This window comes from Elaeis guineensis, chromosome 15 (genome assembly GCF_000442705.2).
Source record: "Elaeis guineensis isolate ETL-2024a chromosome 15, EG11, whole genome shotgun sequence".
NCBI classification, from domain to species: Eukaryota; Viridiplantae; Streptophyta; class Magnoliopsida; order Arecales; family Arecaceae; genus Elaeis; species Elaeis guineensis.
Genome location: NC_026007.2, coordinates 10,873,563 through 10,945,651, shown reverse-complemented (window position 1 = coordinate 10,945,651; position 72,089 = coordinate 10,873,563). Strand labels below are relative to the sequence as shown.

At 43.0% G+C, this 72,089-nt stretch overlaps 1 protein-coding gene and 1 pseudogene across 1 annotated transcript; one reads left to right on the top strand and one right to left on the bottom strand.

The window, feature by feature from the left end:
• The first annotated feature begins 41,804 nt into the window (after positions 1 to 41,804).
• LOC140854102 (probable CoA ligase CCL6) lies at positions 41,805 to 49,801 on the top strand. Its single transcript, XM_073249534.1, has 19 exons — positions 41,805 to 42,177; positions 42,907 to 42,970; positions 43,458 to 43,547; positions 43,693 to 43,749; positions 44,053 to 44,101; positions 44,651 to 44,727; positions 45,670 to 45,709; positions 45,799 to 45,893; positions 46,344 to 46,508; positions 47,184 to 47,294; positions 47,393 to 47,480; positions 47,590 to 47,656; positions 47,812 to 47,887; positions 47,971 to 48,088; positions 48,283 to 48,528; positions 48,870 to 49,009; positions 49,103 to 49,285; positions 49,371 to 49,490; positions 49,601 to 49,801. Exons 1-19 carry the CDS (start codon positions 42,032 to 42,034, stop codon positions 49,646 to 49,648), a joined length of 1,980 nt encoding a protein of 659 aa, XP_073105635.1. The 5' UTR covers positions 41,805 to 42,031; the 3' UTR covers positions 49,649 to 49,801.
• LOC140854103 (uncharacterized) lies at positions 49,789 to 51,602 on the bottom strand (annotated as a pseudogene).
• Positions 51,603 to 72,089: the final 20,487 nt, after the last annotated feature.

Here is a 72,089-nt window from a genome sequence, read left to right as displayed (position 1 = left end):
TGATAAAAGGATGCTAGGCCACGAAAACTTCTCACTTCAGATATATTGGTAGGAACAAGCCACTCCTTGATCGCTTTCACCTTTTCCTCATCAACTTCCACTCCATGTTGTGACACAACATAGCCAAGAAAGACTATGCGATTCTGACAAATATGACACTTTTTGAGGTTGCCATATAGCTTCTCTTGTCGCAGAACCTCAAAAACACCCCTGAGGTGCTCCATATGCTTTTCCTGATTCCTGCTAAAAATCAGAATATCATCAAAATATACAACCACAAAATTACCAATAAACTTACACAGCACATGATTCATCAATCTCATGAATATGCTAGGTGCGTTGGACAAGCCAAATGGCATGACCATCCACTCATACAATCTGAACTTTGTCTTGAATGTGGTCTTTCATTCATCACCTTCTTTCATGCGAATCTGATGGTATCCACTTCTAAGGTCTATTTTTTAGAAGACCTTAGCTCTATGCAACTCATCAAGCATATTGTCTAGTCGCAGGATTGGATAGTGATATTTTATTGTGATCTTGTTTATCGCCCTACTATCCACGCATATCCACATAGATCCATCCTTCTTTGGTACCAACAGAGCTGGTACTGAATATGAGCTCATAGACTCCCTCACATAACCCTTCTCCAAAAGATCCGCAACTTGCCACTGCAACTCCTTGGCCTTCTCAAGATTGCATCTATAGACTGGTCTATTTGGTAGGGCAAATCTTGGAATGAGATCAATCTGATGCTCGATCCCTCTAATTGGTGGCAATCCTTTTGGTAACTCTTTTGGGAACACATCTGTAAATTTCTCCAAGATCTCCTTCATTTGCGGTGGAAGGGAGACTTCTTCACCTGAAATCTGCTTGGCTACAAGAACAAAAATAATTTCATGGTTAGTCAAAACTTGCTTCACTTCCCCTTGTTGGCAAACAGGTTCTCTTTCTTGCCCTTTTCGATCACAAGCTGATCCTTCTGGACCTGTTGCAGGCTAAGTGGTGCCAATACTATGTTCTTTTCATTCTTGACAAATGAATAGGTATTTTTGAAGCCATCATGAATAGCCCTCCGATCGTACTACCAAGGCCTTCCCAAAAGAAGATGGCTGACTTTCATAGGAACCACATCATAAATAACCTCATCTTTGTAGGACTTGCCAATAGAGAAAGGTACTACAATCTACTTTGTAACCTTCACATCACCATCATCAGTAAGCCATTGCAATCTATAGGGACGGAGATGCTTAATAGTCATCAGATTAAGTTTTTTTACCAAAATAGTGGAAGCCACATTGGTACAGCTACCCCATCAATGATAACACCACATACCTTATCATGGATGGTGCACCTAGTATGGAAGATATTTTCACGCTGCTCATCATCTACTTTGACTTATAGGTTCAGGTTGCGACGAATAACCAACAGCTCTCCTTCATCTGCAAACTCCACATAATCTTCTTCTACCTCTTCCAAAATAGCCTCATCTTCACTTTCAATTTCTTCTTGTGACTCCCGAATAAACATCACCCTCTTATTTGGACATTCAGAAGCTATATGACCGTAACCAAGATACTTGAAATACTTGATATCTCGGTTTCATCTGGGAGGTTGTGAATTCCCCACCTTCTCTTTTTTTTTGGCCACATCTGTGACTTGCTTACTAGAATCACCTTTTTTTAATTATTTTGGAACCACCTTAGGGATGGACCATGGTGATAAGGAAGATGAGTTGGTAGTCTTACTCAGCTTATTTACACCACACTTGCACTATCTCTCCACCTTAATAGCAAGTTTGATCACATCGTCAAGGAACACATAAGATTGCAACTCCACCATATCAGCAATCTCCTTGTTCAAGCCTCCTAAGAATCTTGCAATAGTCTGCATCAGCTCCTGCTTATAATATTGAGGGACAAATCGCTTCTCCATGATCCGCTTCATAAGCCTCCAGTTTCGGATCTCCTCTTCTCCATCCCTCCTATGCTGAGCTTTCACATTCTTCCACCAAAGATTAGCATAATCAGTGAATTCAAGGGCTGTAAGTTTACATTTTTTTACCTCAGAATAGTCTTAACATTCAAAGACCTTCTCCACACGTTGCATTCATTCCAGATAATCTTCAGGTGAGCTGGTTCCTTTAAAGGATGGGATCTTCATCTTAATATTATCTCCCGAACTCCTTTGCTACCACCTTTGCTATGGGTGTTCCTCCACATCATCATCATCTCTGGGTTCGTCATACTCCTCTTCATCATCATGATCAACTCATCATGGTGCTGGATGGCCAAGCTACTGTGGTGGTGGGGGAAGTATTGCCAATCGCTCAAACACTTGTGTTAGGCGATTGAGTTGCTCCATCATCTCTTCTTGACGCCACTGGAGCCCCATAATCTGAGCTTGTTCCAGACTCATGCCTCTAAGAATAACAGGGGCCTCGTCTCCTCCAGACATGATTTGGATGTCAAACACTCCCTCAGGCTCTGATACCAAACTGATATGCCCAGGCCTAAATAATTATCTTGTGTAGGTAAGAACAAAGGTTGGAGCATAAGAAAAAAAAAATTAAAATCTGATTGATAAGAAAATTGCCACAATCAGATCACAAAGGGGTAGAACGCCACACTCAAGAAAAGAAGAATGTAAGTGATAAGTTCTAGGATTTATAACTCACCACTAACACACAGAGGTTAGATAAGAGAATTCAGCAACACTCATTTTCATTCATTGAAATCTGAATTGAATACATAGGTCGCCTCCCTTTATATAGATAAGAGAGGGAACATAAGACAAATTCAGTAAATGAAAAAAAATAACAGAATTTGACTATCATAAAAATGATGGTGGCTATATCTTGCTACAAAGAAAATGATAGTGGCCGTATCTTGCAACTATGAAAATGATGATGGCTGGAGATCATGGTGAATTAAGAAGAACAAAATAACTTTGACTGCATCTTGCTACTAAGAAAATGATGGTGGCTGGAGATCATGGTAAATTAAGAAGAATAAAACAACTTTGGTTACATCTTGCTACTATGAAAATGATGGTGGCTGGAGATCATGGTGAATTAGGAAGAACAAAATAAGCTTCTAAACTCGGCCCTTTCCCAAGCAATAATTTCTTTCAAATCCTGCCAAATATGATTCACACCACATCATGCTTCTACGCACGTGAGCAAAGTCATCAATTTGGCTCTTGGATCCGTATATGGCATGTGATCATCTCTTTCTTCATAATAGTGCACATCACATCTACTGTCCCAAATATAGGCTGGACATCTTTGAATCTCAAAATAATCAAGATTCAGTTCTCACCATATCATATTTTATATGGTGTGGTAGAAACAGGTTTAGAGAGAATCTAATTTCATAAAAATAAAGCATATCCCTAAAGAAATATAAATAAATCAGTGAATTTTATTATGGACCAGATCATACCTCATATAGTCCCATGACTCTTCTTATCTCATTGAGCTAAGATTTACTAAGAGGGGTCCAATATAAAATAATATTATTTTATGAGATAATCAAGAAATTCTTTTCAATGGTATTGCATTCTCGATCCGATCGAAGTACCTTCAAAAATTTTTTTAATTTATTTCTCTACTTACATCTGAATTTTTTGAACCTTTCAAAAATTTTAGATTTGTATCTCATATACAAAGTAGAGATAACTTCTTGGTTAGCACATCACATGGGCTACACACATCAAATATGTACAAGGATAAGTATCTCAATAATCCTTTTCCTCTTGCCCCACAAGAGTAGCTTGGTCATATTTTCTCAAAGAGATGATGCATAAACTAGATTTAACTCCACAATCATTTTTAGTTTGTTAATCATTTTTTCTCCAATATGACTTAGCTATAGGTTTCACATATACTTTAAATTTTATCTCAATTTTGGATCTCTCAGATCTAATGGCATTCACAGATTGCTTGATTAAGTTCACATATGCATCAACATGCAAATGATAGAGACTGTCTCTAAAAAATAAATCTAAACAATGATCACAAAGGACAGATACCCATGACTACAGCAGCAACTGTTGCCCTATAGCCAATTCAAGGATTACTTCCTCAGCCCTCTACCTTCTCATCGACTCTACACTAGAGTCTATAGCTCAACTAGGAGAAGAGAAAATCATAAGGATAGTTTTGAGCAATTTTGACATATCTACTCTAGGTGTATCTTTGTTTCTTTAGACTCTTCAGATATTTATCTCTGAACTCTTTCAAGGTTCCTTTGTTATCAACACTTTGACCAATTTAGATAAAATGCTATGATGGTCTTTCATATGGTAGTTTTTCATATGGTAGTTTACCATAAACTATCCATATAAACTAATCAGGGATCACGAGATCAAATCCATGAGTAATTCCTTATGCATGGTCATGTCGAGCCTTTTAAACTCTTTAATGTCCTCGATCATTATCAAATAACGATCAAAGATTGATTGTCCACCATACATCACATGCGCGGTAGGACCCTGATCACCTCATAATATTTGTGGATGAATCAACATGTCGTTGGCAGTGTACATGTACTCATGCATAGCACTTATCTTTATTGTCATTGTCCATCCACTCATCAAGTATAGCTCATTGACTATGGATTGGACGGATTGTTAACATTAGAATAACTCGGTAGAGAATATTGATTAATTTTTTAAAATTAAGAATAATTCTTAAGTTTGTAAGCTAGTTTCTGTACTCAATTTTGGTTAGTCAGTTGATATCTAATATTCAAGCTAGAGAGTTGGAAGCTGACATAATGAACAGCAGAGAGCAAAGATTCTAATTGAGTGTTTGTATTTATTTTATAATTTTGCTTTAGAAATTTTTATATACAAAAAGAGACTCTCACTATTTTATCAGAACTTCCACACTCTTCGGATGGAGAAATAAAAATCCTAACGTGATAATTGATTTCTAGTGGGTGCTGCAGTCCCACTGATGCCGTACACCTCACTTAATAGTTATTGGTAACACAAATAAACACCGATACGTATACAACTCTTTGTCCAGATACTTCTCTAAGTATATTGCAACCACTTGGTCTCTAAGTCATGTGGGCTCAACTAACAGTTATTGCTCGCACTTCTTAGTTAAGTCAGACCCACCGTTCACAAGCAGATGTAAAATCATCATTGGATCCCTCACTTAACAGTTATTGGGCCCAACCCCATCTTTACCTCACAGTAACTCTTTACTAATAGAGTGGTTGCGTGTTCTCGATGCAACTGAATCACTGTGACCAGCAGAGAACAATCAATGTCGGTAGCACGCCCATACATCTACAATGGTGGAAGACCTTGGATTTAATATTTTGTGGAGAGTTTTGGATTTAGGTCTCATCTAATTAGTCATCACATGACTAATGTAATTGGCATGGGCTAAATCAAACCATCAAGCAACCATATTTGTGACTCAATCTTTCAAATTGACCAGGTAAGTGGAGATTAGTGGGGGTCTCTGCATTGCTTTTCTTAGACATCAATAAATTGATCAGATAAGCGAATAGAACCAATTAAATAACCACCTTTCAATTACTTACTTGAGACACCAATTGGATAATTGATCAAAATTGGTTAGCTCAAGTGAATCAGCTCAAATCAACAAGCCAAATTAGGTCCTTAAGTTAATCGATTCTACATATGGGACTCAATTGATTTGATCAACAATAATTGTATGATCATTAACTTAATTGATCTAACTCAATTTAATACTTGACTCGATTTAATCAATTACCTAATCGAATTAGACCCATATGTCCCAAATCAAAAACCTTAGATGTAATCCTATTACATGACCTAATTTTTGATTTTTTCATGACCAAAATCCTCATATACAAATATAAATTTTTTATTCTAAAATCATATTTTAGATCTAAATATTTTGCATGAAAGTAAGTATTAAAATATAAAAATAATTTTCAAGTTCTAACATACAAACATATATCACATATATGCATGTAAAATCAGATCTTAAACAAAATTTCAGATCTAAACATGATATCATATATCTCATATACTAATCATAGATCAGATTAAAGCCAAATTTATGATCTAAATATGCAATCATATATCATACATATGAATCAAAATTCAGATTATAAAAAAATTCAGATTTCATACATGTATCTATTTCACATGAACTAGAACTCTTTCTAGATCAATTTTCAGATCTATGCATGCATCAACATATCAACTATATATTCTAGAATTAAATTTAAAATTAAATTTTAGATTTGAAGATCCATCCATACATCTCATGTATCAAGAAAAGATTGATTTTGAAATTTTTTTAAAAATATGTATATTAAAATTCAGCATATGAAAATTCATGGCTCTGATACCACTATTGAAATTCGAGGTTTGATGCATGCATATATGTTTCAAAACTTTTATTTTTTAAACATCATAGTGAAGAATAAGATTAAAATATTTTTAATCTAAATTTTGCATGTATAGAAATATGAAATCATATGAATCTATTTCATATGCTGAAATTAATATATACTAAAATTCAGATTGTGATCAAATCACATACCTATTTTGCAATCTTTTTTTTTAAAATTGGATCTGAAAGAGAAAAAGCTCTCTCTTAGCCGTACAAATATCTGACCTCTATGAGTATCCACTCAGGATCAGTCTGGAACAGTCCTCTTTAATCTGAATTTTGATTCTCCAAAATTCAGCCTGCTGAATCTAAACAAAGCCTGGATCGCGATCAACACTTGATCTTTCTCCTTGATCTTCTTCTTCTCCTCTTATCTAGAGTTTCTCCTTGCTATGTGCTGCTACCAGATACTAAAAATCAATAAGAAAAAGGCACCCAAACTCCTTTGGGCATGAAACTCCTTGGGACGCATGTCCTAAGGAAGGGGTGTATAGAACACCCAGAGGAGAGAAAGGGAGAAGAAGAGAGGGTGTGAGGGGCTACTGATTTTGATGCTGTAGGGACCTTAGGAGAGGTCCCATTAAATAGGCATAAGGATTGAATCCTATTCAATCTCATAATACAAGTCCTACTTACATTAGGATTCCTATTAATTTAAGTTATCCAACTTACATTAGGAAGCCCATTAGGCACCAACTATTGGAGCCTTTGCACCTATAATTAGACACCCTCTTTTGCACCCAAGAGACATCCCATATAAAAATCAAAGGCCCTATAATTAATAGAGACGTCCAAATTGATCAAATCAAATTAGTGCCCCATAATAACTATTAAGAAGATTTATAAGGGACTTACACCCTTAATTTATGTGATCCATAACCTTAGACACCCAATAATTGAAGTCTCATGAATCTTATTCATGTAGGTTATTAGCAGGTAATTAAGTTAGAATTAACTTATCAAATAAGTAATTCCAACGAAAAGAGAAATTGGGTCCGACCATGTGCTAGCAAGGTTACCATGAATCCAATGGATTTCTCTAAACCCAATTGACACTTCATAAGCTCAATTACTTATTCCAAGCCTAATCCCTTTATTATGTGACCTCATAGGTTCAATTCTATCTGCTAGTGAGACATACAATGATCTCTATCATCATATCATTGAAACTTTTTTCAATGGGTCAGAATAATTTTACTCTAACTCAACAAGGATTGTCGATCCAGAACAATCCTAGTGAGCTCTCACAATTCATTAGTGACACCTAGCAGTATGTAGTGGCAATCCAGTAGAACTGAAATGAACCTCTAGGTGTAGTTAACGTGTGATTCAGTCCCTCTATCATGAGTTCCGACTAGATGATAGGTCATAGATAAATCATCAAATCTCAACATCAGTCATATGATAGATTCTATCAGCTTAAGTCCATATATGATTTTATGAAAATTTTTTCATCAATCACACTGCTATGGCCATAGACTTAAGGACTCAGCCTCTTAAATCCCATAGGACTACTCCCTTCAGCTAGGATTGATAGATCCCATCTTGATGCACACCTCACTCTTACAATGGATCAACTGTCGCCAACATCCACTACAAGGGCTCCTTGAGACCCATATTGATGTGTTGGTCAAACTTCAATAGCCTCACTATGAGTAGTATTGTCATCTCAGGTCAAAAGACTAATTATACAACTGTAGTATCAAGAAAGTTACTAACGAGTGAGCAGACATCCATGTGACTTCTCATGTTGATCACGCTCAGTGCTAGTTGTTCTCTAACAACCACCTGTACTCTCGCTCCAGTATCTCTGCACTATAGACTCGAGACCCATCAGTCTGAAAGAAGCAATCTGTGCACTGGTCTATCTGAATCAATCACCATCTCCATGATGATCCTACGACCAGGAGTAATTTAGGAATCAACCATCAATGATATATGCCTTAAATTTTCAACTCTTTGAGAATATGTGTCATCATCTTATTGATCCCTTGGATGATTCATGGATACATTGACATGAATGGTAATATAACTGTTCAATAAGTATAAAATCATATCCTAAAGATATGAAATGTATTAGCCAAGATTGATTTCTAGGGTATACATCCAACAAGTATTGCCAGCCTTCGTCGAGTTCTTTTTCTGGCCCTTCCTCAGACTTTTCAGTCGTGCCACACATATCCTCATTGATGGAGCTTTTATCTGATCTGAGTACTAGACTGGAGAGTGTGGAGGGTTTCCTTCTCAGGTTCAATGGCAGAATTTTTGATATTGAGAGGGAGATCAGAGGGATTTTAGATGCTCTTTCGACAGGAGCGAGCACATCGACCACTTCTTCACCTCAGCTGCATGATTTAGCTTGAGAGATAGAAAAACTCTACAGTCAGCTTCGTTCTTCTCTTGAGCTGATTCGAACAGACATCAGAGACTCCAGAGACTTCGTATCTACTGATTTAGATGGGCTCTGACTTACAGTGAGGAAAATCTTGTCCCAGCTTGATGCCATTAGGACTTAGCTTCAGTCCAGGCCCTCCGCATCCCGTGAGCCAGCCTTTGTCCAGTCCATTGCATTCCTCCTCCGACATCTTCTTCTTGGACCAGACCTTTTGGTCAAGGATGAGGCTAATTATATTTCACTTATCTTGATCTTGAACTCGATGCCTGCTCTTACTGATCTAATCTTTTTGTACTAGACTTTTAGGTTGCTTAGTTATTCTATTTTATTTTAGTAGTTGAATGTATGAGAGTTTTATGCTCATAGATATATATTATGATTCTTGTAACCTCTCTTTTTGTTGTAATTAATGAATGAGGTTATCCTTTATTATCACTTTGTATGGCCCTCTATTTTTGAATGAATGAATGAATGAATGACTATTACATTTGGATGACTGCACACTATTACTCTGATGCATGATGTACAACCATTAAAAATCTTACTCTCTTTAGTCATTTTTTTGATGATGTCAAAAAGGGAGAGAAAGTAGTGTATTATCTATCTGAACTTTTTAAATCTTTTGCTCTTTTAAATTTTTACTCTGATATAATATTTTGCTTTGATATGCCTTCATACATCTCTGATACACCCATTTTTTACTCTGATATATCTATTTTTACCTTTATTTTGATACTATTTAAAAAATTCCTCTGATACATCTATTTTTTTTAGTACTTTGGTATTTTTGATAATTTTATTTTTACATGAATACCAAAATACCTCAATATATTTATTTTTAATTTTATAAAATATTTTATTTTTGATTTTATAAAATACTCTAATTTTTTCTCTTTTGATTCTTGTTCAAATGGTTTCATCCTTGCTTTGATATCAAAATGAGAAAAAGAGAAAGAAATATTCCTTTCACATTTATTACTCTGATATTAAAAATAAGGAAGAGAAGAATAAAATTCTTTTATGAACCACCTCTACTTCAATAAGAAAAATTTTATAAATTGAATACTCTTTATATAAGAAAGGGAGAGATCTTTTTCAAAATAATCAAAATGATTATTTTTATCTGTTAACTAACTAAGAACAATCCTTAGAAAAACTCTGATACCTTCACAAATGAGTTTTATATAATAAATTAAAATATTAAAATTTATAAAAAATATGTATCTTATGATTCTCTATGTTTAATCTTTGGTATTTCCTACAAGTGCTCCACAAACTCAAATTTCTTGAGCTTTATGGACTTATTTTATGAACACTCAAATATTTTATCATTATCAAAAAAGAGGAGATTGTTGCTCCAAAAATTAATTTTGATGATCGCAAACTATTTGAGGAGACTACTAATGAGTTTCTTATCTCTGAAGAATATTTTTGTGATATTTCAGGTAGTCCAAAAGATTAGGTTTGAAAAGCTTCATCAAGTGTGCCAAAGTTGAAATTTCTATAAGTTGGAGAAGTTTTCAAAGTATTTTGAGAGTGTTAAATTGATTTAAATCTATTTGAGAGTATTTGAAAGTATTCTGATAAATTTTGGACCTTAAATGTATGAAAAATTGGATTGGCATAAAATGGGGTGACCCATCTAGGTCATCCCTTTTCATTGAGTAACCGGCATGCATCATCTTGGCTCATGGCACGCAGTGGGATGACCCACTTAGGATGACCCACTTGAGACGACCCCTGAGACTCTGAGATCAAAACAAAAAGCTAAACTTTCTGTCTGACCAATGAGATGTCCCATTGCCAGTGGAACACCCCATAGGATGTCCCATTCCTATGAGCATACGTAACGGTTAGTTTTTAGCTCATTTTTTATGCATTTAATACGCACAAACACTCTCCAATGGCTCTAAACCAACACTAAGACATTCTCAAGTGTAAATAATGACTATAAATACTCTTTTGAAGTAAAAAATCATAAGTTTGCAAGCATTCAAAGCTCACATCTGAGAAAATTCAAAAATTCCTAAAAGAGAGAAAAAGAAACGATCAATCAACTCACCAACCACTCTCCAACTGTAATCAAGTGTGTAAATCCATTGAGGGTGTTCAGCAAAAGCTTCTTTCCCTTAAGTATTATATTTCTATTGCATTTATTGTGTTCATTTAAGGAGATTATGTGCTAAAATTTCTGTACCCTATTTTTCTCATATTGTATTTTGGGTTTTTAAGTTTTGGAGGGTTCCAAAACTCGATTGGGTTGATCCAAACCTGAAATCGAATTATTGAGGGTTGGCTTGTACCTAAAAAATAAGTATTCTTATTTAGATAGCAAGGGTCGGGGTTGTCCAACGTGTTATATTTTTAAAATTTTTTTAGTAGATTAAATTCTTAAGTAGAGATTTGGAGAGTAGATGTAGATGTAAGGTTGGTATCGAACCACTATAAATTCTTTATGTTTATTGTGCTTGCATCTCTTTACATATTCTTTATATTTTATACTTGCTTACCTATCTTTTGTATTTGATTTTATTTTCATTGCAAATCAACTCACTCCACTCATCATCTTCACACATTACTTAAGAGCATTAATCTTAAAAATTTTAAAAAGATCCAATTTACCCCCCCTCTTGGGCTCCATATCTGGGCAATAGGACCCAAACCAAATCCAATATTTGACCCAAATAAATTCATAAATCTAATTTAATTAGACACCAAACTACTTCAACTAAATTCTAATTAAATCAAAAATAAATTAAACTCAAGTCCTGACTAAATCAGAAACTGTTCTCCCTTAGCGATTAGATTACTAATAACCTAATTGAATCGAACCTAATTGAATTCAATTTAATTAGACTTGATCCAAATCTCTTTATTTAATCAAATTAAATTAATTAATAATCTAATTATTAATTAATCTTCCTCTAAGTCACTAATCTTTAGTAAATTATTAGCTACAACCTTTGTACAAGGTTAATCATCCATCATATTGATGATTATATCCTTCAACGATTCTCAATCATTGATCAACCATCAGATCAGATCGAAACTTCTAATGTGTATGATCCAATAGGTTCAACACTAAATCGATAGTATAAGAATAATTTTTTATACTAATCGAAGTGACCATCTAACAATGATATCTGATGGCTGGATAGTATCGAATGATTGCAAAGCAACATTCAAGAACTTGAGATATGGTTACCATATAATTCATCCTTTTGATCCTAATACTCAAGATGATCTAGAATTTAACTATCAATCCTTAAATAGTCATCCACATTGTATTTCAATCTTTTTCAAATTCTATGACTCCTCATAGGGATTATCCTAGACAAGGTTTTGCTTAATTAAAACACAATGATGCATTAACTTCTGTAATATGGAGGGGTCAATCTCATCTTGACTCACACACTGACTTTGTAAGTACTTTACTATACCCAATAGCCTTCCATCACTGTATTAGAAATACAGGTAGTTTGGCATCAAAGCACAGTGAGTTACTTGTAAGTCACCTTAGTGATCTTAGATCGGAGGGATACTTATACCCATATCCTTCATGAGCTACTCGTGACAGCAGAGTGCTCCATAGTTTGGTCACTATTTAGAGATCTGTATGTCATACTAGTATCTCTATACTCCTTGATTAAGAGGACGACCAATCCATATGGCATACAACAACCTACACTTGATAAACATTATTGTTCTTATTAATAACATATCGTTTGATTGTGAACAAGTTTAAGAACTATATGATAAATTTTTTTTTATTATTTGTAAGTAGTTCTAAGAACTTCATCATAACATTGAAGCTCAATTAAGAAAGATGCTCATCATATTATGAAATTGTCAAATAACTTTTATCAATTTATAATTCATATACATACAAGGAGCTCAATCATCTACAATCAAAATGATTGGCTTTAGGATATATTTTCTAATAGAATAAACAAAAAGTTTTTTCTCCTGAAAATCTAGCCACCTCTCTCTCTCTCTCTCACATTCCCTAGTCCCCACCTAGGGTTTCATGCCAAGGATCATCCGTGATCCAATCAAGGCTTCTGCATTATTCTTTTTCTCTTCTCCATTTTGCTGGATTAACATTCAGATTTCATACAAGACATCAGTCTACGGCTGGTATCGGAATGGTACTAGATTTCAATAATTGGTATCAAAGCTGGTTGAAGGTGGAGGAAGAAGAAGAGAAGATCAAAGAGTTTTCTACAGCAGTGGATCAGTAGCAAGGTTTCAGATCTAGGATTTTCTCTAGGATTTATAAGGAAGAAAGAGATCTGGGGACTACTGCCCACCATCCTTATATCAGGTATTTTTCAGATCCATCTTGTGTGCTGTTTTATGATTGGGATTGATTATGGAAAGCAGTGGGTTGAAGATTGGATTTGAGAGGTTTGATGAAAAGAAAGTTTTGTTGGAAATAGTATCCCAAAGCCAATCGTCAGCCTGTTGACGGTTGTGCTCCTTTTGTATATGTACATGAATTATGAAATAATAAAAATTATTTTAATATTTTTTTATCACAAAATGTTTCATCTTCTAATGAACTCCTATGTTGTGGTGAAGTCCTTAGGACTATTTAGACTCGACAAAGGAGGATTTATCGTTTAGTCCTTAAATCTGTTCGCGACCAAATGATACGTTGCTACCAAGGATGACAACGTTTATCAAGCATAGGTCGTTGTGTGCCATATAGGATGGTTGTCCTCTTAACCAAAGTGTGTGTAGACACTGGTATGGCATACAGGTGAGATGTAAGGGTACATCTGCACTGAACGTGATCGACTCTGGAGCTATTTCTACTGTCAAGATTTGCTCCGATGGAATATGGGTATAAATATCTCTCCGACCTGAGACCGCCACGGTGACTTGCAAGCAACTCACTGCACTTAGGCACTGGACTACCTGAATTTCTAATTCAGTGACGGAAGACTACTGGGTGTAGTTAAGTACTTGACTGGTAGGTGCGTGTGTCAAGATGGGATTGACCACTTCAGTTTAGGAGCTGTACATCATGTTTCAATTTAGTAAAACCTTGACCAAGGTAGTCCTAGCGAGGAGTCATAGGACTGTTTGAGTTGAGCATGATTCGGATGATCTGATCAGGGTTGACAGTTTAACCCTGAGTCATCATAAACACAGGGGTCAAAAGGATGAATTATACAGTAACCATATTCACATAGGTTCTGAGTGTTGCGATTGTGACTATTCGACCTATCCGAACATCGAGTACCATTGCTAGATGATCACTTCGATTAGTACAGGAATTGGTTCCTATGCTACCGACTTAGGTTCGAACCTGCGGGGTCACACACATTAGAGGTTCCTATCTGATCTGATAGCTGGTGAAGAGTCCTTAATGTCTGAGATTTTGTGATCGAGAATCAGGATTCTCTGATCATGAATTTCACACATTTTGGGTACCGGGGTCAAGAGTCCCACTGGTTTAGGACTCTTCGATCAGGGTTACATATCGATGAATTCTGATGCCTGATTACCCATCGGATTTGGACTCAATATTTATGATAGGTTTAATTAGTAATTTGATCACTAATTAACTCAATTTAATTGAGTAATTAATTTTGGATCAAGTCCAATTGAATTGGATTCAGTTGGGTTTGACCCGATTAGGTTAAGAGTTGACCTAATCGTCGAGATGGTTTGGTCCCTGATATGATCAGGGGTTGGGCTTAATCAATTTTTGATTTGATTAGGATTTTATTGAGACTAATTAAGCTTAATTAAGTTGGGTTTAAATTAGTCTAATTGGGCCTAACTTATTTGGTTCAATTAGGTTAGTTTAAATAATGAAACCACCTTGACCCATTCTCCCTGCGCCACCTCACTTCCACTGCGCCCATTTGAATTCACGAGAAGGAAGTTCTCATGAATTTTTTCTCATGCAAAGCCCTCCTCATGCCCTACTTTAATGCACCAAATGAGTGGATAAGGATGATTAGTTGGCCATTCAAATTCAAAATAAAGTGAATTTGAATGAGCAACCAATCTTAGCGCCTTGACCTTATCCTCTTTTAATGCCTCATTTATTACACAAGAAAATATTTCTCATGAAATCACTCACACACAAATTAAGCCATGCCCTCTTCTTCTCACGCCCTTAATGGATAGGAATAAATTGGTTTCCATTTGAATTCAAAATTTGATTTGAATTCAAATATGCAATTACTCATCTTTATCCTCTCACATGGATAAGACGTTTGACATTATTTTAAAAGGAGGAGAAGAGTGGGGCGTGTGCAAAAAAAAAATTTTGGAGAGAAAATCTAGGTGTGAGGAATCCTTGTGTGCAAGGTGAAGGTCTATATCCTTTCGAGAGAAAAAGAAAGAAAAGAAAGAAAAAGTGTACACAGGGTTTCAGTGAGTTCTTTAGGGTTTCAGCCTGGAGTTTGGGAAGTGAGAAGGTGAGCTACGAGTGTCATGAGCCCACCAAATTTTAGGAAGATCTTCAACATCCTCTCAGACACATCTGCTAATAATCCAGAGCATCCAAAGAATCGACAGACATCGATCAAAGGAGTTCAATCAGCATCGACCGTCGAAAGGGCTCTACAACGAGCTAGCACTCGTGAGGAGTCGATCAGATCGAAAGCTTCATGTGGATGATCTGCAGAGACCAGACATGCTGTGTGGCTGCATTATGATAATCAGACTCTCTCGACGGTGATCAAATTACGGCGATCTACTACCCGCACAAAGGTATTGTGTTCTGAACACATTACAGTAAAGTGTTTACTATTCAAATTCAAATTTTAAATTTAAATGCATGCATGCTATATATCATATTTAGATCCTAGTGTAGGATAAATTTTTATTAATTAATTAGATTAATTAATAATTTTCACTATAAAATAGTGATTTTGAAAAAAGTTTTAAAATTATCATTTGACCCCTGCACTGATTTTTGCCACAAATGGTATCAGAGTGGGTTCTTAGATATGATACATATATTTGTATGCGTAGATTAAGTTGTAATCTAAAAGTTTACAATTTGAAATTTGAAATTTAAAATTTAAAATTTGAATTTTGAAAGTTGTTCGAAATTCAAAATTTAAAAATTTGAAATTCAAAATTTAAAATTTGAATTTTCAAATTTGAAATTCGAAATTTAAAATTTAAAAATTTGAAATTTGGTTGAAATTTCAAATTTGAAATTCAAAATTTAAAATTCAAAATTTGAAATTCAAAATTTAAAATTTGAAAATTTGAAATTTGTTTAAAATTTGAAATTCAAAATTTAAAATTTAAAATTTGAAATTTAAATTTTAAAATTAGTATATTTAGATATACTTGATCCAAGTAGCAAGTAATCGAATTGGGTTGGTTGCCATGGCCATCCGATCATAGGAGAAAAGTAGGGTTTAAAGACCCTCTCCTCCCATTCGATGGGGTCTCCTATGGCGGTAGGGGTGCCACTGCAATTATATTCCATGCAGATGAAGCAACGAAAGGAATTAATTGTATAGGTTCAATTATAAAATTTATCATGAATATGTTAGAATAGATCTAAAAGAATATTCATGATTTATTTTGATTGAGTTATTTTCTATTATATAATTAGCAATAGGATTGCTATTTATGAAATGTGCTGATCTATTTATGAAATGAGTCAACATATTTGGTGAACAGAAAATAAAACCTTTCAAATTTGAAAATTATTTTCAAAATGCCAAACCCTGACCCATCAGCCCAAATACTTAATTAAAAGAATTAAGTATTGTCTAGTAGGTCTAGAATTGTGAATTAAGACCTAAGATAATTGCATAAACTTGTGGGTCAATGGGTTAGATGGATTAGGTCCATAATTGGGTTAGACCTAAGGTTAGCTTAAAGAAATGGACTAAATTAGAGTAATTGATCAAATCTAATCAAAAGTTGAATTAGATTGGTCAAGGATACTCTAGACTCAACTCCAATAGTTGTAGTTGAATGGGTCCATGTCTTTAACCAGACCAAGATGGACTTAATTCATGGCTATGCGGTGGAACCCTATTTACTAAGTTGATCAAATTAAAACTAATGAACCGGTTGGTGTCTAAGGTAAGTTTGGCAGTTTGACCAGTGATTTTTAAGCGGGAGCTACTCGCAATGATTCGATCTCTGACGAGTTAATGGCTTATCCCCACCACTGATCTCACTTACCTGGCCAACCTGATGAATTAGGTTTTGATTAGATCACTTGGTGATTAGGGCTCACCCATATCATTAGGTAAATCAGTGTGACTGATTTAGGTGCTCCTAATGCCAGCTTTAATTAAATCTTTTTTAATCTGACTTGGTGAAGTCAGTGGGAGGATTGAAATTGGCTGGATATTTTCTTCTCTTCGATTCTTTAATAAAATCCTCAAAAATTATTAGGTCCCTAAAAATGATTAAGTTATATTGATAACTAAATCATAGCCTCCCATTAAGTGAGTGATAATGAGTCCATTAGTTTAATAATCATTGGAGGCCCAAAGGCCTGGTGCTTATTGACTAATAGAATTATCATTCATAATATGATAATTTGGTTTGAGTCTTTCTGATGGTGGTCAGGTTGGTCGGCCAAAGCGGGCCTGATCATTTATTTATTCGATTCACCAAATCAAATCATGTTAATGGTTGGACCTAACCAGATCTTTTCAGTGGAGGCCAAAGCCTACTGATTAGGTTCTAGGGTAAAATCAATTATTAGAAGTTGTTTAGAGAAACAACTGGTTATAAACCTACCCATAGATGCACATGGGTTGACCAACCAAAGTTGGGCTCGTGTGTAGTCTGTATGGATTCTAGTACCCACTAAAGAATTAAAGTAATTCCTCAAATTGGAGGTTGAGGCTACCAATTCATGAAAATACTAGAAGAAACTTTAGACTAAAGTCCAAGTCTTTAGTATTAATAATTTATGTACTAATATAGGTCTGATTTTTCTTTATGCAGCTATGGCCACTACCCTATCGCACCGATCATTATTAGATAATGACAAGCTCATGGGACCTAATTTCGATAGTTGGTATCGAAAATTAAAAATCATCCTTGAGCATGAGCGGATCCTTTATATAGTAACGGATCCGGCACCTGAGGAGCCAGCCCTGAACGCTAGAGGGATGGTCCGAGATACTTACCAGAAGTGGCTCAACGACCGCACCACCGTTCGGTGCATTATGCTGGCATCAATGAATGATGAGTTCAGTCGTAGGTTCGAGAACGCCCAACCACAGGAGATACTTCAAATGTTGAACGACTCCTTTGGCACGCCTGACGACGTTGAAAGGCACAAAACTAGTTATGCCATTTTCAATATTCGGATGAGGGATGGAGCCTCAGTCACTGATCATGTACTGTACATGATCGAAATGATTGAGCACCTAAATAAACTGAGCTTTCCCCTGCATGAGCAGCTCGATAAGGATGCAATCCTTAATTCTCTGCCCAAGTCCTACCTTCTCTTCCTTACTCATTTTCGAATGACAAAGCCTGTAGTGAACTACCATGGCTTGTTGGGGTTGCTGCAGAACTTTGAGAAGGACCACCAGCTCCATAAGGAGTCGGTGAATGTTGTGGGAGGGTCTTCTTCTGGTCGTCGACCCTTTAAAAAAGGAAAGAAGAATAAAAAGAAGAAGAATAAGAAGGTGCAACCAAAGTAGGTGATTATGAATCACTTCCAACCTGTGAGTTCTGTCTTCTTGATAAAATGACCAAGTCACCTTTTATTGAAAAAGGTGAGCGAGCCAGTGAACTCTTGGGTCTGGTACATTTTGATGCATGTGGACCCATGAGCTCAAGTGCAAGAGCTGGATATTTCTACTTCATAACCTTCACAGATGACCTATCGAGGTATGGATATGTCTATTTAATGAAACATAAGTTGGAGTCGTTTGAAATATTCAAACTATTTTGAAATGAGGTAGAAAAATAAACTGGAAAGTATATTAAAACTCTTCGATCTGATCGAGGAGGTGAATACCTTTCCAATGAATTTCTGACATATCTTGGAGAGAATGAGATTCTCTCTCAATGGACTCCTCTTGGAACACCACAGCATAATGGTGTATCTGAAAGGAGGAATTGGACCTTGTTGGACATGGTTCAATCCATGATGGGATTTGCTGGTCTGCCGATCTTCCTCTGGGGATATGCGCTCGAATCGGCTTGTTACCTTCTAAATAGAGTTTTGAGTAAGTCTGTAACCAAAATGCCATATGAGATATGGATAGGACGTAAGCCAGTACTCTCGCATCTTAAGGTTTGAGGGTGTCCGACTTATGTTAAACGTTTAATTACGGACAAGCTAGGACCTAGGTCTGACAAGTGTAATTTTATAGGATACCCAAAAGAGACCAAAGGATATTATTTCTACCTGGCTGATGAGCAAAAGGTGTTTGTCAGCCTTAAGACAATCTTTTTGGAAAAAGAGTTCCTTGGTGAAGGGACTGTTGCCTCTAAGGTCGAACTTGACGAAATTCGACAGGTAAAAAATCCGACGCAAGTTGCTGAACCTGAACCGGATTTGATTAGATCAGATCCGGAGCCCATTGTTCAAGCACCCTTAAGGCGATCTGGTAGAGTACCACGTCAACCGGACAGATACTATGGTTTCTTGATCCAAGACGATGATCCTATCAAACTTGATGAAAATGATGAGGATCCGATCACCTACATGGATGCAATGCAGAGACCCGACTCTGAGAAATGGCTAGAGGCCATGAAATCCAAAATGGAGTCCATGAAGGTCAACGATGTGTGGACATTGGTTGACCCACCCGAAGGAGTAAAACCGATAGGGTGTAAGTGGGTCTTCAAGAGGAAGAGGGGCACAGATGGAAAGGTGAAAATCTATAAAGCCCGTCTGGTTGCCAAAGGATATCGTCAACGTTATGGTATAGACTATGATGAGATATTTTCTCCTGTGGCAATGCTCAAATCCATTCGGATTATGCTTGCAATAGCTGTCCATCTGGACTATGAAATCTGGCAGATGGATGTGAAGACAGCTTTTCTAAACGAAGAGCTGGACAAAGAGGTGTATATGATACAACCTGAAGGATTCACATCCACAGATGAGTCTAAGGTGTGCAAACTACAGAGGTCCATTTATGGACTTAAGCAGGCATTCCGGAGTTGGAACATATGTTTTGCTAGGATGATCAAGATGTATGGCTTCGTTAAGAATGGAGAAGAGCCCTGCATTTATAAGTGGGCTAATGGTCCAGTAGTAGTATTTCTTGTATTGTATGTGGATGATATTCTCTTAATCGAGAATGATGTCCCTGCATTACAGGGAATAAAGATTTGGCTGTCGTCACAGTTCTCCATGAAGGATTTGGGAGAAGCTTCCTACATCCTAGGGATGAGAATCTATAGGGATAGATCTAAAAGGTTGCTTGGTTTATCCCAGTCTACGTACATAGATACTATGCTGAAGAGGTTCAGCATGGAGAATTTCAAGAAAGACTATCTACCGATAGGCCATGGAATTTCTCTCTCGAAGAGGGATTGTCCGACAACACCTCAAGAGAGAGAGCGTATGGGTAGGATTCCATATGCTTTGGCAGTGAGATCTATCATGTACGCCATGACATGTACACGACCAGATGTGGCATACTCACTAGGGATAGTGAGTAGATACCAATCTGATCCAGGGGAGAATCACTAGAAGGTTGTTAAAACCATCCTGAAGTATTTAAGAAATACTAAGGATCAGTGGCTTGTTTATGGTGAATTGGACTTGAAACTTATAGGGTTTACAGACTCTAGTTTCCAGTCTGATCACGATGACAGTAAAAGTATGTCGGGATTTATTTTTACCCTTAATGGTGGGGCTATCTGCTGGAAGAGTTCCAAGCAACACATAGTGGCTGATTCAGTTTTTGAGGCAGAGTATGTCGCTGCATCAGATGCTGCTAAAGAAGCGATGTGGCTGAGAAAATTTATCATCGAGCTCAAAGTAGCACCCTCCCTTATTGGTCTAGTTCTGCTCTACTGTGACAGCTCTGGAGCCATTGCTCAGGCGAAGGAACCCAAGGGACACCAACGGACGAAGCATATTCTGCGCTGCTACCATCTTATCTGAAAAATTATAGATCGAGGTGACGTCGATCTTCAAAAGATCGACGAAAAGGAGAACCTGGCCGACCCATTCACTAAAGTCATTACGATGAAGGAGTTCGACGACTACAAGTCAAAGATGGGTATTAGATACTACACCGATTGGCTTTAGGCCAAATGAGAGATTGTTGGGAATAGTATCCCAAAGCTAATCGTCAGCTTGTTGACGGTTGTGCTCCTTTTGTATATATACATGAATTATGAATTAATAAAAATTATTTTGGTTTTTTTTATCATAAAATATTTCATCTTCTAATGAACTCCTGTGTTGTGGTGAAGTCCTTAGGACTATTTAGACTCGACAAAGGAGGATTTGTCATTTAGTCCTTAAATCTATTCACGATCAAATGATACGTTGCTACCAAGGACGACAATGTTTATCAAGCATAGGTCGTTGTGTGCCATATAGGATGGCTGTCCTCTTAACCAAAGAGTGTGAGACACTGGTATGGCATACAGGTGAGATGTAAAGGTACATCTGCACTGAACGTGACTGACTCCAGAGCTATTTCTACTGTCAAGATTTGCTCCGATGGAATATGGGTATAAATGTCCCTCTGACCTGAGACCGCCACGGTGACTTGCAAGTAACTCACTGTACTTAGGCATTGGACTACCTGAATTTCTAATTCAGTGACGGAAGGCTGCTAGGTGTAGTTAAGTACTTGACTTGTCGGTGCGTATGCCAAGATGGGATTGACCACTCCAGTTTAGGAGCTATGTACAGTCATGTTTCAATTTAGCAAAATCTTGGCCAAGGTAGTCCTAGTGAGGAGTCATAGGACTGTTTGAATTGAGCACGATTCGGATGATCTGATCAAAGTTGACAGTTTAACCCTGAGTCATCCTAAACACAGGAGTCAAAAGGATGAATTATATAGTAACTATATTCACATAGGTTCTGAGTGTTACGATTGCGACTATTCGACCTATCCGAACATCGACTACCATTGCTAGATGGTCACTTCGATTAGTACAGGAATTGATTCCTGTGCTACCGGCTTAAGTTCGAACCTGTGAGGTCACACACATTAGAGGTTCCTATCTGATCTGATAGCTGGTGAAGAGTCTTTCATGTCTGAGATTCTGTGATCGAGAATCAAGATTCTCTGATCATGAATTCCACATATTTTGGGTACCGAGCTCAAGAGTCCCACTGGTTTAGGACTCTTCGATCAGGGTTACATATCGATGAATTCTGATGCCCGATTACCCATCGGATTTGGACTCAATATTTATGAGAGATTTAATTAATGATTTGATTACTAATTAACTTAATTTGATTGAGTAATTAATTTTGGATCAAGTCCAATTAAATTGGATTCAGTTGGGTTTGACCCGATTAGGTTAAGAGTTGACCTAATCGTCGAGATGGTTTGGTCCCTGATATGATCAGGGGTTGGGCTTAATCAATTTTTGATTTGATTAGAATTTTATTGAGTCTAATTAAGCCTAATTAAGTTGGGTTTAAATTAGTCTAATTGGGCCTAACTTATTTGGTTCAATTAGGTTGGTTTAAATAATGAAACCACCTTGACCCATTCTCCCTGCGCCACCTCACTTCCACTGCGCCCATTTGAATTCACGAGAAGGAAGTTCTCATAAATTTTTCCTCATGCAAAGCCCTCCTCATGCCCTACTTTAATGCACCAAATGAGTGGATAAGGATGATTAGTTGACCATTCAAATTTAAAACAAAGTTTGAATTTGAATGAGCAATCAATCTTAGCGCCTTGACCTTATCCTCTTTTAACGCCCCATTTATTACACGAGAAAATGTTTCTCATGAAATCACTCATGCACAAATTAAGCCATGCCCTCCTCTTCTCACACCCTTAGTGGATAGATATAAATTGATTTCCATTTGAATTCAAAATTTGATTTGAATTCAAATATGCAATTACTCATCTTTATCCTCTCACGTGGATAAGACGTTTGACATTGTTTTAAAAGGAGGAGAAGAGTGGGGCGTGTGCAAAAAAAAATTTTGAAGAGAAAATCTGGACGTGAGGAATCCTTGTGTGCAAGGTGAAGGTCTATATCCTTCCGAGAGAAAAAGAAAGAAAAGAAAGAAAAAGTGTACGCAGGGTTTCAGTGAGTTCTTCAGGGTTTCAGCCTGGAGTTCGAAAAGTGAGAAGGTGAGCTACGAGTGTCATGAGCCCACCAAATTTTAGGAAGATCTTTAATATCCTCTCAGACATGTCTGCTGATGATCCAAAGCATCCAAAGAATCGACAGACATCGATCAAAGGAGTTCGATCAACATCGACCGTCGAAAGGGCTCTACAACGAGCTAGCACTTGTGAGGAGTCGATCAGACTGAGAGCTTCGTGTGGATGATCTGCAGAGGTCAGATACGCTATGTGGCTGTATCGCGATGATCAGACTCTCCCGATGGTGATCAGATTGCGGTGATCTACTATCCGTACAAAGGTATTGTGTTCTGAACACATTACAGTAAAGTATTTACTGTTCGAATTTGAATTTCAAATTTAAATGTGTTGGGTGTAAAATCCTCCCAAGTCAAAGTTCGTGTCATGAGTGACCCCTCAGGGATTCTACCGGCGCCCGACCTACGGTGGTAGGAAGACTTTGTCCGGACTCCTACGGGAGGCGAACTTCATCTCCGACTCCAACTACAGGAAGGCTTTGTCCGGACTCCTACGGGAGCTGGACTCCATCCCCGACTTCAGCAACAAGAAGACTGTAGGAACCAGATCTAGGGTTTCAGGGTTAGATCTTGAAACTTTTTCAAGATCATACAGCGGAAGACTAAAATAAATCAAAATTTATTTTCTAAGATCAGAAAATCCCTAGATCTAAGATCATATTACATGATTATTACATAGCATTAAATCAAAAATTAAAATATATAAATATAGCATGAACTACATGTTGATCATATCAACATGTTTCTATACTACATCTAATGTATGTATTAAACAATAGATCAGATCTATTACCTTGCAAGTTAGATGTTCTAACCTTGTTGATCTGGGCTTGAGGATGATGTTGAAAGCCACACACACATCCGGCCTCTAGGAGTCGTCCACACGAGCCCACGAATCTCAATCAGAAGTCCTGCTTCAGAAAATCAGCACAGTATGCTAGTACTGCGCTGATCCTTCTTTGATGGTTGATCAGGTGCCTCCTTCTTGATTTGGACTCTTCCAAAGATGGAAAGTAGAAGGAGGAGTTTCATATCTGAGACACTCTCAGAAAACTCAAGATGGAGGGAGGAAAGATATGAAAACAAAAACCCAAGAAGAAGACCCTCTTCTTCTTCACATTTTTTTCTCTAGACACCCAAACTTGCATCTTTTATATCTCCACGACCTAAAAGTATTTCTCTCTGATTTTTGAATGGCACAAAGGTCTCTCAAATATCTAATTTTTTCTAAAATTTTATGAAGAAACTCATCTTATATAGAGAGATATGATAGAGTCTTTGTCTAGGTCAAACACCTAGTCAAGGCTTATCCAAACATGGCAAGTTAAGGGACGCCCAACTCTTGAGCACCTCCTTCATATTTTTGTGTATGGATCAATAGAAAAGGGTGCACAATGTATACCCTAAAAGCCACAAAAATTCTAAAAAAAATTTGGATAAATTCGATGCAAAATTGAAAGAGTTTTGGATTTCTAAAACTCTATCTCATAGAATTCGAAATCCAAACTTATTCCTTTTAGATTTGATCCAAACCACCTTCCATGTAAGAAAGAAGAGAGGAGACCTTTTGTGAACGTGGGAGAGATCTGAGAGAGGGCTTTTGTCGCACAAAATAAGTGAAGATTGGCGTTGAATAAGAGAGAGGGCGTGGAGAAGGATTATGTGGCGCAAGGTGGAATCCTAGTCTTACTAGGATTCTGTCTTATGACTTGTTTTAATTTGGTTTCCCAAACCAAATCAAATCAAAATTAGATCAACCCAATTAAAATAGATCTTAACCCAATTAAGAACCTAATTTAATCAGATTAAATTAGATTTAAATCTGATTTAATTTTCTAATCAAATTAGAAATTAGATTGACCCAAGTCCTAGTTGAACTAGGACTAATTTTTCCTTGCACTTGGCTTATCCAATAAACCAATTGGACTTGATCCAATCAAGCCCAAAATAAATTTAATTAAATTATATTTAATTAGACTTAATCTCAGCTCATTGGCTTAATCAAATTAAACCAATTAGCAATCGAATTGCTAATCGATCCTCCTGCAACACTTGCACTGGGTTAAATGTCAATCGTATTGATCATTTAACCCTAGAACGATTCTTAATCGTTGATCAACCATCTGATCAGATCATGAACTCTAATGTGTGTGACCTCATAGGTCCGAACCTAAGCTGGTAGCATAGGAATAAATTCTTATACCAATTGAAGTGACCATCTAGCAATGGTACCCGACGACCGGATAGGTCGAATGTGTAGAACAACATCCTTAGAACCCATGCGGATATAGTTTTAATATAATTCATCCCCTTGACCAAAATGATCATAGGATACCCCAGAGTTTAACTGTCAACTCTGATTAGGTTATCCACATTGTATTTCAAAATATCAAATCCATCTGATGGATTATCCTGGCCAAGGTTTTGCTAAATTGAAATACAGCGACTCATTCTTCTCCAACTCTTGGAGTGGTCAATCCCATCTCGATCACACTCTGACTTCACAAGTACTTGACTGTGCCCAGAAGCCTTCCGTCCCTGAATTAGAAATTTAGTTAGTCCAGTACCAAAGCACAGTGAGTTGCTTGCAAGTCACTGAGGCGATCTCAAGTCTAAGGGACACTTATACCTATATCCCATCAGAGACATTCTCGACAGCAGAATGCTCTGGAGTTGGTCACGTTCAATGATGATGTACCCTTACATCTCACCTGTATGCCATACCAGTGTCTCCACACTCCTTGGTTAAGAGGACAACCAACCCATATAGCCTACAGCGACCTATGCTCGATAGAAGCTGTCGTCCTTATTAACAGCCTATCATTTGGTCGTGAACAGTTTTAAGGACTAATCGATAAATCCTCTCTTTATCGAACCTAAATAGTCCTAAGGACTTCATCATAACAATGGAGTTCATTAGAAGATGAAAGCTTATGATGAAGATGCCAAATATATTTTATTTATTAACAAATCAATTACAATACTCGGTTGCTCAACCATCAACAGCTTGATGATTGGCTTTTTGGGACACATTTCCCAACAAGACTTCGTCCGGACTCCTACGGGAGCCAAACTTCATCTCTGACTCCAACTACAGGAAGGCTTCGTCCGGACTCCTACGGGAGCCGGACTCCATCTCTGACTTCAGCCGCAGGAAGACTTTGTTCGGACTCCTACGGGAGCTGAACTTCGTCTCCGACTCCAACTACAGGAAGGCTTCGTCCGGACTCCTACGGGAGCCGGACTCCATCCCCGACTTCAGCAGCAGGAAGATTTCGTCCAGACTCCTACGGGAGCCAGACTCCGTCCCCGACCTTAGCAACAGGAAGACTTGGTCCGGACTCCTATGGGAGCCGAACTTCGCCTCCGACTCCAACTACAAGAAGGCTTCGTCCGGACTCCTACGGGAGCCGGACTCCATCCCCGACTTCAGCAGCAGGAAGACTTTGTCCGGACTCCTACGGGAGCCAGACTTCGTCTCTGACTCCAACTACAGGAAGGCTTCGTCCGGACTCCTACAGGAGTCGGACTCCATCCCTGACTTCAGCAGCAGGAAGATTTCGTCCGGACTCCTACGGGAGCCAGACTTCGCCTCCGACTCCAACTACAGGAAGGCTTCATCCGGACTCCTACGGAAGTCGGACTCCGTCCCCAACTTCAGCAGCAGGAAGACTTCGTCCGGACTCCTACGGGAGCCGGACTTCGCCTCCGACTCCAACTACAGGAAGGCTTCGTCCGGACTCCTACGGGAGCCAGACTCCATCCCCCACTTCAGCGGCAGGAAGACTTCGTCCGGACTCCTATGGGAGCCGGACTTCGCCTCCGACTCCAACTACAGGAAGGCTTCATCCAGACTCCTATGGGAGCCGGACTCCATCCCTGACTTCAGCAGCAGGAAGACTTCGTCCGGACTCCTACGGGAGCCGGACTTCATCTCCGACTTCAACTACAGGCAGACCTCGTCCGGACTCTTACGGGAGCCAGACTCCACCCACAACTTCAATCACAGGTAGGCTTCGTCCAGACTCCTACGGGAGTCAGACTCTGTCTCTAACTTCGACTGTAGGAAGACTTCGTCCGAGCTCCTACGGGAGCCGGACTTCACCTCCGACTCCAGCTACAGGTAGGCTTTGTCCGGACTCCCACGGGAGCCGAACTTCCACCCTGAACTCCTGCTGAAGGTCTCGATCGAGATTCCTCGACAAATGATCCCCATCCGGACTTCTGCAAAAATCAGACTCCAATCGAACTTCGGCCGACAAGTCTGGACCCCCTGGCAGGCCGCAGTAACGGCCACGACTCTGCTCCACTCCTTGCGGCGGATCCTATGTGGCTCCATCACTCCCTGGCAGGCCACAGTAACGGCCACGACTCTGCTCCACTCCCTACGGCGGATCCTATGCGGCTCCATCACTCCCTGGCAGGCCGCAGTAACGGCCATGATTCTACTCCACTTTCTGCAACAGATCCTGCGCAGTTCCACCACTCCCTGACGAGTCGCGACAACGGACGCCGCTCCACTCCCCGCAACTGATTCCACGTGGTGAGCTATGGTGACAGCCACGACTCCACCCCATTACTCTTCATGATAAATTCCTCCTGGCCCCGTACGGCCCACGATGAGGTGATCATAAACAGTCGCTATCAATCCTTTGCTCCCCCCGTCTATAAAAGGGGACCCCAGATATGTTATTCTCTAAGCTCAAAATTCTATCCCAAAACTCTGCTTAAATTTTCGTTCGAGCACTCCATTCTTGTTGAGGCAGAGAACTGACTTGAGCGTCGGAGGGTCTTGCCGGAGCAACCCCACCTCCGGTTTAGACTTCTTTTGCAGGTCCCGGCGGTGATCGTGACTCCCTCAACTCCAGCTTCTCTGGTGCAGGCAAATTTTTGCACCAATAGGATTGGCGCTAGAAGGAGGGCCTGTGTCTTCGTAGTACCCTTGTTCTTAAAGGAGTGCTCAACGGGACCGCCTCCGATCATCTTTTTCGGTGTCTTCTCCTCCTTCCCCCACTAGATCATCGCCCGATGCCTTCTCGCGAAGCATCCACACGGCGATCCATGGCCTCCGCAGCCAGATCTCAGGCTCCGACCTCGTCTCCAGTTTCCCAGGCCCCACATCCTCCGGCAACGGCAGCCGGCATGGAGCGGTCGGACAATCGGCCTCCGACGGATTTTGCCAACACCATCTCGGAAGAATCCCGATGGGGAGCGACCGGCGTATTGGCCGGACTTTCCAAGCGGCAAAAGATCGAAGAATCCATAACTTTCACCGAAGAAGATGCTCAGGGAGTTTAATTTTCTCATAACGACGCAGTTGTAGTTTCTTTGAATATAGCTAATTACGATGTCCGCCGCATTCTTGTCGACAATGGAAGTTCGACCGACATTTTATTCTATGACGTCTTCTCAAGAATGTCCATCCTTGATGACCATTTGAGGCTGATTTGCTCCCCTCTAGTAGGGTTTACCGACAATGCTGTCCCGATGGAGGGAGTGATAACTTTGACTGTAGCTGCGGGTCGATATCCAAGACAATCCAGGGCTCTGGTGAATTTCTTGGTGGTGAAGGCACCGTCAGCCTACAACGCGATCCTCGACTGACCTGGCCTCAATGCTCTCCGAGCCATCGTGTCAACCTACCATTTGAAGTTAAAATTTCCTACCAACCAGGAGATCGGAGAGGTCAGAGGAGACCAAGCCCTGGCCAGACACTGCTACAACATAGCCTTGCAAAGAAGCGACCAATCCGACCCTTGTCCAGTTGATGGGCTGGATGCCCGCGACGACCTCACTGAGGAAAGGGGCGGCCCAATCGAAGATCTGGTTTCGATCTCTTTGAACGACGGGAATGCGGAGCATGTGGTGAAGATCGGCTCCAACCTAGGGGAAGAGGTGCGGACACATCTCATCAATTTTCTACGAAAGAATGCGGATATTTTCGCTTGAGTTCCAGCAGACATGCTGAAGATTGACACGAAAGTCATGGAGCACCGCCTGGCCGTCGATCCCAAGCATCGACTGACGAAAGAGAAAATCCGAGGTCATGCACCAGAGAGGCAGAAAGCGATAGCCGAGGAAGTGGACAAACTCCTGAAAGTCAGATTCATTAGGGAAGTCAATTATCCTGACTGGATTTCCAACATTGTCCTAGTCAAAAAGGCAAACGACAAGTGGAGGATGTGCATAGACTTCAAAAAGCTGAACAAAGCCTGCCCAAAAGACAGCTATCCTCTGTCCAGAATTGATCAATTGGTGGATACGACCTCGGGCCATGAGCTCCTCACCTTTATGGATGCATTCTCCGGCTATAATCAAATCAGGATGGTGCCGGAAAATGAAGAAAAGACTGCTTTCATTACTAACCGTGGCCTTTACTGTTACAAGATCATGCCTTTCGGCCTCAAAAATGCAGGTGCAACCTACCAACGGCTGGTGAACAAAATCTTCAAGGAACAGATCGGCCGCAATATGGAGGTCTACGTGGACGACATGCTCGTGAAAAGCAAATCTTTCATGAACCACATCGCCGACCTCGAGGAGGCCTTCGACACCCTCCGAAAATATAAGATGAAGCTGAACCCGACTAAATGTGCCTTCGGAGTGACCTCGGGGAAGTTCCTGGACTTCATGGTATCGGGATGCGGAATCGAAGCCAACCCAGAGAAAATTCACACCATCCAAGAGATGGCCACCCCGAAGTCGATAAAAGAGGTTCAGCACCTTACTTGAAGGGTAGCAGCCCTGAATCGCTTCGTCGCGAGGTCGGCCGAACGGTGTTTACCCTTCTTCCAAACCCTCAAGCGGTCGAAGAACTTCTGTTGGACTCCTGAGTGCCAACAGGTGTTCGAAGAACTAAAGAGCTACCTCGGTTCACCTCCGCTGTTGGCGAAGCCAGAGCCTGGAGAGGAACTATTTTTATACCTGACGGTCTCTCCCATGGCTCTCACGGTAGTCCTTGTCAAGGAAGAAGCAAAAGTTCAATGGCCGATCTACTATGTCAGTCACGCATTAAGAGACACCGAGACCAGGTATACTAAATTAGAAAAACTGACTTACGCCCTGTTGATTGCAACCCAGAGGCTCCGACCCTACTTTCAAGGACACACGTAACGCTGCTCACCGACCAACCGATCAAGGTGATTCTACACCGGGCGGATGCCTCCGGGAGGATGGCAAAATGGGCGATCGAGCTCACAGAATTCGACATCAACTATCGACCCAGGCCAGCAGTGAAGGCCTAGATATTGGCAGATTTCATAGTGGAGTGTACTATCCCAGAGGAGGCCGAACCTGAACAAGGTGAAATTGACGGCCTGGAGTCCCAACCGAACTCCCTCAGAGAAGAAATAGATCCCTCTGGTTGCTTTTGGGCCCTCTACGTGGATGGGTCTTCCAATATGTCAGGCGCAGGCACGAGCCTGATCCTGATCAGTCCAGAGGGAATCATCGCGGAGTACGCTCTGCGCTTCGAGTTCTCCGCAACAAACAATGGAGCAGAATATGAAGCTCTGATCGCAGAACTGAAGATCGCCAAAGAGCTGGGAGTAGATCGGCTCCAGGTCCACAGCGACTCCCAACTAGTAGTGGGATAAGTCAACGAAAACTATGAAGCACGGGAAGACAGCATGGCTAAGTATCTTGAAAAAGTAAAGGAGCTCATCCCCGCCTTCAGTAGCTTCAACATCAGGCAGATTTCGAGGATGAAAAATACCAAGGCCGACCTTCTCTCCAAGCTGACAATGCTGGCTTCGGCCGAATTACCCAAGGGTGTTCTCTTTGAAGTTCTAAAGTGCCCGAGTACGGAAGAATCGCGGCCCGTGATGGAATTTGACCACGAGCCCAGCTGGATCGACCCACTGATAACATATCTCAGAGACGGGGTTCTCCCCCAGGATGAAAAGAAGCTCGAAAGCTCAGAAATCAAGCCTCCCGATACATACTTTATGAGGACAAGTTGTACAAGAGATCATACTCTTTGCCCCTTTTAAAATGTCTCCGGCCTTCGGAAGCTGACTACGCCTTGTGGGAGGTGCATGAAGGAATCTGTGGAAGCCATCTGGGGGCTAGATCTTTATCCCACAAGTTGCTCCACCAAGGATATTACTGGCCGACGATGCATCATGACTTGATTGAATACGTCAGAAAGTGTGACCGATGTCAGAGATATGCCAACATCCAGAGACAGCCCGCCACCGAGCTTACACCCTTGAGTGCCCCATGGCCTTTTGCACAATGGGGGATGGACATCCTTGGATCCTTTTCCATGGCGTCAGGGCAGAGGAAGTTCCTCCTGGTAGCGATTGACTACTTCACCAAGTGGGTCGAAGCCGAACCACTGGCGAAAATCACAGAAGCTAAAGTGCAAGATTTTGTCTGGAAGTCAATCGTTTGCAGGTTCGGTCTGCCAAGAACCCTAATCACTGATAACGGACGGTAGTTCGCAGGAGCAAAATTCGTCGAATTCTGTGAAGATCTAAATATCTCCCACAACTTCACATCAATAGCCCATCCTCAGGCGAACGGTGAAGCTGAAGTGACCAACAGAACCCTGCTGCAAGGGATCAAGACAAGGCTCGAAAAGGCGAAGGGAACTTGGGCAGACGAACTTAATCATGTGCTGTGGGCATATCGAACTATCCAAAGACTGCCCACGGGAGAGACCCCCTTTGCTTTAGCCTTCAGAACGGAGGCTGTTATCCCAATTGAGCTTAAACTCCCGTCGGTGCGAGTCGTGGCATTCAACGAACATCACAATTCGCAAGGTCTTAAAGCCAACCTCGATTTACTAGAAGAAAAGTGGGAGGTAGCTCAAGTTCGGATGGCAGCCTACAGACAGAAAGTCACCCGCTATTACAATTCTCGGGTCAAGAATAAAGTCTTTAGAGTAGGAGATCTAGTGCTTCGACGAGCCGCTGTCTCGCAACCTCAGGATCGAGGGAAGCTCACCCCAAACTGGAAAGGCCCATATGAAGTCAAAGAAGTAGTCCGACCCGGAACTTATTACCTCAAGGAGCTCGGAGGAGCAGACCTCCCGCGACTATGGAGCTCGAAAAACTTACGAATGTATTACTGATAACTTTATTTTAAATAAAAGTTGCATATCTACATGTCTCCTCTCTTGGCACAAGCCTATATCGACAGGACAGTCAAAACAAACCGTGTCGGAAGCGGGAGGAGAACTTCATCTCGACAAAGTCGAAGGCTCGGTTCTCTCTAGATCGGATGGGGGGAGAGGCCAAGAAACGCCCATATGTGCCCCCACAGCCCTGTTAGGGACAGGAGGAGAACCTCACCCTAACTTGAGCAAAGTCGAAGGTCCGATTCCTTTCAGACCAGATGGGGGGAGAGGCCAAGCAACGCCCATATGTGCCCCCACAGTCCTGTTAGGGACAGGAGGAGAACCTCGCCCTAACTTGAGCAAAGTCGAAGGTCCGATTCTCTTTAAATCGGATGGGGGGAGAGGTCCTGCAACGCCCATATGTGCCCCCACAGCCCTGTTAGGGACAGGAGGAGAACCTCGCCCTAACTTGAGCAAAGTCGAAGGCCCGATTCTCTTTAGACTGGATGGGGGGAGAGGCCCTGCAACGCCCATATGTGCCCCCACAGCCATGTTAGGAACAGGAGGAGAACCTCGTCCTAACATGAGCAAAGTCGAAGGCCCGATTACACCTAGACCGGATGGGGGGAAAGGCCCAGTAGTGCCCATATGTCTCCTACAGTCGCATTAGGGACAGGAGGAGAACCTCATCCTAACCAGAGCTGAAACCTGTTACGACAGAAATAGAGGCAGAACCTCGTCCTGACACCAATTAAGGTCTGGTCATTCAAGACCAGAGGGAAAAAAGGGGACCTTCCCAGCGGCCCCTTCGCAAGAAGACTTCGTCCGGACTCCTACGGGAGCCGGACTTCGCCCTCAACTTCGATCGCAAGAAGACTCCGTCCGGACTCCTACGGGATCCAGACTTCGCCCCCGACTCTGATTGCAGGTAAACTTCATCTGGACTCCTACGAGAGTCGGACTTCACCCTCGACTTTGATCGCAGGAAGACTCCGCCCGGACTCCTACGGGAGTCGGACCTCATCCCCAACTCCGGCTGCAGGAAGACTCTGCCCGGACTCCTACAGGAGTCGGACTCCCGCAAACCCCACCAAGAGCAAAGGGAAAAATCTCACTCGAAAAAGAAAAAGGAGAAAGGAGAGAGGAGTTAAAAGGGAAAGGGATGGACTACGTCAGCGATGAATGAAAAACAAACAGCATCAAAGATGCAGAGAACCTCGTCTCAGCAGGGATTGGGGTTCTTATCAAGAACCCCAGCTTTCTCTCAACTCAAGTCCGAGATAAGATGACTTCCTCAGGGTGACGAGAAGCTCAGACCTCTGAGCTCGAGCCCCGATGGGGGGCGCCAAACCCGAGCGGCCCCAGGCAAATCTGCGGCCATGGATGAAAGGACAGGTCGATGCGATGGCAATCGGGTACCTTCAAATGATGCAAAGGCCGAAAGAAGCTCGGCAAGCGACAATTCAACACATGAGCAAAAGAGGTAGCAAAAAATTTCTTTCTCATATTATTTATTAAATATACATTATAGAGCCATTAAGGCTGAAGAAGAAGGATAATTGGAAAGGCGAGCCGACGTGGCAACAACCAGTAACCTCCGGACGATATCAACAAAAAAAAAAAAAAGAGAAAGAGAGAGAAGGGAATACAACAATAATAATGGTAAAGGAAAGAAGTTCGGCAGGCAGCAATTCAATGCAAAGTGCAGACGAAGTAACAAAATCTCCTTCTCATTTTTTGATTAACAAGATGTACGTTACAAGACCCGGAGGACCAGAAAAAGAAGACATTACTACAAGACTCGAAGGGAATACACCGGAGACCACTTCAAGCTGTCGACTTCTCTTCCCGATTCCATCCTTCTCAGCAGTATTTTTCAGTGCGTGTGATAAACCTCTCGGCTCTCGCCCCCTGCCTTGTTCTGCTCCATCGTCGAAACCCCAACCCTAGGGGGAAAAGGATGGGATAGAATTCAGGGGGCAGCGAAGGCAACGGCAGCGGTGACGACGACCTGCATCAAGAAGAATCGGAGGTACCCCGAAGGCCGCGATGGCGTCGGAGGCATGCGCCACCACCGTGTGCTCCACGACAACCACCATCCTAGGTACTCCGGCAAGGTCGGCATGCACTACTTCCACCATCCCTGCAACAAGTTCTACTGCCCCACCGTCGGCGCCGATCGCTTCTGGTCCCTCGGCCCCGATGACGTCAAGAATCCTGCCACAGCTTGTGACGACAACTCTGCCCCCTTGACCAATGTCGTCCCGCTCAGCTACTCCAAAATTCTCGGGCGGAACGCCCTCACCGGTTGTCTCCGTTATTAAACCCCTATTGTTGAAGAAATTCTCCCTCGAGCCCCCTTTAAGGCGACGGGAACCCTCAGTGACAGTTTGACAGTCGGAGAACTCGCAGGCCGCTATTTTCCTCACACTCCACTTGGTCCGTGGCATCCTCTCGAGGTTGGCCTCCGGGGCGGGGGCCCCGACGGGAGAACCCCTCGGAGAGGCTCGGGGGACTGAAGACGGCGGGGAGCCGACGGGGATGGCAAAGACTGGTGCGAAGGGCGCTCAGAGTCGAAAAGGGCACCGATGGAGTGGCTGAGTGGCTAAACTCTCAGGCAGAAGAAAGGTGTTGACCCTCAGGCGAAGTGAAGCCCCTGAAGGAAAGGTGGGGGCTTAAATAAGCAATGGGGCCTGGCGCAGTTATGGTGGCAGATATCCCTAGGTCAACCAGTGCCCGCCACGTGTCCCACTCACCGCGGCATAGGGTTGACCGTTCGCGGACCATTATGGCGTGACGCTTAGGATTACGTCCTGGTGGGAGTTCCGAAAGAACTCTTCGGATCACCCTAATCGGAAAAAGGCTCCAGCACGCGTGCATTAAATGCCAAGATTTTCGAGGGCGGTCATGTGCAGAATTCGAGGAAACGACTTCGGCTGTAAAAATTTTTTGTACTTCCTCTGATCGAAAATCGAACTCGAAAGTAGGAGGACTGGTGTTGGGTGTAAAACCCTCCCAGCCGAAGTTCATGTCAGGAGTGACCCCTCAGGGATTCTACCGGTGCCCGACCTACGACGGCAGGAAGACTTTGTCCGGACTCCTACAGGAGCCGAACTTTGTCTCTGACTCCAACTACAGGAAGGCTTCGTCCAGACTCCTACGGGAGCCGGACTCCGTCCCTGACTTCAGCAGCAGGAAGACTTCGTTCGGACTCCTACGGGAGCCGAACTTCGTCTCCGACTCCAACTACAGGAAGGCTTCGTCTGGACTCCTATGGGAGCCGGACTCCGTCCCCGACTTCAGCAGCAGGAAAACTTTGTCCGGACTCCTACGGGAGCCAAACTTCGTCTCCGACTCCAACTACAAGAAGGCTTCGTCCGGACTCCTACGGGAGCCGGACTCCATCCCCGACTTCAGCAGCAGAAAGATTTCGTCCGGACTCCTACGGGAGCCGAACTCCATCCCTGACTTCAGCAGTAGGAAGACTTCGTCCAGACTCCTATGGGAGCCAGACTTCACCTCTGACTCCAACTACAGGAAGGCTTCATCCGGACTCCTACGGGCACCAGACTCCGTCCCCGACTTTAGCAGTAGGAAGACTTCGTCCGGACTCCTACGGGAGCCAGACTTCGTCTCCGACTCCAACTACAGGAAGGCTTCGTCCAGACTCCTACGGGAGCCAGACTCCGTCCCCGACTTCAGCAGCAGGAAGATTTCGTCCAGACTCCTACGGGAGCCGAACTTCGCCTCCGACTCCAACTACAGGAAGGCTTCGTCCGGACTCCTACAGGAGCCGGACTCCGTCCCCGACTTCAGCAGTAGGAAGACTTCGTCCGGACTCCTACGGGAGCTGGACTTCGCCTCCGACTCCAACTATAGGAAGGCTTCGTCCGGACTCCTACGGGAGCCGAACTCCATCCCCGACTTCAACAGCAGGAAGACTTCATCCGGACTCCTACGGGAGACAGACTTCACCTCCGACTCCAACTACAGGAAGGCTTCGTCCGGACTCCTACGGGAGCCGGACTCCGTCCCCGACTTCAGCAGCAGGAAGACTTCGTCCGGACTCCTACGGGAGCCGGACTTCATCTCCGACTTCAACTACAGGAAGACCTCGTCCGGACTCCTATGGGAGTCGGACTCCGCCCACAACTTCAATCACAGGTAGGCTTCGTCCGGACTCCTACGGGAGTCGGACTCCATCTCCAAGTTTGACTGCAAGAAGACTTCGTCCGAGCTCCTACGGGAGCCGAACTTCGCCTCCGACTCCAGCTACAGGTAGGCTTTGTCCGGACTTCCGCCCTGAACTCCTGCTGAATGTCTCGATCGAGATTCCTCGACAAATGATCCCCATCCGGACTTCTGCAGAAATCAGACTCCAATCGAACTTCGGCCGACAAGTCTGGACCCCCTCATAGGCCGCAGTAACGGCCACGACTCTACTCCACTCCCTACAGCAGATCCTACGCGGCTCCATCACTCTCTGGCAGGCCGCAGTAACGGCCACGACTCTGCTCCACTCCCTACTGCAGATCCTACGCGGATCCATCACTCTCTGGCAGGCCGCAGTAACGGCCACGATTCTGCTCCACTTCCTGCAACGGATCCTGCGTAGTTCCACCACTCCCTGGCGAGTCGTGACAACGGACGCCGCTCCACTCCCCGCAACCGATTCCACATGGCGAGCCATGGTGACAGCCACGACTCTACCCCATTACTCTTCATGATAAATTCCTCCTGACCCCGTACGGCCCATGATGAGGTGATCATAAACAGTCGCTATCAATCCTTTGCTCCCCCCGTCTATAAAAGGGGACCCCAGATACGTTATTCTCTAAGTTCAAAATTCTATCTCAAAACTCTGCTTAAATTTTCGTTCGAGCACTCCATTCTTGTTGAGGCAGAGAACTGACTTGAGCGTCGAAGGATCTTGCCGGAGCAACCCCACCTCTAATTTAGACTTCTTTCGCAGGTCCCGACGGCGACCGTGACTCCCTCGACTCCAGCTTCTCCGGCGCAGGTGGATTTTTGCACCAACAAAATGCATGCATGCTATATATCATATTTAGATCCTAGTGTAGGATAAATTCTTATTAATTAATTAGATTAATTAATAATTTTCACTGTAAAATAGTGATTTTGAAAAAGTTTTAAAATTACCATTTTATCCCTGCACTGATTTTCTCCACAAGTTTGACCATGTGAAAGGTGAGGGTAGAGGATCTGCTGGTACAAATAGGATTGGATTCGACCTTGAAGGATGGCTCGAAGGGATGACTAACAAGCAATGGGTATCCTTGGAGAAAAGGGCATGTGCCACGATTAGGACTTATTTGGTGGATGAGGTGTTGTATGGCATGTTAGTGGAGAGATCATCCAGAGGTTTGTAGTCAAGGTTGCACATATCGTACATAGGGAAGAACATGTGTAACAAGTTGATGATGAAGAAGCAATTGTACAGCTTTCGGATGCAAGAGGACGAGGATGTTGTAGTACGCATTCAATGGTTTGATCAGATGAGCATAGATTTACTAAACATTGGGGTGGATTTTGAAGAGGAGGATAAGAGCTTGTTGTTGTTGTACTCGCTACCCAGGAGCTTCGATTTGTTGGTGACGATGCTGCTGTATGGTAAGAAGACACTGGTGTATGAGGAGATCGTGTCAGTGCTCAGGTCCAATGAGCAGTGGAAATGGCAGATGAAGAGGGAGGTCTTCCAGGAGAGTCTTGTGGCTTCAGAGAGGGCTAAGAGTGGGAAGATAAAAAGCGAGCAGGTGGGGCAAAAAGTCCAAGAAAGGCAGTAAGGAGGCTAGGAAGTACTTTAAGTATGGTGAAGCAGGGCACTTTAAGTGGGAGTGTCCACTTTGGAAGAAATGCAAGGTAGGAGAAAGGAAAGACTTGAATTTCATTAGTTCAGTCATTGAATCAGAAGAGTCAGATGAGTTCTTAGTAATTTCGGAGGAGCCTGTGGGGTGCAGAGGATCCGAAACAGCTTCGGAGGGGTCTACGGAGTGCGAAGGGTCTGAAGGGGCAACAATGGTGATCGAGGTACAACAGCAGGCTCAATAGAGCAGCATTGGATGGTTGGCCTCGGTGAGTTGGGTACAGAGTCAATTTTTGTGGTGTCAGGAGGACTTCGGTTCAGGTAGAGTATCGGACAGAGGTGACTTCACAAGAGGAGAGGGGTTTGGCACGAGTTCAGAGCGGAGGGGTGTAAGAGGAGGAGCAATATCCCAATACCAATGCCAGGACTGCACAGTGCCAGGTAGAGTGGAGTGTGCAGATGAAGAGGCATGGCTCTGAGAAAACTGTGTTAAGTGGAGCATCAGGTGCAGCAAGTGCCAGTTTAGGAATGCTACGGTTTCTCCAGAAAAATCCAAAACAAGTGGTGCAGCTGCCAAGCAGAAAGGAGCCTACAAATTCTAAGGTGGTGCCAAGAAACAAGCAAAGGTCTTCACCTGTAGAGGTGGTCATCCCACAGATCTCAAAGGGAGCTCAAAGGCTGAAAAAGGTTGGCGGTGGTAAGGATGTTCGCACAAAGGGTTGTCTGGGCATGTAACGATAGCAGGATCATGCAGGAAGATATTACTAGGTGTGCCCAGACTTGGGGGCACCAAAGTGGAGATTGTAGGAGTTGATATGGTTTTTCCAAGCCTTAGGAGGTCACAAGAGAGGAGTCAGTGTGTTGGCTCTGGGAGACTAAAACTGGTGTGGTCCTAGGGCTAGGATAGGAGTGGTCCTAGGATGAAGGTATCTATAAACTTGAGGTTCAGGTGTTGAAGATCTTGAGGGGCTTGGTTGGTGCTGTGAAAACTTGGAGACACAAGGTAGAGCAAGGAACTAGAGCTAGGGATGCAGCTACGAAGAAGAAGCAGTTTTAGGGTAGCCAAGTCGATTCGATTTCAAGCGAGTTGACTCGATCTCAGTTAGAGTCGACTTGGTTCCAGGCGAGTCGACTCGATCTTAGTCTAAGTCGACTCGATCTTAGAGGAACAACCAGACAGAGAGCTATGTTTCATCGATACGCAGGTGGCACACAATCGAGTCGACTTAAATTCAAGTTGAGTCGACTCAAATGCAGGTGAGTCGATTCGATCTTAGTTGGAGTCGACTAGATTTTTGCGAATAGAGCTATACAAGTTTTTTGTTTGAGCCTAGGGTCGGGTTTGATCCTAGGGGTCTTAAGGTTTGGTTTGAGAGATCTTAAAGGGGCTAACTCAGGGTTTGGATTAGAATTAAGTCCATGGGATATATGGGTTAGTATAGGGAGTTTTTTGAGCTCAGGTTGTTTAACCTATTATAATTAGTATATATACAGGTCTTGTAATACCAAGAAAAAGAGAGAATAAACAAAGAGTTTTTTCTCCTGAAACCCTAGCCCTCTCTCTCTCACATTTTCTAGTCTCTAGCTAGGATTTCACACCAAGGATCATCCGTGATCCAATCAAGGCTTTCGCATTTTCTTTTCTCTCTTCTCTATTTTGCTGGATTAACACCCAGATTCTACGCAAGACATTGGTCCATAGCTGATATCGGAGCGGTACCAAGTTTCAACATGTTCTCCCTCTCCGACGCTTTCTAACTTAAGTATCGGAGGGACTCCAATTGGAGAAACCCCCATTTTCTTGTCCCGCACAAGCGAACTTTCTTGTAAGTGTCCGGAGTCCAGACTCGTGCCTGCCTACTCCAGCTAGGTAGAAGATTTGAGCTGACCTTTCATGTCACACCTCGTCAAAGAAGTGTAGCGACAAATATTATCTAAAATATCTAATTGATATAGTTATTATTTACTGGGCTATGGAGCTCATGATTTCTCTTTTATTTTTAGATTCTGATACTTAGTTGCGGACAGAGGTGTTACTTGAGAGTGAGACTAGAAGCAAGATCTGGCACTATCAACATTATTAAACTTAAATCTATTATTATTATTTTAAATTTCTCATGGAGATTTATTTGATGCAAGATTCATAAATTTGGATAACTCTTGGATTGGTTAATGAATTGAATTTCAATTTTTAGTAATTTAAATTAATTCTACTATGATATATTGATATTTGTTTATAATATTTTGCATGCTTATGAAGAAAATTTTTTATGATCATGGTTATCACGACCTTTAGCTCATAATTTTAGGTCAGAGATGTGAGACCATGTACAAAGGTGGTGAAATTCTGAGGAACAAAAAGTAGAGTACTCGGGTCTAGTGTATCTGTGTCATCATTTGTGGAGACATGCTTTTGTTCGTCGAGTAGAGGGGATCAACGTAATAGTGGAGTTTCTACATGGTTTTATCTGTTATTATGAAGAGTTCTCCTGCCATCGTCTCGGTCGGCAACGTATTGGATTCACAGGTTTAGCTTTCTTAGGTCAACAATCATCTCTTCGGACGGCAGCCCTTGCTCCCAGCTAACTTGCTTCTCCAGACTTTTTTTTTGTTCCGTGATCACGATCATGATATTTTTAACGTAGATATTTTCCTCTGCTGTTTTCTATCAACTTTGGAGGTTTTGGAAGGTAGAATTCGGCTGATAAAGCAGGGCTGATTGACTTGATTCGTCAGTATGTTGTCAGCATGGGGGGTTGTTTCCTTATGCAGAGATAACCGAGCCAAGGTTTGGCCAATCGTTGGCCACTTGAGGATGTCTATAATTGTGCCGCGTGGTGGCAATCTTTTTTATTATCTTGCTTGCCAAGGAATTGGTTGATTGTTTATGTTTCTCAAAAAGGTTCAATTAATTAATTGATTATGCTACGAATAACTTTATCTGATGCCGGATGCTTATGACGCCTACTAATTCCAATCATAAGATTGTTGTTTTGTTTACTCGGGTTTAGGCCTAGCAGCCTACTTTGATGTATATCTGTTTCTGTTTTGGTCACATTTTTGTCTCTGATGTTTCATCAAATAATAATAATAATAATATTTTTATAATAATAATAATAATAATAATAATAATAATAATAATAATAATAATAATAATAATAAAAGTTGATATCTTGAAAACTTGGCTTCATATAGCTAGGCCAAGATAAGTTCGCGCGGAGTATCTCAATAGTGGAAGTTCTTGTATCTTCCGCACGTCCGATGATAGCACCGCTCTGCATGATATCCAAAAAGTAGTACTAATTCCCTTCTTGGATTCCAGCAGTGCAAAGTCGAGTCCACTCTCCTTTCAGCTACAACCAAATGGAAAAGGCTGAAGCATGACTTCATGACAATTAAATTAAACTATAGTGATGGGGTGCACCAATTATCATGATCCAATGTGATACTTATAATTCTCTTTGTGCAGAAATAATAGATCCAAACCAAATGGATGAAGAACTCTCGTGATATTCAAACACTTTTTGATCTATCTATCTAGACAGATAGGATCTTAACATGCAATGTCCATATTTGACTTTGGTTCATGTCTGTCTGAACTTCAAGTGAAATATAGACAAGAAGATGTTAATAGATTGAAACAATGGAGCGCCCTGCCCAAAAAAATAAATAAATAAATAAATACGGGATAAGGGGAAAAAAGTTTCCAGGACTAGGATTATTTATGTGGTTTTAAGAGTATTAAATGAGCGACTGTCAACCATAAAGATTGTCCGATTCATAAAGGCCGCCCAAAGTTGTTGGGACCTTAAAGATCTTTTCCTCCGTGGAGCCCGTTCTTGTTTTAAATTGCTGTCAAACTAGATCCAACGACCTCCCACAGCCATGCTTAATTTATAGCTCTCCACGAGTCACCGAACTCCCCAACTTCCCATCTTCTCCATCCCATCCTCTCTGGAAGCTGTGTGCTCTTTAAATCACAGCTAAGTCCTCTCCTCGCTAATCGAACGGCACTGGACCGGACGGAACAGAAGGGAAGATAAGTGGAGGGAGACATGGAGGTTTACTCTGTTAAGGTCGAGGAGTCGAGACCGGCTGCCGGAAACAAGCCTTCCGCCGGTCCGGTTTATCGGTCCATCTATGCAAGAGACGGTCTCTTGGAACTGCCCTCCGGAATCGATTCCCCTTGGGACTTCCTTAGGTTGGATTTTTCTGGTTAATTTGTTTGTTGTGTATCTGCGTTCTTCAGGATTGCTATCTTCGTTCATCAATATATTTCTTGTGCATTGTGGTTCTTTTTGCCAACTTTCCATTTTCCGGTCTTCTCGACCTTAGTTCATCGTGTGTAGGTACATGAGATCACATTTGTGGGCTTTGAGCTTTGTGTGTCTGAGCTTCATGTTTCCATTGATTGCTTTTGCTGATATTTGCTTGAAAAGTTTGGATGAAGAGAGAGTTAAGGAGAGTGTTTTGTTCTTTTATACATTCTTTCTTCTCTTTTTACGACTAATATTTTTTTTTCAAGGAAAAAATTGGTTTTTAAATATTTTAACAAAGTTTCTGTTTTTGCTACAAGTTGAATGTGTGGGCTGTACAGAACATCATTTTTGGCTCTTTGAGGATTTCTAGTTGTATTAGCTCAGATGATATCCTGTCAAAGATTCCTGAGTTATCACTTGCCCAATTTGCCAGAGCATTGATTTGAGTTCACTACTTTACTCCTTTTCTTTCTGCCACATTTTTCCAGTTTCCCAATAAACCGATCATATCTACAACAGATCTGATGAAAAAAGATATATGGTAAACATGGGAAAGTATTTCTTGAGAGAGAAAGATGGTTTGTTTCGAAATGGAGGAGGCATACATTTGAATCTTCTCTTTGCTACTGTTAAAATACGTGGTTTTTTATTCTGTCTCTGTTTTCTTGCAGTGGATCAGTTAAAAGATATCCGCAGAACCAAATGCTTGGCCATCGCAAATTCATTAATGGGAAGGTAATTTGCATATTTTACATACGCAAGTTTCCATAGAAAGTGCAGTGATCAAGTCACTAGCATTTCATTAAGGGAGAAAAGTGCATAAATCTCATTGTATGTTCTATGCATTTATATGAGCAAATGGATGCGTAGACATGCATAAAGTTACTGTATAAGTTTGTTTTCGCATGGTGAAGAATTTTGATTCCAATTGATGGCCTTTGTCATCCACGTTTGCTGATTATGTGATAATCCAGAATGCAGCTGAATGAGACATCTATTTATGGGTTGATGGCTGGGTTTCTCTGTGTTATCCTCCCAACTTAGAGCAAAATTATAGCTTATACTTGACCTATTTAGTTTTCTTGAACCATAAAGAATATAGCACTTTATACGAGATAAAGAATATTGTTGTATCAATTGCGCACAACAACCTATTCCTATTTCTGCTATTACTACATGCTGGCAACAAAAAAAAGCGACTCAAAAGGAGCTGAATTTGTAGGTGGGTCAGTATGCATGGCAGACATATGAAGAGGTCTATGACATAGCTATCAAGATTGGATCTGCCATTCAAAGTCATGGCATTAACTCTGTAAGCCAACTTAAATTCTTATATTACATGCGGCTCTTAACTGTAGGTGGTGCATACTTGACCGGGTTTGTATATGATGTGATACGATTTTTGTTTGCACGAGGCCATATAATAAAATACTTACAAGGTGCAATTTTATTCTTAGGGAGATCGTTGTGGCATATATGGATCCAACTGCCCTGAATGGGTGATTGCCATGGAGGTATAGTTTTTCCTTATTATTGTACATCTTATGTTATTCATACATTTTATAAGAGCCATGTCCACCTGTAACAAAAATGGAAAAGTGGTGTTAAGTGCATTTTTGTTTTGAATTACACTAGTTATATGATTTATAATGTTTTTCATAATGGGGGTGAGGAATACAAAAATTTTTTCTTATACATTTTCTAATTGTGAGCAAATAATTGATAAAGGCCCACACAGTGTGTTAAATCTGTTCTTGAATTATCAGCTGGTTCTTGTCAGTGGTACATAGTTTTAATACATCATGTGGATTTTGCAGGCCTGTAATAGCCAGGGAATCTGTTATGTCCCTCTATATGACACCCTTGGTACGTGCTTACTTTCTTTTCTTGTGGAATAATTCAGAGTGCTTATTCTGATTCATTTGCTTCACAAACATGAATATCTATTCTGCTTCAAAAGATTGAAACACAGAGTCATACTCGAATGTAGAATTTGGATGGGTATCTCTTAAGAAAGTTGATGTGTTGTTGACCATTGCTAGCGTCCAATGATTCCAGTGCCACGGATTTGTATTACCATGTTTCATAACACTATACTGTATAATATATATATCAGATTTGAAGCATAGAAAGCTTTTACGTAGTTAAGGAACTATGCTATATTGTATAACAAAATGCTTGCTTATCAAAAGTAACAAAAAGAACTAATTAGTTTATTCATCATTTTCATTATTCAGATTGGTAGCACGTTCCAGTTTGAACCATGTATTTGGTGATAATTCAAAGATTTCTCAGAAGGATCTGTGATATGTCTATAAGAATCTGCTCTCTTTATCTTTCACAACATTCTGACACATAATTTTTAAGACTTTAAGGCTTTTTATTTTTTGATTAGTTTTACATCTTGTAATGCAGGTGCTAATGCAGTGGAGTTCATCATCAACCATGCAGAAGTCTCAATAGCTTTTGTTCAAGAAAACAAAATAACATCTGTATGTTGAAGCTATTTTCTTACCTCCAATGTTATGTCAAGCTGTATTTGTTAACAATCTTCACATGTCATCAGTTGCTAAGATGGTTTCAATTAAGATTCGCCGTCTCGGTACCAGACCCCATACTAGTAAAATCTTATTATAGTGTCGGTATATGGTATGGTATGGTACGGTAGTATCGGTACAGGGTAGTATGGTGTACCAGTATAGTATGGTATGATGCAGTATAGTAAACTATGGTTTCAACCCATCTCTTAGCTCTTTCAATTATGATATATAGGTTTGTTTTATAATAAATATGGAAATTGTCTGACCAGATTAAGATTGTGTTTGGTCATTTATGTCAATTTGTACATATGCATTTGTGAAAACCTATTATAGTAATAAAGAGCAGTTTCACTACTGCACTCCTAAGAAAATTTGCAAATTAGTTAGAGTTTTAACTGTAAACTGTTTTCATATTTTATAACATATTATACTCAGCCTGAACTGCATGTACTTTCTAAACTAATCTGACCACCAGTTCATATGCAAATCTATGGACTTCTCCATGTTGTAGCATTATAGTGACTACTAAGATCTCAGTAATTATGTTGCATTTTCGTGCCTGTTGGTCAGTATCATAACGCATTTTTTATTTGGGTCATAGTCTATATCTAATAAGTTTAATATCTGATTTAGCCTATGGTGACATGTTTAATTTTATCCATTACTGATGGAAGAGGGGAAACTTTATTTGATTTTATACTGTTTCTGAAACTCCCAAAGCTACATAACTACAAATCCTATACCATATTCTTGTCAGAGGAAGCTCTGTATACAAGATCGAATTATTATGTCAAGAAATGCTAAATATACTCAGTTTTGGTCAGGTCTGAGCATAAACAACATCATCATCCCTTTCATGATATATGTATCTCACAATTTTATTTTGTCATTCAGATATTGATGTGCCTTCCAAAATGTGCCATGTATCTCAAGAGTACGTTTAGCAGCAACCTTGTATTTCAATAGCTATGCATAACAAGGTTTTGAGGCAATAACTTCCTTATTATGCATTATTCAATCCAGCAATTGTTAGCTTTGGAATGGTGACTGATGAGCAAAAAAGAGAAGCTGAACAAGTTGGCGTATCTTGCTTTTCTTGGGAGGACTTTGTCTCTTCGGTAGGATCTTTACACTTTCTAATGTTAAAGTACATATTTTAAACTCTAATATTTACCATTGTTTGTTGTTCTTTAAGGTGCTAGTTAGTTTTCACACTTTTAACAAAAAATGCATCTGCATCAATAATACTTGTGCATCCCCTTCTTCATAACATGATGCCTCCCAAGCGTATTAAGTCTGAAACAATTGTGTATACAGTGGATGCCATTTCTAATGTGCCATTAGAAGTTAATTCAGACGGCAGCTCTATGCATGGTACTCTTATTTTAATTTTACATATTCATGTAGAACTTATACAAGATCATGTTCTTATCATCAGCATGTGTTCATTTAATTATGATAATTAATTACAAGTGAAAAAATCAAGCACAAACTATACCTGCAGTAGAAATTTCATTCATATGATTTTGACAAAATCTGGCTCCTTTCTTTTGTTTTTTTCTTTTCAGGGTTGTGCTAATTGTAAACTTCCTCCAAAACACAAGGATGATATTTGCACAATAATGTATACTAGTGGAACAACTGGAGACCCAAAAGGTGTCATCCTGACAAACAGGGCTGTTATTGCTGAGGTCATTACCACAGAACATCTACTTCTAGAAACAGATAAAGTGGTAAATACTTAGCTCCCAACCCTTGTAATAATATACAGATTTTATTGTTCTGTTTTGGAAAGCTTTTCCAATAGGGTAGCCACAAGAACCTACCTCTTTTGCTTAAAGAAGAGCAAAAAGGAACTCCAGAATCCAATTTCGTATTTCCTATTACAACATAGCCGACATTTATATAACCAAAAAATTAACTAATTTTCCATCAGGATGGATGCTATTTGATGCTTGTCAAGGCATCATACCCATTTTTCAATTTTGCAATTCCTATTACAGAGCAACTGACTTGTATTGAACCTAAAAGTTAAGCATTTGGATGGATGTTATTTTGTGATTGTCATGGCATTATATTTTCGCTTGTTTATGCATTTTCTTTGGGATTGCTATATCTTATAAATAATTTTCAACTCCTCAACATACCTGCATGTTTGTATATGATTTGGAGAAATCTTCCTGTTTTCTACATTAAAAGAAATTGCCTTTTCTAGAACATTCTAGAAATTTTCCAGACTATTTTGATAGTAATACTGTTGTTTCCTCAATGAAAACTAAGTTATTTTAGGACTTTACTGTACTTGTTATTTAGCATAGATCATCATTTGACTGCATAAACTTCCACAAATTCTTGTCCTATCTATAGGCCAAAGTGTCTAATGTATAAAATGCCCAATCTGACTATAGGTGACTGAGGAAGACTCATACTTCTCATTCCTTCCATTAGCCCATATATTTGATCAGATAATTGAGAACTACTGCATCTTTAAGGGTGCCTCCATTGGATTTTGGCGAGGGGTATGACCTTTGTATCTTTGCTATAGCCTTTCTATGATGAATTTCTATTCCCCTGATTTTCTCTATATTAATCCACACTTTCTGTTTTCATTTTGCAGGATGTTCGATATTTGATGGAGGACATTCAGGAACTGAAACCCACTTTATTTTGTGGTGTACCTCGAGTTTATGATCGTATATACACAGGTCCACTCCTTATGGCTTATATTTTTTGGTTGGCTTCTTAAACAACTTGCCGTCAGAATTGCTCTATTCAATTTTCCACCTTGACATTGTGAGGTTTATGTGACTGAAGGTATAAATCAGAAAATTTCATCTGGAGGAATGTTAACAAAGAAGTTATTCCAGTATGCATATGACTTGTACGTTTTAGAGTGCTGCCCCATGCCACCTTACTTCTGATTACTGTTGTTCATTTGCATTTCATAGTACATTTTTGTCAACCTAGGTGACAGCAAATTTTTCGATAGATATCTAGATTTTAATATGTTGTGTGGTATTTCTGTGCTTTCACCAGCAAATTGAAAAATTTGAGGAGAGGGCTGAAACAAAATGAAGCATCGCCTTTCTTTGACAAATTAGTCTTTGACAAAGTATGTAACAACTTCCTGCCACTCCTCTGCACCTCCTTGAGATGAGAATGTTTAGATTTCCCTTTTCTTGATCATTACCACAGATCAAACAAGGACTTGGGGGCCGAGTACGCATCATGATATCTGGAGCTGCACCATTACCTAGGCATATTGAGGAGTTCCTCAGAGTCACATGCTGCAGTGTCTTTTTACAAGGATATGGTAACAGTGAACTACTTTTGTGGTGCATGTATCTAAAAAAATTGTCATATGTTGTGTAGATCTTGTGTTGTACTTTCACTGCTCTTGAAAGAAGTCCATTCTCCACATTGTCATAGATCCTCTCCAAATAATTGAACACAAAGACAGATCTTCTATGCCTAATTTTTAGCACTTCTATTATTTTTGGCTTGCAGGTCTCACGGAAAGTTGCTCTGGGTGCTTCACATCTATAGCCAATGTACTCCCAATGATGGGAACAGTGGGAGTCCCCATTACAACCATAGAGGCAAGACTTGAGTCAGTTCCAGAAATGGGGTATGACGCTCTTTCCCATGTACCACGCGGAGAGATCTGCTTGAGGGGTAAAACCTTATTCTCCGGTTACTACAAGCGCCCAGACCTTACAAGTGAAGTAACCATGGACGGGTGGTTCCATACAGGTTAAAAGAACCATATCTATCCCCTCTTCTGTATATTAAAAACGTGCATCAGTTTGTTCAGTGACTTGCACACCGTTCTAGATGAGATCCACCTTAGTAAAAGAACACACCACCAAGGGCTTCTCAAAGCTCTAGCATCTCCTTAATGAGTTGGGGAAGTCAATTAAGGGCAATTCAGAAAGATGGATTTCCTCTTACACTAGATAGATTTCTCCTACAACTATATGTTCCAATTACTGCAAATCAAGCTTATATATAATGACGTTTGCTTTAGGCTTTATTCTATATTGGTGGTAGTTATTTCATAATTGTTTTTGAGATAGCAAGTCTGGATCATGCAGGTGACATTGGAGAATGGCAACCCAGTGGTGCAATGAAGATCATCGACAGAAGAAAGAATATCTTTAAATTGTCTCAAGGAGAATATATTGCTGCGGAGAACCTTGAAAGCGCATACCTGCAGTGCCCTCTTGTCACATCGGTAGTAATACTAGTGTGTTATGTTATTCTGTAACTAAAATAATGTGCAGGTATCGTCGAGTTTATATCATCTTACGGAATTCATATCATGCAGGTTTGGGTCTACGGAAACAGTTTCGAGTCCTTCATTGTAGGTGTGGTTGTTCCAGAAAAGAGGCTGGTAGAGGAGTGGGCAGCAGCCAATGATGTAACTGGGACATTTGAAGAGTTGTGCAAACATCCAAAAGCAAGAAAATACGTTCTTGACGAGCTCAATAATACTGGCCGAACACATGAAGTAAGTCATTAATCATTGGCATCTTAAAACACTTAACGGTACTGTGAGTCATGACTTGACTTGACATTAAATTTGATCACCACAGCTTAGAGGATTTGAGCTATTGAAAGCAGTTCATCTCGAACCAATACCATTTGACATTGAGAGAGACCTGATTACTCCGACCTTTAAATTGAAGAGGCCGCAGTTGCTCAAACATTACAAGGTAGGAAGACTCAACGTGATACATCGGTTTCTTGGTAATTAACAGTTGTTATATGTCATTTGTAATTCCTTTTTGTCATCATTTCTCTTCATGCGAAATAATGATTCCAGGACTTTATCGATGGACTGTACCAAGAAGCGAAGGGAAAAAGGGCATGACTCTTTTAGCCATGTAAACAGTACTGAATTGTGGTTATGCAGATGTAGTACGTTCATCTGAAAAGCTTATCTTCCCTCGTCTCTAGATGTAAAAGAAGGCTGGGAGAAAACTATCAAGAAAAATAAGGCATCTCTGTTCTGTTTTCTCTGTAACTGCTCTATCACTGCGTCAGTTACTGTCAAATTTCTCAACCCCCGAACACCCCTCACTCCCACCCCTTAAACAAAAAAAAAAAAAAAAGAAAAAAGCTATTGATTAATTACGTTGCTATGAAAACTAAATTTGGATTGAAGAAGAATGATTTAAATTTAAACGACCGCCACCACTCAGTCGTCTTCAAGCCTATGTTCTATCACCCGGGCAACCTGTTCCGATGAGAAGAGTCCTGCAGTTGTTTTCCTAATCTGGTAACCTGTGATGAATTATATCCATGTACTTTTGCTTCGTTGCGTTGTGAGCTTGGAGAGGAGGAAAATACAAGCTGAGGAGACGAATACAGCTCCGGCAAAGCAAGCTAGGTCCAAGCAACTGGCCAGGGACACGTTCTTCAACTTTTCTAGCACTCCTGTTTGAAGCAGCAAAAGTATAGCATGCCCAATTCTTGATTTTGCCTCTCTTATGGACTGCATCTCCATACTCTTTGCAAGCTTCTGAAAATGATTTAGTAATATTATGAGATTCCTGGTGAAACATCTAAGATCACGAATCTTTCGTAGTTGAATCCAAAAATCTAACCTGGAGGTTAAATGAGCCAAGGCTGGATTCGGCAATTTGCCATCCTCTATTCCGTTTCGTGTTGGCCGAGCCAGAAAACATGACATACAACCCCATCCCGAAAGTAAGCAGGGCAGTTCCAACAAGAAACATATCTGTCAGGGATATTGGTCAAAACCACGAACTCGTTACCGTGTGAATAATAAGTATAAATTTGATTTAAAGATCCAAGTAGCTGCAAATAATCGATGATTTAGAAGTAGAGCGAATTTGTACCTATGGCTTCGATGAGTAGTTGTAAGATACCTTCTTGATCCAGCCCTTGTGATATCATTTGGAAATACTCAAAAAATGTCTCCAGAACAAGGAAGCAACCCTGAAATCCATCAAGTAGGAAGGAGAAAAACAAACTTTTGAATTCAGAAGAAATCTCAGAATTTAAATTCTTGACCCACCATCAATTGAAAATCCAGTACTCGTGCATTTAAAAAGAAAAAAAAAAAAACAATGAGTAAATCAGCAGCGTCATAGAAATCGCATCACTTAGAGATGCAGGCAATGCATTACCTCAACGAAGCACAAGACTGAGCCGATCAGGGATCCCGCAACCGCGATCAGTGTGAAGGATTGGCATCGCGCGATCCCCTGCTTTGAAGCAAGCAAATAGGTGAGGAGAATGCAGAGGAGATGGATTACGCAACATGAGAAAGTAGTAGGAGTAGTCGTACCGTTTCGACGAGCATCTCGGAATGTGCAGTACAAAAGCCCTTTGTAGCCTCCTGCGGCAGCGGACCGAAGAGTGTCAGAGCCAGCCTTGCCACCTGAGCTATGCGAGAAGATGAGAGATCCACAATCTCCATTCCCTTTTCGAACAAAGAAGGCTCGTGCTTCTTTTCAGGTGAAATCACCGCGGCGTCTGGAGAGACGGCCGCCACCCTCTTCTTCCCCTGGCAGCCGGGTGGAATGCTTTTCTCTCCTCCAACAGTCAAAAACCTGGGACGCGGGAGACGACAAGAATTGGAAGTAGAAGAGGAAGAGGAAGAGGGAGGGTGGTGATCTGATTGGAGAGCTCTGCTAATCCTCAGCAATCTGCTTGCTCCTGCCATTCTTTGTTGTTGTTGTTGTTTTTGTTTTTTTTTTTGGACCCTCTCTCTCACTCTGTATCTTGGCCAGAGAAGCGATCGGTCCGGTCCACTTGATTCCAAATTCTCCGTATTTAGTTGCTCTGCCTGCGTCCTTGCTCGTATATTTATTCACATATATTATGAAGGAATGGACAGGCCGCTGGAAGGTAGGTGGAAATGTGGACGAGGAGAGGGGAAGATTCGCGGCATATCTTTGGATCCATCCGCCGAGCGAGCAGATTTGGCGGGATCTGACCGAGAGGACGGAGGAGAGAGGCAGTCGGCATGGAATTCAATTCACACAACGCGAGTACCCGTTTCCACTCTGGTGGGTGGGCCCGCGAGAGCCCGGAGCCGGACGCGTGTGGTGGAATCGAAGTTCTTTTCTGAGACTTCGTTCTTCCGACTTTTCCTAGGCGTTTCCAGTTCTACGGGAGGGGAGGATGACAGATTAGTGGCCGCTCGTTTTGCTTAAAGGAAAAGAGAGTGAAAAAAAAACACGTGCACAGCAACGGCCTTTCGCTTGCACTGGACGGTTTAGAAACGAAGCCTCTCCCTCACCCGTCAAAAACGTGCCGAACGCTGAATGTTGCGCTTCACATTAATGGTCCGGTGTGTGTTCGTACCTTCCCAGGCCGGTCCATTAGGAGTTCCCAAACCCAAAAACAACCCAAACACAATGACGCAGCCTTGATGAATAAAAACAAAGATTCAGATGAGATAAAAATCTTCTAGACAACGAGAAAGAACTTTAAATTCCAACTAAAAAAATAATCATATAATTTTTTTGATTTAAAAAAATTTGAATAAATATAAAACTAAATCGAAGACAGACCCCCAAACATAAAATAACCCTAAAACCCACTAAAATGATGAAATTTGGATCCAAAAAATGGGATGAATAGGTAAATCCGATTCACGATTGTAGAGCTTGAAACGAGCTTTCTGTTGATATATTATGAGTCCCGTAACTCTTCTTATATTAAAAGTTATAGTTGTTTAAAATTTAGGTTCCCGTTTTTGACGTTCCAATCCATTTATTTGGGCTTTTGCTACTTTCTGCGATCCATCTGACCCAAGTACTCTTCAGCCAAATATTCTGCATCATAAAACTATATCTAAAAACTATTTTATATTATTATTATTATTATTATTATATTGCTGTTGATTTTCAAGCTGGCTCTAAGATTGGTGAGTCTGATGGACATCGAGCTTAGACTGAGGTCAGCGCAGGTTGAAGAGAGCCAAAGTAGGTGACACACTAACTGATAGAGATCAAACCTACAAATAAAGTTCTTAATAGAAAGAGGATCATATTAGATGTATACTCTAAAAGTCAATATGACAGACATATTGTAATAATTGTAGGACATATTTTTGTACTTAAACAATTGATTTATCAATAAAGTGGATAATTTTTATCAATTCTTGTATTATGTATTCGAGAATCGTCTAAAAAAAATAATAATTTAAAGATATATATTCTAAAGAGTTTAGATTTTGAGACATATATAATTAATTCTTAGATTGCTCCCATTTGATGGATCATCATAGAGATAGTGATTGATTCGATTAGATCGGCGCACGGATTGCTTCCTTCAAGATATTCGAGTTTCGAGTCTATAATGTAGAGGCACTGAGCGAGAGTACAGGTGGTTGTTAGAGAACATCAGTACTGAGGGTGACCATATGAGAGATCACATGATATCTACTCATTCATTAGTGATCTTCTCGATGCTGTAGTGGTGTGAATGGTTTCTTGACCTGCGGTACCTCGGCTGCTCATAGTAGGGTTGCTGTGTTGAAAATTATGTCCCAAAACCAATCATCAGCTTGTTAACGGTTGAGCTCATTATTATAATTATATATAAATTATTAAATAATAAATATTATTTAATTTTTGCACATTTTATACATCTTCTTTGAACTTTTGTATTGTGATGAAGTCATTAGGGCTATTTGAATCGATATAAGAAGATATATCGTATAGTCCTTAAACCTAATTCATGATCCAACGATATGCTATTATTAAGACGATAGCTATATCAAGTGTAGGACATTGTGTGTCATGGATATTAGTTGTCCTCTTAACAAGGAGTGTGAAAATACTGACATAGCATGTAAGTGAGATATAGGTATACTGTGGGAAATTCAGTGCAGGGGTAAAATGGTAATTTTAAATTTTTTTCAAAATTATGATTTTACAGTGGAAAAATATTAATTAATCTAATTAATTAATATGAATTTATCCTACACTAGGATCTAAATATGATATATAGCATACATTCATTTAAATTTGAAATTCAAATTCGAACAGTAAACACTTTACTGTAATGTGTTCAGAACACAATATCTTTGTGCGGGTAGTAGATCGCCGCAATCTGATCACCGTTGAAAGAGTCTGATCATCACGATGCAGCCACACAGCATGTCTGACCTCTGCAGATCGTCTACACGAAGCTCCCGATCTGATCGACTCTTCACGAGTGCTAGTTCGTTGTAGAGCCATTTTGACGGCCGATGCTGATCGAACTCCTTCGATCGATGTCTGTCGATTCTTTGGATACTCCGGATCATCAACAAACATACTTGAGAGGATGTTGAAGATCTTCTTGAAATTTTGTGGGCTCACGACACTCGTAGCTCACTTTCTCACTTCCCGAACCCCAGGCTAAAACTCTAGGGAACTCACTAGAAACTTTGCACCCACTTTTCTTTCTTTTTCTTTTGGAAGGATATGGACTTCCTTCTCATGCACAAGACTTCCTCACGCCCCAAAATTTTTCTCCAAAAATCTTCTTCCTACACGCCTCACTCTTCTCCTCCTTTTATAACAATGTCAAACGTCTTATCCAAAAGAAAGGATAAAGATGAGTAATTACACATTTGAATTCAAATCAAATTTTGAATTCAAATGGACACCAACTCATCCCTTATCTACTAAAGGTATGAGACATGGCTTAAATTATGCATGGAGTGATTTCATGAGAAATATTTTTCTCATGTAATAAATGTGGCGTTAATAAAGGGATAAGGCGCAAAGATTGATTGCCCATTCAAATTCAAACTTTATTTTGAATTTGAATGGCCAACCAATCATCCTTATCCATTCAATTAGCACATTAAAGTGGGGCATGGAGAGGGCTTGGCGTGAGGAAAAAATTTATGAGAAGTTTCTTCTCATGAATTCAAATGGGTGCAATGAAAGTGAGGTGGCGCATGGAGATTGGGTCAAGGTGGTTTCAATATTTAAACCAACCTAATTGAACCAAATAAGTTAAGTCCAATTAGATTAATTTAAATCCAACTTAATTAGGCTTAATTAGGCTCAATAAAATTCTAATCAAATCAAGAATTGACTAAGCCCAACCCCTAATCAAATCAGGGACCAAACCATCTCGACGATTAGGTTAACTCTTAACCTAATCGGGTCAAACCCAACTGAATCCAATTCAATTGGACTTGATCCAAAAATAATTACTCAATCAAATTGAGTTAATTAGTGATCAAATCACTAATAAAACCTCTCATAAATATTGAGTCCAAATTCGATGGGTAATCGGGCATCAGAATTCATCGATATGTAACCCTGATCGAAGAGTCCCAAACCAGTGGGACTCTTGACCCCGGTACCCAAAATGTGTGGGACTCATGATCAGAGAATCCTGATTCTCGATCATAGAGTCCCAAATATGTAGGACTCATAGTCCACGAGTATTAAGACTCTTCATCAGCCATCAGATCAGATATGAATCTCTAATGTGTGTGACCCCGCAAGTTCGAACCTACGTCGGTAGCACAGGAACCAATTTCTGTACTAATCGAAATGACCATCTAGCAATGGTACCCGACATTCGGATAGGTCGAAGAGTCATAGTTGCAACACTCAGAACCTACATGAATATGATTACTGTATAATTCATCCTTTTGACCCCTGTGTTTAGGATGACTCAGGGTTAAACTGTCAACCCTGATCAGATCATCCGAATCGTGCTCAACTCAAACAGTCCTGTGACTCCTCACAAGGACTATCCTGGCCAAGATTTTGCTAAATTGAAACACGACTGTACACAGCTCCTAAACTGGAGTGGTCAATCCCATCTTGACACACGCACCGACAAGTCAAGTACTTGACTACACCCAGCAGCCTTCCGTCACTGAATTAAAAATTCAGGTAGTCTAGTGCTTAAGTGTAGTGAGTTGCTTGCAAGTCACCGTGGCGGTCTCAGGTCGGAGATATATTTATACCCATATTCTATCGCAGCAAATCTTGACAGCAGAAATAGCTCCGGAGTTGGCCATGTTTAGTGCAGATGTACCCTTACATCTCACCTGTATGCCATACCAGTGTCTCCACACTCATTGGTTAAGAGGACAACCAACCTATATGGCACACAATGACCTATGCTTGATAAACGTTGTCGTCCTTGGTAACAACGTATCATTTGATCGTGAACAGATTTAATGACTAAACGACAAATCCTCCTTTGTCGAGTCTAAATAGTCCTAAGGACTTCACCACAACATAGGAGTTCATTAGAAGATGAAACATTTTAGGATGAAAAATATCAAAATAATTTTTATTAATTCATAATTCATGTACAAATACAAAAATGAGCACAACCGTCAACAAGCTGACGATTGGCTTTGGGACACTATTCCCAACAATCTTTCACTTGGTCTAAAGCCAATCGGTGCAGTATCTAATACCCATCTTCGACTTGTAGTCATCGAACTCTTTCACCATAATGGCTTTAGTGAATGGGTCGGCCAGGTTCTCCTTTTCATCGATCTTCTGAAGGTCGACATCACCTTGATCCATAATTTTTTGGATGAGATGGTAGTGGTGCAGAATATGCTTCGTCTGCTGGTGTGCCTTAGGTTCTTTCGCTTGAGCAATGGCTCCAGAGCTGTCACAGTAGAGCAGAACTAGACCAACAAGGGAGGGTGCTACTCCGAGCTTGATGATGAATTTTCTCAGCCACACCGCTTCTTTGGCAGCATCTGATGCAGCGACATACTCCGCCTCGCAAACTGAATCAGCCACTGTGTGTTGCTTGGAATTCTTCCAGCAGATAACCCCACCATTAAGGGTAAAAATAAATTTTGATACACTTTTGCTGTCATCGTGATCAGACTGGAAACTAGAGTCTGTAAACTCTATAAGTCTCAAGTCTGATTCACCATAAACAAGCCATTGGTCCTTAGTATTTCTTAAATACTTCAGGATGGTTTTAACAACATTCCAGTGATTCTCCCCTGGATCAGATTGGTATCTACTCACTACCCCAAGTGAGTATGCCACATCTGGTCATGTACATGTCATGGCGTACATGATAGATCCCACTGTCGAAGTATATGAAATCCTATCCATACGCTCTCTCTCTTGAGGTGTTGTCGAACAATCTCTCTTCGAGAGAGAAATTTCATAGCCTATCGGAAGATAGCCTTTCTTGAAATTCTCCATGCTGAACCTTTTCAGCATAGTATCAATGTACGTGGACTGAGATAAACCAAGCAACCTTTTAGATCTATCCCTATAGATCCTCATCCCTAGGATGTAGGAAGCTTCTCCCAGATCCTTTATGGAGAACTGTGACGACAGCCAAATCTTTATTCCCTATAATGCAGGGACATCATTCTCGATTAAGAGAATGTCATCCACATACAATACAAGAAATACTACTACTGGACCATTAGCCCACTTATAAATGCAGGGCTCTTCTCCATTCTTAACGAAGCCATACGTTTTGATCATCTTATCAAAACGTATGTTCCAACTCCGTGATGCCTGTTTAAGTCCATAAATGGACCTCTGTAGCCTGCACACCTTAGACTCATCTGTGGATGTGAATCCTTCAGGTTGTATCATATACACATCTTCATCCAGCTCTCCGTTTAGAAAAGCTATCTTCACATCCATCTGCCAGATTTCATAGTCTAGATGGGTAGCTATCGCAAGCATAATCCGAATAGATTTGAGCATTGCCACAAGTTAAAATGTCTCATCATAATCTATACCATAACATTGACGATATCCCTTGGCAACCAGATGGGCTTTATAGGTTTCCACCTTTCCGTCTGCGCCTCTCTTCCTCTTGAAGACCCACTTACACCCTATGGATTTTACTCCTTCGGGTGGGTTAACCAATGTCCACACATCGTTGACCTTCATGGACTCCATTTCGGATTTCATGGCCTCTAGCCATTTCTCAGAGTCAGATCTCTGCATTGCATCCATGTAGGTGATCGAATCCTCATCGTTTTCATCAAGTTTGATAGGATCGTCGTCCCGGACCAAGAAACCATAGTATCTGTCCGGTTGACATGGTACTCTACCAAATCGCCTTAAGGGTGCTTGAACAATGGGCTCCGGATCTGATCTAACCAAATCCGGTTCAGGTTTAGTAACTTGTGTCGATTTTTTCACCTGTCGAACTTCGTCAAGTTCGACCTTAGAGGCAACAGTCCCTTCACCAAGGAACTCCTTTTCTAAAAAGATTGCCTTAAGGCTGACAAACACTTTTTGCTCATCAGCTAGGTAGAAGTAATACCCTTTGGTCTCTTTTGGATACCCTATAAAATTACACTTGTCAGACCTAGGTCCAAGCTTGTCCGTAATTAAACGTTTAACATAAGTCGGACACCTCCCAAACCCTAAGGTGCGAGAGTACTGGCTTACGTCCTATCCATATCTCATATGGCGTTTTGGTTACAGGCTTACTCGAAACTCTATTTAGAAGGTAACAAGCCGATTCGAGTGCATATCCCCAGAGGAAGATCGGCAGACCAGCAAACCCCATCATGGATCGAACTATGTCCAACAAGGTCCGATTCCTCCTTTCAGATACACCATTATGTTGTGGTGTTTCAGGAGGAGTCCACTGAGAGAGAATCCCATTCTCCTCAAGATATGTTAGAAAATCATTGGAAAGGTATTCACCTCCTCGATCAGATTGAAGAGTTTTAATACACTTCCCAGTTTGTTTTTCTACCTCATTTCGAAATAATTTGAACATTTCAAATGACTCCGATTTATGCTTCATTAAATAGACATACCCATACCTCGATAGGTCGTCTGTGAAGGTTATGAAGTAGAAATATCCACCTCTTGCACTTGAGCTCATGGGTCCACATACATCAGAATGTACCAGACCCAAGAGTTCACTGGCTCGCTCACCTTTTCTAGTAAAAGGTGATTTGGTCATTTTACCAAGAAGACAGGACTCACAGGTTGGAAGTGATTCACAATCACCTACTTCAAGAATTCCTTCTTGAGCCAATCTGTTTATCCTGTTCTTATTGATATGACCTAGCCTACAGTGCCAAAGATAGACTTCTGACACATTATCTATTCTAGGACGTTTACCGGAGGTTTGAACCACATTAACAGGTTATGATAGAAAGTAAATTTCATTATTAAGTTGTCCAACAAATATTGTAACACCATTCAAAATGATATTGCAAATATTTTCTTTTATTAAAAATTGATAACCGTTCATGGCCAAAAGGCCTACAAAAATAATATTTAATAAAAAGCTTGGACAATAGTGACATTCACTTAGAATTACGTTTCGAGAATTGATTACAAGGTTCATGATTCCTGTTGGGTATAAAATACCCACAGCCGAAGTCCTCAGTGGAATCGACTACACGACAACTTCGCCCGGGCTCCTACGGGAGCCGGGCTCCGTCACCAAGAACTCCAACAACTGCAGCCGCAAGCAGACTCAGCCCGGACTCCTACGGGAGCCGGGCTCCGCCGCCGACATCGACTACAGGACAGCTTCGCCCGGACTCCTACGGGAGTCGGGCTCCGTCCTCAGCATCAACCGCTGGTAGGCCTCGTCCGGACTCCTACGGGAGCCGGACCTCCCCTCTGACTTTAATTGCAGGGAGACTTCGCCCGGACTCTTATGGGAGCCGGGCTTCATCCTCGATGCCAACAACTGCAGCCGCAAGCAGACTCAGCCCGGACTCCTACGGGAGCCGGGCTCCACCGCCGACATCAACTACAGGACAGCTCCGCCCAGACTCCTATGGGAGTCGGGCTCCATCCTCAGCATCAACCGCTGGTAGGCCTCGTCCGGACTCCTACGGGAGCCGGACCTCCCCTCTGACTTTAATTGCAGGGAGACTTCGCCCGGACTCTTATGTGAGCCGGGCTTCATCCTCGATGCCAACAACTGCAGCCGCAAGCAGACTCAGCCCGGACTCCTACGGGAGCCGGGCTCCACCGCCGACATCGACTACAGGACAGCTCCGCCCAGACTCCTACGGGAGTCGGGCTCCGTCCTCAGCATCAACCGTTGGTAGGCCTCGTCCGGACTCCTATGGGAGCCAGACCTCTCCTCTGACTTTAATTGCAGGGAGACTTCGCCCGGACTCTTATGGGAGCTGGGCTTCATCCTCGACGCCAACAACTGCAGCCGCAAGCAGACTCCGTCCGGACTCCTACGGGGGTCGGGCTCCGCCGCCGACAACGACTACAGGACAGCTTCGCCCGGACTCCTACGGGAGCCGGGCTCCGTCCTCAGCGTCAACTGCTGGTAAGCCCCGTCCGGACTCCTACGGGAGCCGGACTTCGCCTTTAACCTTGACTGCAGGAAAGCTTCGCCCGGACTCCTACGGGAGCCGGGCTCCGTCCTCAGCGTCAACTGCTGGTAAGCCCCGTCCGGACTCCTACGGGAGCCGGACTTCGCCTTTAACCTTGATTGCAGGAAGACTTCGCCCGGACTCCTACGGGAGCCGGGTTCCGCCCGCAACTTCAGCTCCGAGAGGGTTCCACCCGGACTCCCACGGAAGCCGGGCTCCACCCACGACCCCAACTGCAAGGAGGACTCCGCCCGGACCTCTACAGAGGCCGGACTCCGACTGCTGCCGAGCTTCAACCGACAGATCCGCGCCCCCTGGCAGGTCACAATAACAATCATGATCCTGTTCCACTTCCTGTAGCGGATTCTGCGCGGCTCCATCACTCCCTGTGGTGGACCCATTACTCTCTGACAGACTGTGTCAACGGCCACGATTTTGCTCCGCTCCCTGCGGCAGGTGCTGCGCGACTCCACTACTCCCTGACAACTAGCGGCAACGGACGCCGCTCCACCACCTGCAACAGGCTCTACGTGGCAGGCCATAGCAATAGCCACGGGTCTACTCCACTACCCTTCACAATAAATTCTCCTGACCATGGGCGGCCCACTACCAGATGGTTACAAATGTCGCCATCAATCCGTTGCCTCCTCCGCCTATAAAAGGGGGACCCATATACGTTATTCTATAAGCTCATTTCTTATCTCAAAACTCTGCTAAATTCTTCGTTCGAGCACTCCATTCTTGTTGAGGCAGAGAACTGACTTGAGCGTCGGAGGGTCTTGCCGGAGCAACCCCACCTCCGATTTAGACTTCCTTTGCAGGTCCCGGTGGCGACCGCGGCTTCCCCGACTCCAGCTTCTCCGGCGCAAGCAGATTTTTGCACCAACAGAATTGGCGCTAGAGGAAGGGCTGTGTCTTCGCAGTACCCTTGTTCTTAAAGGAGCGCTCAACGGATCCGCTTCCGGCCATCTTTTCCGGCACCCAATCCTCCTTCCCTCATCTGATGCCTTCTCGTGAGGTCTCTGCACAACTACCTCCGGCTATGGTCGCCGATAAGAGGTGGCCCGATGACCGGTCTCTGTCGGATTCCGTCAACGTCATCTCGGGGGAATCCCGGCGGGAGGCAATCAGCGCACCAGCTGCATCCCCCAAGCGGCAAAAGGTTGAAGAACCCATAACCTTCACTGAAAAAGACACCCAGGGAGTCCAATTCTCTCATAATGACGCGGTCGTAGTTTCCTTGAATATAGCGAATTACGACGTCCGTCGCATTCTTGTCGACAATGGAAGTTCGGTCGATATCTTGTTCTACGACGCCTTTTCAAGAATATCCACTCTTAGCGGTCATCTGAGACCGATTTGCTCCCCCTTGATAGGGTTTACCGGTGACGCCGTTTCGACGGAGGGAATGATAGCTCTGACTGTGACCGCGGGTCAGTATCCAAAGCAGTCCAGAGCTCTGGTGAATTTTCTGGTGGTAAAGGCGCCATCAGCCTACAATGCAATCCTTGGCCGACCCGGCCTCAATGCCCTCAGAGCTGTCGTTTCAACCTACCATTTGAAATTGAAGTTCCCCACCAACCAGGGGATCGAAGAGGTCCGGGGAGACCAAGCCCTGGCCAGACACTGCTACAACATCACCTTGCAAAGAAGCGATCAAGCGGACCTCTGTCCGGTCGATGGATTGGATACTCGCGATGACCTCGCTGAAGAGAGGAGCGGTCCAATCGAAGATCTAATACCAATCCCTTTGAATGACGGGATCACGGAGCATGTGGTGTTAATTGGCTCCAACCTGGGGGAGGAGGTACGGACGCGTCTCGTTGATTTCCTCTGAAGGAATGCGGACATTTTCGCGTGGGTCCCGACGGATATACCGGGGATTGACACAGAAGTCATGGAACATCATCTAGCAGTCGACCCGAAACATCGGCCGACAAAAGAAAAAATCCGGAGTCATGCCCCGGAGAGGCAGGAGGCGATAGCCGAGGAAGTGGATAAGCTTCTCAAGGCCGGATTTATTAAGGAAGTCAATTATCCTGAGTGGATCTCCAATGTTGTTTTGGTCAAGAAAGCAAACGGCAAGTGGAGGATGTGTATAGACTTCAAAAAGCTGAATAAGGCTTGTCCAAAGGATAGCTACCCCCTTCCCAGGATCGACCAACTGGTGGATGCTACCTCAGGCCATGAGCTCCTCACTTTTATGGATGCATTCTTCGGCTATAATCAGATTAGAATGGCACCGAAAGATGAAGAAAAGACAGCTTTCATCACTAATCGTGGCCTTTACTGCTACAGGGTCATGCCATTCGGCCTCAAGAACGCGGGCGCAACCTACCAATGACTGTTGAACAAAATCTTCAAAGAGCAGATCGGCCGAAACATGGAGGTTTACGTGGACGATATGCTTGTAAAAAGCAGGTCTTCCAGAAATCATGTCGCCGACCTCGAGGAAACCTTTGACGCTCTTTGAAAGTATAGAATGAAGCTGAACCCAACCAAATGCGCTTTTGGGGTAACCTCAGGAAAGTTCCTGGGCTTCATGGTATCGGGGCGCGGGATTGAGGCCAATCCAGAGAAAATTTACGCCATCCAAGGGATGACCGCCCCAAAGTCGATCAAGGAGGTTCAGTGCCTCACAGGAAGGATAGCGGCTCTTAATTGCTTTGTCGCGAGGTCGGCCGAACGATGTTTGCCCTTCTTTCAAACCCTCAAGCAGCCGAAGAACTTCTGTTGGACCTCTGAATGCCAACAGGTGTTCGAAGAATTAAAAAGCTACCTTAGCTCACCCCCGCTGCTGGCGAAGCCCGAACCTGGGGAGGAACTATTTTTATACCTAGCAGTCTCTCCCACGGCCCTCGCAGCTGTCCTTGTCAAAGAAGAAACGAAAGTCTAGTGACCGGTCTACTACATTAGCCGCGCATTGAGGGACGCCGAGACCAGGTACACTAAATTAGAAAAACTGACCTACGCCTTGTTGGTTGCAGCTCGGAGACTCCGACCTTACTTTCAAGGGCACACGGTGACGCTACTCACCGATCAACCGATCAAGGCGGTCATGCACCGAGTTGATACCTCCGGAAGGATAGCAAAATGGGCGATCGAGCTCATAAAATTCGACATCAACTACAGACCTAGACCGGTAGTAAAGGCCCAAATATTGGCAGATTTCATTGTAGAGTGCACCATCCCAGAGGAGGCCGAACCTGAGCAAAGCAGAGTTGACAGCCCGAAGTCTCCACCGAACTCCCCCAACGAAGAAGCCAGTCCCTCCGATTGCTTTTGGACCCTCTTTGTGGACGGATCTTCCAACATGGCAGGTGCGGGTGCAGGCCTGATCTTGGTCAGCCCGGAGGGAGTCATCGTGGAGTACGCTCTGCGTTTCGAGTTCCCCGCAACAAACAATGGAGCGGAATATGAGGCTCTGATTGCAGGATTAAGGATCGCCAAAGAGCTGGGAATAGGTCAACTCCGGGTGCACAGCGATTTCCAACTTGTGGTGGGACAAGTCAGCGGGAGTTATGAAGCGTGGGAAGACAGTATGGCCAGGTACCTTGGGAAAGTGAAGGAGCTTACCCCCGCCTTTAGCAGTTTCGACATCAGGCAGATTCCAAGATCGGAGAATACCAGAGCCGATCTTCTCTCCAAGCTGGCGACATCAGCTCCGGCCGAATTGCCCAAAGGCGTCCTCTTTGAAGTTCTAAAACATCCGAGTACAGAAGAACCGCGGCCCGTAATGGAGATCGACTATGAGCCCAACTGGGTCGACCCGCTGATGACCTATCTTAGAGATGGAGTTCTTCCCCGGGATGCGAAGGAGGCTCGGAAGCTTCGAAATCAAGCCTCCCGGTACATCCTTTACGAGGGCAAATTGTACAAAAGATCATACTCCTTGCCCCTCTTAAGGTGCCTCCGGCCCTCGGAAGCTGACTACGCTTTATGGGAAGTACACGAGGGAGCTTGCGGAAACCATTTGGGTGCCAGATCTTTATCCCACAAGCTACTCCACCAAGGGTACTACTGGCCAACAATGCATCATGATTCGATTGAATATGTCAAAAAGTATGATCGATGCCAGAGATACGCCAACATCCAGAGACAGCCCGCTACCGAGCTCACACCCTTGAGTGCCCCATGGCCTTTTGCACAATGGGGGATGGATATTCTTGGCCCCTTTCCCATGGCGTCTGGGCAAAGGAAGTTCCTCCTTGTAGCGATCGACTACTTCACCAAATGGGTTGAAGCCGAGCCACTAGCAAAAATCATAGAAGCGAAAGTGTAGGATTTCGTCTAGAAATCGATTGTTTGCAGGTTCGGTTTGCCTAGAACCCTAATCACTGATAATGGACGGCAATTCATGGGAGCCAGATTTGTCGAATTCTGTGAAGATCTAAACATCTCCCACAACTTCACATCGGTAGCCCATCCTCAGGCGAACGGCGAAGCTGAGGTAACTAACAGAACCCTTTTGCAGGAGATTAAGACAAGGCTTGAAAAAGCAAAAGAAACTTGGGCAGATGAGCTTTATCATGTGCTATGGGCGTATCGAACCACCCAAAGGTTACCTACGGGGGAGACTCCCTTTGCTTTAGCTTTTGGTACGGAAGTCGTCATCCCGATCGAGCTTAAACTCCCGTCGGCACGAGTCGTGGCATTCGACGAACACCAAAATTCACAAAGCCTCAGAGCCAACCTCGACCTGCTGGAAGAAAGACGGAAGATCGCTCAGGTTCGGATGGCAGCCTACAGACAGAAAGTTGCTCGATATTATAATGCCCGAGTCAAGAACAAAGCATTTAAAGCAGGAGATCTAGTGCTCCGACGAGCTGCTGTCTCCAACCTCAGGGCCAGGGGAAACTTGCTCCAAACTGGGAGGGACCTTATGAGGTCAAAGAAGTAGTCCGGCCCGAAACTTATTATCTTAAGGAGCTCGGAGGAGCCGACCTCCCGCGATCGTGGAGCTCAGAAAACTTACGGATGTACTACCAGTAACTTCATCTTAATCAAAAAATGCATGCCCATATGTCTTGAGACAATTCAAGCAAACTGTATCAAAAACAAAAGGGCAACCTCATAAAGTCGAAGGCCCGATTCTTTTAGACCGGATGGAGGGAGAGGCCTTACAACGCCCATATGTACCCCCACAGCCCTGTTAGGGACAGGAGGAGAACCTCGTCCTAACTTGAGCAAAGTCGAAGGCCCGGTTCTTTTAGACCGGATGGGGGGAGAGGCCTTACAACGCCCATATATGCCCCCACAGCCCTGTTAGGGACAGGAGGAGAACCTCGCCCTAACTTGAGCAAAGTCGAAGGCCCGGTTCTTTTAGACCGGATGGGGGGAGAGGCCTTACAATGCCTATATGTGCCCCCACAGCCCTGTTAGGGACAGGAGGAGAACCTCGCCCTAACTTGAGCAAAGTCGAAGGCCCAGTTCTCTTAGACCGGATGGGGGGAGAGGCCTTACAATGCCCATATGTGCCCCCACAGCCCTGTTAGGGACAGGAGGAGAACCTCGCCCTAACTTGAGCAAAGTCGAAGGCCCGGTTCTCTTAGACCGGATGGGGGGAGAGGCTTTACAACGCCCATATGTGCCCCCACAGCCATGTCAAGAATAGGAGGAGAACCTCGTCCTGACATGAGCAAAGTCAAAAGCCTGATTCTTTTAGACCGGATGGGGGAAGAGGCCTTACAGTGCCCTAACGCGTCCTCGCAGCCCAGCCAGGAACAGAAGGAGAACCTCGCCCTGGCTCAAATAAAGGGGAAGGCCCGGACTCCTACGGGAGCCAGGTTCCGTCCACGACGCCAAAGAAAACTCCGCCCGGGCTCCTACGGGAGCCGGGTTCCGTCCACGACGCCAAAGAAAACTCCGCCCGAGCTCCTACGGGAGCCGGGTTCCATCCACGATGCCAAAGAAAACTTCACCTGGGCTCCTACGGGAGCTGGGTTCCGTCCACGACACCCAGGAAAACATCACCCGGACTCCTATGGGAGCCGGGCTCCATCGCCGACATCAGGACAACCCCGCCCGGACTCCTACGGGAGCCGGGCTCCGCTGACAACAGCAACTGTCGATAGGCCTTGTCCGGACTCCTACGGGATCCGGACTTCACCTTTAATCTTGATTGCAGGAAGACTTCGCCCTAACTCCTACGAGAGCCGGGCTTCGCCCACAACTTCAAGAGAGATTCTCCGTTCGAGCTCCCACGGGAGTCGAACTTAGCCTCGACTGCAGTGGAGAAAAACTCTAAGCAAAAAAGGAAGGCAATGGATCGCAACAGCGATGATCGGAAAGCAAACAGCGCACGAGGGCAACGGGAGCTCGGATCCCCGAATTCAAGCCCCAGGAAGGACCCCGGGCCCAAATGGCCCCGAGCGAACCTGCAGCCGTTAACGGAATAACAACTAGGTATCTTCGAACAGCGTAAAAGTCAAAAAGGAGCTCGACAAATAACAACCCTACGCGAATAAAAGAGGTCATCGATGACCTTGGGACGACGTGAAAAAGGAAAGAAGAAAAGAAGGAAGAAAGAGGAAAGAAAAATGAAGAAGTTCGACAGACAACTATTCAATACAAGATGCAGACAAGGTAACCAAATCTTCTTTTCATTTAACAAGATATACGTTACAAGACCCGATGGATCAAGAAAAAGATATACATCATCGCAAGCCTCGCGGGCACGGCTTGGAAGGGGTATACCGAAGGCCGCTCCGAGCTGCAAACTCCTCTTCTCGTCTCTATCCTTCTCAACCGCATTCTCCAATGCGTGTAACGGACCTATCAGCTCTCGCCCCATCTCGCTTCGCTCCATCTCCGAATTCCCGACCCTAGGGGGAAAAGGGTGGGATAGATTTCTGGGGGCGGTAAGGGCAACGACGGCAGTGACGGAGACCTGTTTCAAGAAGAACCGGAGTCACCTTGGATGCAGCGGTGATGCCAGAGATACACTCCATCTCCGAATGTTCCACGACAGCCGCCACCCAAAATGCTCCGACAAGGTCGGCATGCACTACTTCCACCGTCCCCACAACAAGTTCCACTGCCCCACCGTCAACGCCGACCGCTTCTGGTCCCTCAGCCCCGACGGTATCAAGGATCCCGCCATAGCTTGTGACGACAGCTCTGCCCTCTTGACCGGTATCACCCCGCCTTGCTGCTCCAAAATTCTCGGGCAGAATAACTTCACCGGCTGCCCCCGTTATTAAACCCCTGTTGTTGAAGGAATTCTTCCTTGAGCCCCCTTTAAAGCGACGGAGGTTCTCACCAGCCGCCGTTCTCCTCCTCTCCTTCCTCCAAGCCCTAAACATCCCTTCAAGAATGGCTTCCGGGGTAGAGGACATGGCGTGAAAACCCTCGGAGAAGAATTGGAGAGCTGAAGAAGGCAAGGACTGGTGCGAGGGGAGTAGCTGAGTAGCTAAGCTCTCGGGCAAAGGAAAGGCACCATCCTATCGGCAGAATGAAGCCACGAAGGGGGATTAGGGGGTTTAAATAGCCGACGGATCCTAGCGCAGTTATGACGGCGGATGTTCCTGGGCCAACTGGTGCGTGCCACGTGTCGTGCATGTCCCCCTCATCGCTATCGAGGGTTGACCATTCACAAATTCCTATGGCACGACGCTTGGGGTTGCGTTCCGACGGGGGTTCCAAAAAGACTCTTCAGGTCACCTTCACCGGAAAGCGGGCTTTGACGTGCACACCTTAAATGCTAAAATATCTGGGGGCGGCAGTGCGCAGGATTCGAAGGGACGGTTTCGGCTGTGCCCGTCTCTCTCTCTGTACTTCCTTCGTTTGAAATTCAAACTCGAAAGTAGGGGGACTGGTGTTGGGTATAAAATACCCACAGCCGAAGTCCTCAGTGGAATCGACTACACGACAACTTCGCCCGGGCTCCTACGGGAGCCGGGCTCCGTCACCAAGAACTCCAACAACTGCAGCCGCAAGCAGACTCAGCCCGGACTCCTACGGGAGCCAGACTCCGCCGCCGACATCGACTACAGGATAGCTCCGCCCGGACTCCTACGGGAGTCAGGCTCCATCCTCAGCATCAACCGCTGGTAGGCCTCGTCCGGACTCCTACAGGAGTCGGACCTCCCCTCTGACTTTAATTGCAGGGAGACTTCGCCCGAACTCTTATGGGAGCCGGGCTTCATCCTCGACGCCAACAACTGCAGCCGCAAGCAGACTTAGCCCAGACTCCTACGGGAGCCGGGCTCCACCGCCGACATCGACTATAGGACAGCTCCGCCCGGACTCCTACGGGAGTCGGGCTCCGTCCTCAGCATCAACCGCTGGTAGGCCTCGTCCGGACTCCTACGGGAGCCGGACCTCCCCTCTGACTTTAATTGCAGGGAGACTTCGCCCGGACTCTTATGGGACCCGGGCTTCATCCTCGATGCCAACAACTGCAGCCGCAAGCAGACTCAGCCCGGACTCCTACGGGAGTCGGGCTCCGCCGCCGACATCGACTACAGGATAGCTCCGCCCGGACTCCTACGGGAGTCGGGCTCCATCCTCAGCATCAACCGCTGGTAGGCCTCGTCCGGACTCCTACGGGAGTCGGACCTCCCCTCTGACTTTAATTGTAGGGAGACTTCGCCCGGACTCTTATGTGAGCCGGGCTTCATCCTCGACGCCAACAACTGCAGCCGCAAGCAGACTCCACCCGGACTCCTACGGGGGTCGGGCTCCACCGCCGACAGCGACTACAGGACAGCTTCGCCCGGACTCCTACGGGAGCCGGGCTCCGTCCTCAGTGTCAACTACTGGTAAGCCCCGTCCGGACTCCTACGGGAGCCAGACTTCGCCTTTAACCTTGACTGTAGGAAAGCTTCGCCCGGACTCCTACGGGAGTCGGGCTCCGTCCTCAGCGTCAACTGCTGGTAAGCCCCGTCCGGACTCCTACGGGAGCCGGACTTCGCCTTTAACCTTGATTGCAGGAAGACTTCGCCCGGACTCCTACGGGAGCCGGGTTCCGCCCGCAACTTCAGCTCCGAGAGGGTTCCGCCCGGACTCCCACAGAAGCCGGGCTCCACCCACGACCCCAACTGCAAGGAGGACTCCGCTCGGACCTCTACAGAGGTCGGACTCCGATCGCTGCCGAGCTTCAACCGACAGATCCGCACCCTCTGGCAGGTCACAATAACAACCATGATCCTGTTCCACTTCCTGTAGTAGATTTCGCGCGGCTCCATCACTCCCTGCGGCAGACCCATTACTCTCTGACAGACTGTGTCAACGGCCACGATTCTGCTCCGCTCCCTGCGGCAGGTGCTGCACGATTCCACTACTCCCTGACAACTAGCGACAACGGACGCCGCTCCACCACCTGCAACAGGCTCTACGTGGCAGGCCATAGCAATAGCCACGGGTCTACTCCACTACCCTTCGTAATAAATTCTCCTGACCATGGGCGGCCCACTATCAGACGGTTACAAATGTCGCCATCAATCTGTTGCCTCCTCCGCCTATAAAAGGGGGACCCAGATACATTATTCTATAAGCTCATTTCTTATCTCAAAACTCTGCTAAATTTTTCGTTCGAGCACTCCATTCTTGTTGAGGCAGAGAACTGACTTGAGCGTCGGAGGGTCTTGCCGGAGCAACCTCACCTCCAGTTTAGACTTTCTTTGTAGGTCCCGACGGCGACCGCGGCTTCCCCGACTCCAGCTTCTCCGGCGCAAGCAGATTTTTGCACCAACAATTCCTAATGCTAGAACTGAAACTTTGCTTCCATCTCCAACGTTCAGGAATCTCTCGCCTTCATCAAATCTCCTACTGACCTGCAGACCCTGCATCGAATTGCAAATATGATAAGGGCTTCCGGTATCCAATACCCAGACAGTAGTATCACAAATGGAAAAGTTGCAAGGTGTTATCATATAAGTACCTTGCTTCTTCTTCGGCCTGTTCGGGTCCAGGGAGGCAATGTATAGAGGACAGTTCCTCTTCCAGTGCCCCTGCTTATTGCAAAAGAAGCACTCTGCCTAGCTCTGGTCGGGCTTGCGCTTCTTGGTCTGACCCTGTGCAGATGTTCCAGCATGCAGCTGTACCTTCTTGTTCTTCTTCTTCTTGTTCTTCTTCTTCCCTTTCTTAAAGGGTCGACGATCAGAAGAAGACCCTCCCACAATATTCACCAACTCCTTATGGAGCTGGTGATCCTTCTTAAAGTTTTGCAGCAACCCCAACAAGCCGTGGTAGTTCACTGCAGGCTTTGTCATCCAAAAATGAGTAAGGAAGGGGAGGAAGGACTTGGGCAATGAATTAAAGATCGCATCCTTACCGAGCTGCTCGTGCAGGGGAAAGCCCAGTTTACTTAGGCACTCAATCATTTCGATCATGTACAGTACATGATCAGTGACTAAGGCTCCATCCCTCATCCGAGCATTGAAAATGGCACAACTAGTTTTGTGCCTTTCAACATCGTCAGGCGTGCCAAAGGAGTCGTTCAACATTTGAAGCATCTCCTGTGGCTGGGCATTCTCGAACCTGCGGCTGAACTCATCATTCATTGCCGCCAGTATAATGCACCGAACGGTGGTGCGGTCGTTGAGCCACTTCTGATAAGTGTCTCGGACCGTCTCTCTAACATTCGGGGCTGGCTCCTCAGGTGCCAGATCCGTTACTACATAAAGGATCCGCTCATGCTCAAGGATGATTTTTAATTTTCGATACTAGCTATCAAAATTAGGTCCCATGAGCTTGTCATTATCTAATAATGACCGGAGCGACAGGGTAGTAGCCATAGCTACATAAAGAAAAATCAGACCTCTATTAGTACATAAATTATAAATACTAAAGACTTGGACTTTAGTCTAAAGTTTCTCCCAGTATATTTACGAACTGGTAGCCTCAACCTCCAATTCGAGAAATTACTTTAATTCCTTAGTGGGTACTAGAATCCACACAGACTACACACGAGCCCAATTTGGTTGGTCAACCCATGTGCATCTATGGGTAGGTTCATAACCAGTTGTTTCTCTAAATAACTTCTAGTAATTGATTTTGCCCCAGAACGTAATCAGTAGGCTTTGGCCTCCACTGAAAAGATCTGGTTAGATCCAACCATTAACATGATTTGATTTGGTGAATTGGACCAATAAATGATCAGGCCGACTTTGGCCGGCCAACCTAACCACCATCAGAAAGATTCAAACCAAATTATCATATTATGAATGATAATTCCATTAGTCAATAAGCACCAGGCCTTTGGGCCTCCAATGATTATTAAACTAATGGACTCATTATCACTCACTTAATGGGAGGCTATGACTTAGTTATCAATATATCTTAATCATTTTTAGGGTCCTAATAATTTTTGAGGATTTTATTAAAAGATAGATGAGAAGAAAATATCCAGTCAATTTCAATCCTCCCACTGACTTCACCAAGTCAGATTAAAAAAAGATTTAATTAAAGCTGGCATTAGGAGCACCTAAATCAGTCAAACTGATTTATCTAAGGACATGGGTGAGCCCTAATCACCAAGTGATCTAATCAAAATCTAATTCACCAGATTGGCTAGGTAAGTGAGATCAGTGGTGGGGATAAGTCATTAACTCGTCAGAGATCGAATCACTGCGAGTAGCTTTCGCTTAAAAACCACTGATCAAACTGCCAAACTTACCTTAGACACCAACCGGTTCATTAGTTTTAATTTGATCAACTTAGTAAATAGGGTTCCACCGTGTAGCCATGAATTAAGTCCATCTTGGTCTAGTTAAAGACATGGACCCATTCAACTACAACTATTGAAGTTGAGTCTAGAGTATCCTTGACCTAATCTAATTCAACTTTTGATTAGATTTGATCAATTACTCTAATTTAGTCTATTTCTTTAAGCTAACCTTAGGTCTAACCCAATTATGGACCTAATCCATCTAACCCATTGACCTACAAGTTTATGCAATTGTCTTAGGTCTTAATTCACAATTCTAGACCTACTAGACAACACTTAATTCTTTTAATTAAGTATTTGGGCTGATGGATCAGGGTTTGGCATTTCGAAAATAAT

Excerpts from the sequence above, each read along its gene's own strand:
- LOC140854102 (XM_073249534.1), top strand. The coding sequence starts at position 42,032 with ATGGAGGTTTACTCTGTTAAGGTCGAGGAGTCGAGACCGGCTGCCGGA. Across the intron at positions 42,971-43,457 it reads GCAAATTCATTAATGGGAAG|GTGGGTCAGTATGCATGGCA; the intron begins GTAATTTGCATA and ends CTGAATTTGTAG. Across the intron at positions 48,529-48,869 it reads GGACGGGTGGTTCCATACAG|GTGACATTGGAGAATGGCAA; the intron begins GTTAAAAGAACC and ends TGGATCATGCAG.